We start from the raw sequence: 59,604 nt of genomic DNA, 5'->3' as shown, positions 1-59,604 counted from the left end.
CCTTCACCTAGTAATATGCCTTCAAATTTCCTCTATGCCTTTTCATGTCTTGATTGCTTATTTCTCTCTAGCACCAACTAATATTCTGGTGTCTGGATGTATCTTAGTTTACTCACTCACCAATTGAAGGACATCTTGCTTCCTCCCATGTCTTTGTGTTTATTTTTTATTTTTGGCAATTATGAATGGAGTTTTCAACTTCTTTGTGTAAACGCCAAGGAGTGTGATTGCTGGGGCATATGGGAAGAGAATGCTGAGTTTTGTTAGAAACTTCCCAGCGGTCTTCCAAAATGGCTGTACTGTTTTGCCTTCACACCAGCTATAAATGAGAGACCCTGTGGTCGCACAGACTTGCCAGTACTTGCTATTGTCAGGGTTCTAGATTTTTGAAACTTTTGATCATCTGAGACAAGACCCTAAGCCTTGGTTTCCTAGTTTGTGAAATCTGGAAAACAGCACCTTTTATTATTGGGTTGTCGTGAGGATGAAATAAAGCCACCCACACAAGGCATGGTATATACACTCTCAAGAAATATTAACTGTGATGTTTGGATTAGGTCGGATTTCTGTTTTCAAAAGCACATGAGATTCTTGGGCACAAAACGATGTTTATGTTGGGGATGGGTTGCATATAACGATAGTCGGCCCCCCACCATTTCCCACACTGAGGACTTCCTGTTGGGTCTCCTTTGAAGACACTACACAGTATATACCTGCCTTGTTCTCCATTTCTGGGTGAGGAAATTGCAGCCCAGAGAGGTTGCGCGGACTCAGGTGAAGTCACCCAGCTAAGAAGTAGAGTCAAGTGAGACTTCAGCGTGAGATCATGGGACACCAAAGTCCAACCCTTAGCCCCTTGTGACACCACCTCTCCCAACATGGTCTCCTTGCCAACCCACCTGTATCTTTGGCTTGGAAATTGAGATTCACAGGAATATAGTCTTTCCAGCCCTTTCTCTGGTGAAGTCAGAAGTCAGGTTCCCATGTGAGTATTATTTAACCCCAAACTGGACAGGTCAAAATGGTGATGTTGAAGTTCAGGTTGACTGTTCTGTTCTTCTGAGGGCTTGGCCAGTTTCTAGTGTTCGCCCATGCTGCTGCACGTTTCCCCCACCGCTTCATGTGGCCAGCTCCCACTCGCCCTCAGGGCTTGGCTACCACATTATTTAATGCAGTGAGACTTCTGGGTCAGGGGCCCCCTTTTGCTCTTTTAGCACCCTGTAGCTCTTGCCACCCTGTATTAGACTGTTGTGTCTGGCTCCCCTACTAGGGTTAGCGCCATAAGTGCAGAGAGACTAGAGGTCTTGTCTGCTGTTGTATGCCCAGCCCCCATGATGACACCGGGCCCCCAAGGTGGGATTAACAGGTATTAGTGGAATGAATGACTGAATGACTAGACGTAAGGGGTTGGTGCTGGACTGCAGCACTGGGTTTGGTGGGTTTTTTTTTCCAGACCCAGTCTGGGACATCGGCATTGACATCCCACCTGAGGCATTCACCATGGTGTTTGACTTGGGATAATCCAGCTTCTGGATTTCTTCTTCCTATTGCAAGAGCAAGGAGTGCAGTGAGGAATGACATGGGTAGGGGTGTTTCAACACCTAGGTGGACTCTTGAACAGCAAAGCTCTTCTCCCCAGCTCACCAACTCTGTGAGCAGAGCATGAACCCCAAATGGGCTTAATGCATTCTGTGACCCCTTATATTCTTGGGGTGGAGGTCCCAAAATGCCCTTCCTGGGGTCTCAACTGGAGATAAATCATTTGGTACAAGGTGTTGGTCATATTTGTTGTCAAAATGTAAACATACTGCTCTAGTGGTTGGTAAAGAACCATTGCCCAGAGTGTGCTGATGCCCCAGTTTCTCTGGCCCCTCTCCTGAGACCCCTTATCTCCCCACAATCCAGGAAATAGGGCGGTAATGCTGGTGTGACAGGAGGCTCCCAAGACCCCGCTTCAGCTCCACGGCTGCTGTCATATTTCTTCAGTCTGAGTTTTTACATAATTTGAGTATTACCCCTGGTAGAGTCCTTCCTGTGTTATTGGGAAATGGTCGAGGGAAGAGGGGAGAGAGGGGAGGAGGAGCTGGGGAAGATTCTGGCAGGATGTCTGTTTCCCTGGCATTTGCATAGAACTAAGAGGATGTTGGAATTGGGACATTCCAAATGAATGAGGAGTGGTCTCCAGCTGCCCTCTGTACAGACAACTGTACAACTCCACGTTCCTTCAAGGAGTGGCCTACTGGAGAATAGCCACCATTTCTTGAGCTTTGATATGTGCGCGGTATTCAGATAAATGTCCATTGACCTCTCCTCACTCCTCTTGGGGAATCTGAACAGTTATCCTGATCTTCCAGATGAGGAAACGGGTCTGAGAAGTTCAGCCGTGCTCAGCTCATTGAGCTGGTCAGGGGCAGAGTTGGGAGTCAGACCGAAGATGCCACAGCTCCACAGGGACTGCGCTGGAGGGGAACAGCTTCTTTCCAAGGCAGAGAGAGGCACAGAGACTTCTGGCAAGAAGAGCCGCTTTCCAGGAAACTGCAGAAAAGTGAAACAGATTCACAGAGAGGGCTGCCACAAGGCCACGTCCCTTTGGTGGCCAGAGGGAAACTCGCCAAGAATCCCAAGCCCTGGAGATGGCTGCCTGGGGGCTCCCCCTTCTCAGAGCCTCTGTGCTAACCTCTGCTGGAAGTAAACCAGGCTCTAGCCCCCAAAGTTTGCCCTCAGCACCTGCCCTGTGGGCAGTGCACTTGGCTGACTGGCCGTGTGACCTGCCTTGAGGTTTCCCACGCTCAGTCTCCATAGCATCTCTGGGTGTCTGGGAAGTACGTTTGCACAGGCTGGGATATTGCAGAACTCCTGGCAAGGAGCTCTAGGTCAAATTCTTCCTGGAGGTCCTAGTACATACCTGTTGCTTTGACTAGGAATTGTGAAAATTTCATCAGAGAACAAAAATTCTTTTCTTTTTTCTTTTTAAGATTTTATTTATTTATTTGACAGAGATCACAAGTAGGCAGAGAGGCAGGCAGAGAGAGGGGGAAGCAGGCTCCCCGCTGAGCAGAGAGCCCGATGTGGAGCTCGATCCCACGACCCTGGGATCATGACCTGAGCCGAAGGCAGAGGCTTTAACCCACTGAGCCACCCAGGCACCCCTTGAGAACAAAAATTCTTGAAGAAAAGAAATCTTTAAGAATCTTCTTTAGTGAAGAATTTGCACTAGACCTTGATTTCAGTCATGAAAAAAAAGATGGATAGGAGAAAAAAAAAGGATTTGGAAAGAAGCATGTTAAAATGCTAACAGTCGTTCTGATGTGTGGTAATGTATTTTTCTTTCCATTTTTCCAGAAAATAATGTGTTTACTTTTATGAGGAAAAACATACATGTTTATTTATTTATCTTAAATATACATGTTTAAATTCCCCCTTTTCTTCTGCGGTGGCTTATGTCTATCTTGAGGCATTTGAAGAGGATGGCCAGGAGCAGACCAACCAACCAGCCAACCTTCCTCTTTGGGACTTGGAGAAAAATCATCTAAGTGCCCTGAACAACTTCCTCATTTGTGAAATGGGAAAAGAGTGAGCTTGGTAAGGTTAGGGTGAGCATTAAATGGCATTAGCTGGGTAAAATTTTGATTACAAATCTGGCTCATGGTAAATGCTTGTGAGAAGTGGTAGTCATCATGATCACTAATTGGCTCCTGATGTCATTAGTTACTCTCAGGAGCATCAGTGTTCCTGTGACCAGCAGAGGGCACTCCTGGCCCCGGGAGTCCACAGGATGGCCGGACACCAGGATTCCACTATCATGCACCTGTCCTAGGTGGAGGGATGTGAGGAGATAGCACACAAGTGCCCCTGCCTTGCTCGTTGGTCTCTAAATTCCCAGCCATGTGCTGAGATGAAAATTTGTGTTACAGCTGGAAGGGCTGACCTTCTCTAGCAGTAACAGAAACTGACCGTGCTGCTCACAGAAATGTGTATGCGAAGGATTCTGATCTTTCTTTCCTGTGGAGTTCACCGGCAAAGAGGGCAAGCATTCCGCCTTCAGGACTGGAGTCTTCCGGGGATAGTGGGGATAGAGAGGGGCAGGCGAGTGAGTCTGGGGTTCTACTACTTGGGAAGAGTGGGGGGTGGAGGAGAGGAGAGGCTGGTGTTCTACTGGTCACTGGCTCTGGGAGGCCAAGTGGAAAGAGGGCTACACTCTCTGAGTTGGTGACTCCAATCTCTTTCTCCAGCCCTGACCTCTCCTCTAATCTCCAAACTTGTCTGATAGCCAGCTGTCATTTGATGTGTCTACTTGGATAAGGTTAAACATACCCAAAATAAAACTGTTCTTCCTGACTACTAACAACCACCACCACCACCAACTACTACAACAAAAACAAAACAAAAGTGAGCCCATACTCTCAAAATGTCATACATTTGCTAAACAAATATTTCTTGCATGTCCACCTAGTGCCAGACAGTGGTCTAACCTCTGGGGAGGGGTCACAGCAGTGAGCAGAATGGGCTTGACCCCTCCCTGCCCCCCATTATGGGGCTATATGGATAGAAGCCAAACGTCTGTATCAAGAAGTGGATTGTGCTGCTTCACTGTGAACTGGTAGGAAAAAAACACAAAAAATTATAGTACTATGCTTGTTTCTGGGTGCACATTTGAGTAGGGCCATGTGAAATTATGACACTTCAGTGTAGAGAGAGAGAAGGATGGTGAGGGGATCAGGAAATGTAAAGATTATCTGGCAAGATTTGCTTTCAAGGAAAGGTGAGCGTGTGTGTGCGTTCACGTGTGCAAGAGTGCGAATGCGTGTGGGAGGCTTCTAGAGACACAGCATAATGGCGTTCTTCAAGAGTCTGCAGGTGGTCCTCACTGTGGAGAAGGATGGACAAATTAGGTATGGACCCAGAGGGGGTATGAGAATGGTGAGACCGGCTGGCAGGAGGCAGCTTTTGGCTCAGTGTGGTGAGGGTCATCTACCGAGCTCGGTGGTCCAGCATGAAAGGGTCACCTTGGGAGGGGCGAACTGCCTTTCACTGGAGGGTTCTGGCTGGAAAAATCTTGGCAATGCTACTGTAGAGAGGATTCTGTCATGCAGTGGGGTCCTGAACTAGGCGACACCAGAATTTCCTTCCCACCCCGCGTTCCTAGGAACTGGATTTCTAGGATCCAGTTTCTAGGATCAGTGATATGGAGACCCAGCATGGATGCCTTTCTGTCACCAGCCTGGTGCCCATGGGGTATCAGCAGCCTTGGAGGTCTGTTCCTCAGTGTCCTGTCGATGAAGAGACTCTATTCCATAGTGTCCCATCCATTCAAGGAGAGAAGAGCAGTTGGATCTGAGGGTCCCCAAAATATGGTGACAGCTCAGGCCAGTGTGTCAGACTTTTTTTTTTTTTTTCACTGGGGCGGCCTTGTCTTCTCTGTCTCCATCCTGATCTACCTTTCCACTCTGACTAATGTCCCCAGGCACCGAGCCTGGAGGGGCTTGTGGAACCACCTCCCTGATCTCAGACAACATGCTCATCTTTGTTTTCCCTCCCGATAAGACTCTTAGCTCCCAATTTCTTAGATTTTTTTCTCTTTGGTAAACAACCTATTTAGAAAAGATTTGAAATGTGAACCAAAGTTTTCAGAAACAAATTATGCGTGGCTGGGCTGTCCTTAGTTCCAATCTGGTAATACCCTTGGATTACAGGAGGGCGTGTTTGGCCTGCTGTTCGGAATAAGGAGAAGGCAGGCCACATAAGGCACTTGGGTTACTGAGTGGGCCTGGGAGATTATGTGGGATACTCCTCCTCATTTTGCCTTATTCGCTTTTCTCCCACACCACCGCACACTTCTTTATTTTCTCCTTTATCATCTTAGACCAGCAACCCCGGCTCCCAGTAAGACTCCTTCCCACCCAAAGCCCTTCCATGCTTTGGAATGCCTTCCTCTGGTTTCTCATGTTCAAGGCCCTCTCTGGCAGTGGGACTGGGGTGATAGGGGGCTGGCAGTGGCATCCAGGCAGGGTGACCTGAGACTGATGGGGGTGTCCTGCACCCGGGTGACCAGAACCTGGTTCCAGGACGGACCTGCCTGGCCAGTGGTCACTCCTGGGGTGAGTGTAATTTTTTTTTCCCTTCTTCTTTTTGGCATAAGATTGGGCCTCCAGAAAGGGGCACACTGATTTGGGGTGATTCAAATGATTAATACAGAGAGGGACCCTGCACATCCTAGTTGTGACTCTACTTGCTCTCTAGTCCTATGTCCCAAACTTCCCCCCCAGAGGCAATTCCTAGTGTGTCTGAGAACCTTCAGCAGCTCTCACAGATAAACATCACCATGACCATTGGTTTAGGTGGATGAAACTGGAGGGTCTGACCCGGGGTTTCCTGAAGTTCAACATGCTAAAATGCTGCCACCTGGAGGCAGGTCTGGGCAGCGCTGCTGGAGAAACTCCCCCGCCTTTTGTTCCCCTCTTGGGCCTCTGCCTCTGCCAAGTGGAGTTTGCTATAGGCTTTTGTCAACTCAGGTGAAGGCAGGAAATTGAAGAAGTTATGTACCTTGATCTTTGACTCAGGAAAGGAGTCCTTTTTATACCTTCAGGGAAAACACATTAAACATTCTCAAATCTTACTTTTGCTCTAAAGTCAGGCCCACTTCATTAAATGATAATAAAGACAATTAACAATTATGAAGGCATAACTTTCCATCAGGTCTTGTGTTAATTGCTTTACATCCATTATTTCATCTGACTTTTAAAACAGCCCAGTGAGGAAGATACAGGCATTGATGCCATTTTGTAGCTGTTGATACAGAAGCTAGAGCAGGTCAGATTAAGTTGACCTAGGTCACACAGCTAGCAGGTGTCTGGGCCTGACCAGAACCTTATTCAGAGAATCAGAATCAGAGCCCTTATTCACCATCCTGTTTAATAGTAGGAGGATATAATAATGGCAGCAAACATTTATCATGTGCTTAATATATGACACACAATATACTCAGAGTTTTGTCTGTACCAACTCATTTATCATGAACAATAACAATGATCATTACGATGATCCCCATTTTATCTCCAAGGAAACAAAGTCACAGAAAGGTTAAGTAACTTTGCACGAGCAGCGGTGGGTCCAGAATTTGAACCCACACAGTGTGTGTCCCAAAGTTCACCTTCTTCCCCTTTACGTTCTCTACTTGACAAAAGGTGATTAGGCCGTATTTGAAGCTGAGTTTTCTGAGGGGAAAATAAAGCAGAAGCAAGAGCTCCCTCTGTCCCCCTGCGCCTCTGGTGCCCTGGGCCCTGCGGAAGACCACTGATTTGTCTCCCATCACCTTCCCTGGGGATCGGCAGGAGCAGGTGTGTCTGCTGACATTGACAGGGGAAAGGTGCGAGCCCTGGGTTGGGGGGACTGGGGTGCCCACATGACCCCCATCTGCTCACTGGGGGTCCTGGAGGCCCTGAGGGATGTGCTTGGATGCCAGCGGATTGCAGGTCTCCCTGTCCCCGGACTGTGGGCAGTGCTGGATCTTCGCAGTGTCATTTGCAACAGAATGGCACTGCCTGCTTGGTGGGCTAACAGCAGAGTGGGGTTTGCGAAAGCCATGCACAGGGGTGGCCTCAAGTAACAGAGGTCAGGCAGCTGCAGAGAACCCCTCTGGTGGCTGGGGGGGGGCCAGACCCCAACCCTAAATGTTGACGGGACAGAGGGAGAGGCTCCGTTCCAATCTGATGCTGGGCTTCTTTCTCGTTGTTCTCCATTTTCTCAGGGCCTCCCACGGGCTCTCCGAGTGTCCCTGGTAGTATGTTCTGAGGAAGGGTCCTTATGGCTGTTAGAGGTTTCTTCCCCACACCACTAGGACTTACCAACTAGGGCTTCGTTGTTTATTCTTATACTAGTAGGGAGACCTGCCTTTTTCCTTACAGGGGTGAGCTTAGCTTTTAAAAGTTAAAAAAAGAAAAAAATTACATATCCTTGGTGCACCTGGGTGGCTCAGTCAGTTGAGAATCTGCCTTTGGCTCAGGCCATGATCCCAGGGTCCTGGGATTGAGCTCCACACCAGGCTGCCTGCCCAGCGGGGAGCCTGCTTCTCCCTTGCCCTCTGCCTGCTGCTCTGCCTGCTTGTGCGCATGTTCTCTTTGTCAAATGAATACATAAAAATCTTTAGAAATTACATATCCTCTTATCCACCCTCTCTGCAGAGCTGCCCCTGTTATCCCGTGTTCCATGCCACTGGCTTGGGAGCTGACCTCAGGCTGAGGTCAATGGCTGGAAATAGCAGGAGGGCTCCAGGCCATCCCCGCCCATGGCAAGAGACAGCCAGCCCGCCGGCTACTATGAACAGCAGCTAGAGTTTCTCCAGTGGGAACGACACACAAATGACATGCTGTTCCTGGGTTGTCTGGATCTGACCTCCGTGCAGGGCCTGCTGCCAACGGGGCCTGGTCAGGTGTGGCCAGCTAGCGCCAGAGTCCCTGCGTCCAGAGTGATTTGCCCTGTCAGGGAGCCAGGGAGAACACCAAACTTGTCCAGCTCTCCGGAAGAAGCAGGTCAGGAGGAGGACAGAGTACAGGTTTATCATGTGTGGGTGGTAGGTAGGGGCTGCTGGAGTTTATAGTAATACATAGGCTGAGGACCTGCCACCACGGGCTTTCCATCTTCTTACCCTTTCTCTCTTGGCACGAATTAGGAACTCACGGTGGTTGAGGTCTCCGTGGAGCTGTGGATGTTTTTGTAAAAGAGCAGCCGACTCAGGTCACCCCCCAGGGCCACACCAAGTGAAGCAGGCCCAGGCTAGGGCGGTAGGTGGTGGTGGAGGCTGTGGCCCGCTGGACAATCCTGGACAAGCAAGAGATGTGAGGAACTTAGATTCGGGCCACCGGCCACCAGTTTCCGCTGCGGACCTAGGTCATATGTCCAGCTCGGGCTCAGACCATGGAACGGTTTTAAGTGCTTCTGCCCTTGCACTTTCCCTTCGCTGGGCTTCCGGGCTGCTCCCGCCCCGATCCTCGGGTAATGACCGCCTCCCAGCGAGTGTATGCAGCGGCGAGGCGCCCAATTCAGCACTAATGAGAACACCGGTAGAGTGGAAATGACCACGGAGCACCTCTGACGGAGCGACCGCTGTATTCGGCTGTTTCCCCCGAAGCCCATGTGCCTGGACGCTGCAAGTCAGCGGAAGGGTTTCAGCGGAACCGCGGACGACGTGTGGCTTCTGTTGAGGAGACAGAGTGTTTGAGGAATTCTAGGGCTGTGGCTTTACACGCGGGCCTTGGGACAGGGCTGGGGGTGGCCGTGAACACCCCGGATCCACCCATCTTGGAGGAAAGCCTGTTCCAGCAGGGTGAGGACGACGGTGGAAAGCCCCGCAGGTCCCCGCTGCAACATCTCCCCCTCGGCGGGTCCCGGCTGGACCGCGGGTCCCGGCTGGACCGCGGCTGGATTGCGGACCGCGCCTCTGCGATGCCATCCCGCCTTCCTTTGAGCGTGGCGGGAGCCTGAGCTACCTTTGCAGCACCGACCTAGGCGGGCGCTCCCCGCGTGTCAGGCTTGGCTCTCACAGTTCGGTCTCGGCCTGATGGAAGACATGGCTTAGTTCTCGTGGGTTTCTATGCAGTCGAGTATAACAGGAGTTTCCATGCTTCAGGCGTTTAAATAGGCAAATCACTAGTCAAAAGACAACAGGAGGGGGTGCATTTTGGAAACGGTTTGTATTTAATGGGGAGGAATTGGAGTTTGATGGAGTTGAACTCAGCTTTCTCTTCTCCCGTTCATACCCCATTTTTCTTCTCTCTCAGATGCCACTTTCCTTCGGACCAGTGTATTTGCCTTACAGGAAATACATGGAACTTATAGAACACTCGCTTAGCAGGAGGCAGTGGGGGAACCTGCCTCAGTCTATGGAGGAAAATAAAACTGGACACCTACACACCACTGTAAAGATTCATAGGAAAATCTAGGAGAGTGGGAGAGCATCCTGACATAGGGGGGCAGAAGGATTTCTTATCCAAAACTGCAAAAGCATAAAAAAAATAACCTTGATGAACTTGATTATGTTAAAAGTAAGGATTTCTAGTCAACAAATAACACCAAGGCAGACACTTTTAATAGACACTCAAAGGGTTAAAAAGATTGCTGCAATGTCTAAAACCAACGAGGGTCTGTCTATTATTGTTCTAGAATATAGAAGGAACTCCTGAAAGTCAACAAGAAAAACATAGAAACGCCTTAAATAAAAGGGCAAAGAATTTGAAAAGGAAATTCAGAAGGGAAGTCCCAAAAGAATTAAGAAGTATATAAAGGGATGCTTAACGTCATTAGTAAATCAGGTAAATGTCATACAGTGATCAGTAATACTTAATTAGCAGGTAAATGTCAATTAAACAAGGATTAGGTGTCACTTTACACTTGTTAGACTGGAAAAATGCAAAACCTAGGTAGTGCTGAGCATGGGGCAGGGAGGGGATGGTGGGGAGAAACCATGGGTGGGGGAGGGCCAGCCAGCGCTGTGGTTCTGGATCCTGTCTGGCAGGAGGGACTCAGGTTAGTATACCCAGACTCTGTGACTCAGCGACTCTGCTCCCGGGTATGCACTCCATGGGGGCCATAAAGGAAGCCTTTGGAGGAGGAGCTTACGGTGGAAGGGAAGGAGGCAACAGGGGAGTAGATGAGTGAGATAGAAGACATCTCCGAAGATGCTGGAGTTAGAAGAAACTGATGGGCTTGGGGGGGACCTTAAAAACATTGTACGGAGTAAACAAACACATGAAGAAACAGATGAGACCTATAATATAAAAACATTAACCTAAGTTAAAACTTGCACCCAGATATAGGTTGTGTGAGAACATTTACAAACAAAGGGCTTTACGTTAAACAAATTAAAGTAGTTCAGAGGTGAACAGGATTGGGGATGAAACAAACATACAAACAGGAAGAGAAGGACAGATGATGCGGGAGTCGGAGTGTCCTAACTCCCACCCACTTCTACCCGTCCAGCTTCGTGGTCGACACAGCAGTTGCCTCATGTCTCACGAGTGATTATGAATAAAAGTCATAATAAAAGGCTGGTGACATCATCCAGGACGTCACTAAGTCTCTGATGTTATTCTCCTGGGAGCGCTGGGAAATCTGTGAGGTCACTTGGCCTGTGGGGAGGAGGTAGATATCCTACTCATTGTAACAATTCTCTACTGAAAAATATCCCTTCTATACAAAGTAAAATGCCAAATTATTTCTCTAGAAGATATGGTTTATTTGTTTGATCCTCAGGGAGACATAGATAAAGGCTGAAACTCTCCATTATCTAGCAGTGCATTGGCGCACGTTCTTACGTAATATTTGGTAGACTATATTGTCACCACCCATTCTGTGAGCCACACCGCCAGGCTAGCAATGGCGTTTGGCCACTCTTCCTGGTTAAGAGCCATCTGGGGAATTCTCTCAGGGCGAAACTTGGGGTTCGTACCCACTTTTTCTGGATTTGACCTATCGGCTCCTTTAGCATCAGGGAGAAGTTGTGCCCAGCTTGCCGCTGGCGCTCACCGCTGGAGTTCAGCCAGTGGCTGAGTTCATGTGCTGTCCCCTAGTCCTCTCTCTTCTTCATCTCTCTTCATTAGTCTCCCCAATGGTTGTCTCATTTTAACCTTCCTATTGGCCCCAGTCAGGGTTCCCGACCGTGGTATTTGTGGCTGGCTAGCTGTTGTGGTGGTCTGTCCTGTCCAGTGTAGGATGTCTAGTTTAGCAACATCCCTGGCCAGTCGCGCTCCCCAGTGTGACAACCCCAAACATCTCCAGAGATTGCCAAATACCTCTGGGGCTGGGGGATGAAATCACCTCCAGTGGAGAACCACTAGCTTGCACACACCGGCATTTCTGTACACAATCTTTTTGAGAAATGTTCTTCCTTGTTTCAGGGTATAAGATGCTGCAGTCTGTTTGCTGACTCTGTTCGGTAAAAGTTTAAAACCAGAAGCTCTGAGAAGACGGGTCCAGGTAACCATCCAGCCACATCTACCTGTGGCAAAAAGGTTGGGGCCTATTTCCTGAATTAATTCAGAAACAAAACAACCACAGCACAAGAACGGAAACCCTTGGTCCAAGTTAACTGAGTCATGAGGGCAACTGTGGTTCTTGGGCCGCTGCTTTCCCGGGTCGGTGCCTTTGTTTCCTGTTTGTGTTGGCCACAGGCGCGCGCCTGGCAGAGGTGTGAAGGGAGGCTGGGAAGAGGTAAATGTCTGTTGGGGTCACCTCTCTCCAGCTGTGCCAGTGGGTTGGGATCCTTCTGGATTCTCTAGGATTTGCAACTGGAGGACAAGGCGGGCATTTTCGAATTGGTTCTTTTGACTCAGTGGCCTTTTTGGGGGGAACAACTGTCACCAAAATTAGGATTGGTAAAGCTAAGAAAAATAGAATGCATGTGAAAGGATTGAGGATCTCCGTGAGATAGTACGATAAGATGAAATGAGGAAAATCCTTGGTTATGACTGTTAATTACCAACCCCCCCAGCACTTCAGAAAATGTTTTTTGTGGGTCACATACGTGATGATTTGATGAGGGAAGGGCAGGTGGAATCAGATTTGAATTTGGCTCTTGCTTCAGAGTTTTTACAGTTTTGATGCTTATTCCAAAATACCCAGAATTAATTCCAAAAAGAACCAGGTTTAGGGAGATTAGCTGCCCTAAGGCGGTCCTCTGACTTCAAACCAGGGGTGCTAAATCCTCTAGAATTATAGTGGAAAGAACAGGAGCAATTAACTGTTCCAAGTTCCACATTTTGGCTGAGGAGATTGGTGCAGAGACTGGGTGGGGGAGGCACTCATCACCATGGTGATAAGTCTGGTGAGAAGTGAAGGAATGACAAAACACTGGAGAGGAGGAAGACATAGGAGATGCTGGGAAGCGTATGAAAGAAAAAAAAAAAAAGAAGCCAAAAGAGAACTGACAAGTTTCTTGAATGAAAGAGATTAGAATCCTTGAGAATAAAGGGACCTCGACAAGCAAATGGCCAAATTGGAAAGTGGCAAGTCCTTTTTCCTGCAGAATCACGGGGTCGTCAAGTTCAGCCCCACCCATCAACAAGACATTGCTGCCTGGGACTCCCAGCCTTTTCTCATAAGCCCCCTCAGCCCCTCACATGGGCCAGTGAGATGAAGCTGAGAAGAGCCCATTTCACAGATGAGACTGCGAGAGGCAGAAGGACAGGGGCTCGTTCAAGTTCATAAAGCTACAGGAGCAGAAGTCACAGGCCAGTTTTGTACTCCTTATTCCATTACACCACATGGCTGCCTGGCTTCAGCAGATTCTCAGAAAGTAGGTGTTACAGTGAGAAGATTTTAGAAAAATGATTGAGGACTGAATCAATTTCTCTGGAGAAGAAGCTAGAGAGTGAAGGCACTGAAAATGAGAACATGTGAGGGGATGCCTGGGTGTCTCAGTCAGTGAAGCATCTGCCTTTGGCTCAGGTTATGATCCCAGGGTCCTGGGATCAAGTCCCACATTGGGCTCTCCTCTGAGTGGAGAGCCTGCTGCTCATCCTGCTTGTGCTCGGTGGTGCTCTCTCTCTCTCTCTCTCTGACAAACAAATAAGTAAAAAACCTTAAAAAAAAAAAAAGAAAAGAGGATGTATGAGTCTTTAAACAAATGGACAATTTTATATTTCTCCATTCCATTTAAACTGTGTTTTCCATGGCTTAGCTGAACCCAGCTGTTCACGGGACAGTTAAATAGGGGAGAGAACAGCCTTGTTAGTTTTGTGGGGGGCCGGTCATCCCTGAATTCTTGGATGACAGAGAAGAAGTTCCACGGGCCTTTACCTTCCCTGACTTGTGGGAAGGACACAGCCAGCTCCTGTGGGCTGAGAGAGAAGGAAGCAAAGGGGGCTTGGCCTCATTGCACTCTCTGGCTTTGAGGATTGCATCTGATGCATGGGAGAGCCTATTCTAGGGGTTGGACAAGCCAAAGAGACTAAGCAAGCAGGCCAGGTGACCATTTATGCAGGGGGTAGAAGTTTCCAGAGCTCAGGAGAAAATGGGCTACGCAGGCAATGAAATCAGGCACCAGAGAAGAAAAAAAAATTTTTTTTCCAGCTTTGGTCTGTGTTGGGTAAAAACCCATTTTAGAATGAATAGAGATTTCTTCATCTGATCTGGGCAATTGCTAGCTTGAATTTATAGCTGAATTCAACCACATGGGCTCATTGAATGAGTCATTATTCAGCTTTTAGTGCAAGGAGGAAATGGGAGGCCCCCTCAGAGTCTGATGAAGTACTGAGGAAATTAAATAGTTCTCTGGACAAAGGTGCATAAGGGATGGATGGAAGCAGAGATGAATGAACACTTCCCTAGTCCAGGAGAGTGGACACCTGGAGTCATACATTCTGTTTGTGTGTCATTTATCACTTTGGATTTATGAACAAAAATTGCTTATATTTTGAAAGCAGCTAGGTAGAAACTTGTTTGAATTTGAGCAATAGATAAAGCCAAAGAGAAGAGAATTTCAACTTAAGTTGAAATAGCCAAAAAAATAGCAATTAGAGGCTGGGGGAGGGTTAGGGTTCCTGGCTCTCAGCTGCGTTTATATCAGGGCTTGATTGCATAACCCTTACTAATGCTTTGGGAATATCGGCCCCTTCCCAGGTGCTTACCCTCTTGACCCACATAGAGAACCATCGATGTATAGTATTTCTCCCAATATTATTTCCTTTCAATCTTTGGAGAAAACCCAGTTAAAGTAAATGTCACTGCTGTCATGCAGCTTGGGTGGCCCAGTTGGATGCAGGGTCTTGTAAAAATGTGCTAATTATAACATTGCATGTTGGGAGTAGTTGGGGAGAAGGGTTCTGACCACTGTCTTCTGTCAGAAAAATGAAGCGGATGATGGCTGGGCTCAAAGTGGGAGAAATGTCCTCCTGTATGCATGCATAAAAGACCAGGTAGGGGCACCCGGGTGGCTCAGTCAGTTGAGTGTCTCATGAGCCTCATGAGTGGCTCAGGGCACGGTCTCGGGGTCATGGGATCGAGCCCTGCATTGGGCTCCACGCTGAGTTTGAAGTCTGCTTGCGATTCTCTCCCTCTCCCTCTGCCCATCCCCCACTCTCTTTCTCTCTCAAATAAATAAAGTCTTAAAAAAAAAAAAAAAAAGACCAGGTAGACTCAAGCAGGGAGGACCCAGAGGACCTGCCAAGGCTGGAGAAGTTCAGGGATGGCTTCCTTGGGGCATCCTCCAGAACTGTGGGCACACAGCTGGCTGATTCAGGGCCTCACACATGGCTTGACACAGTGAGGGAGCGCCCAGGTTAAGAGGGTGGGCTCTTGAGTCAGGTAAACCTGGGCTTGAATCTGAGCTCTATCCCTTTCTGGCTGTGTGTTGTAAGTCATGCTATTTTGCTTTTCCAAACACTCTGTTTTCTTCATCTTTAAAATGGAGAGAATAGTAGACTGAACCATAGGATTCCTGTGGGGATTAGTGAGATTCTCTGTGAACTTTACAGGCTGCTGCCTGGACCCATGTGTACTCGATAAGTGGTAGTAATCAGGGTTATTTTATTTATTAAGTCGTATGTAGTCAAGCTTCGCCATACAAGAGAGATAGTGAGAACAGCACTCCTAAGACATGGTCTTCTCCACATGAAGTCAGAGGCCCCAACCAACTGCCGACCCCAACAACTCCTTGGAGGGAACTGGTCAATGTCCTGTCCCCATCGTGCCGTCCTGGACCCCCTTAACCTCCCAGCTCCAATATCTTACCTCATGCCAAACAACCTGGCAGACACAGTAACTGGTCCCATGTTGTGACATGACTGGGATTTTAGCTTAAGAGTTTGTGTTAAACACACTCAAACCTTGTTATTCTTTGGTTCCATAAGCATTTGCTTATGAGATTCCTTGTCCTCTTGGCTTCCGATTTCTCCAGTGTTCAAGACCAGGGGGTGGGTACAGAAAGAATGGCAATGGCTGCCATCAGCCCCCGTGCCCCTTCCACTGGGAGGCTTGAGTGTGTCAGGATGGACTTGCAGACATCTTTGATTGCCCTGTGGGAGGTGCTGCCAAGGTCTGCATCGTCTGCAAATCATGGCAAAAAGTAAGGAGCAGAGTTGGCAACAGAAAATAGTACAACCTGAAAGGTGGGACAGAGTAGAAGGGAAAGACAAAAGGATGAGAGAATAAAAAGAAAACAGAGAAAAAGAAATTGAAAGGAGGTAGAGGTTATGATGCTGTGAAGCTTAAGAATCAAGAAGTGATCGTAGTTCTAGAAAGTGGGAGTGAGATGGTTAGAAAGCCTCAAAGAGTCAGTATTAGGAAGGAGTTTTGCAGCATCGTGTGACCCATATCCCTCTCTTTATGACTGAGGAGTTGAAGAAAAGAGAAAAAGTGGGGAGGAGAGGCAATCTTTGTCTTTCTGGGGGCAAAACTGGCAGACTATCGGCTACAAGATCCTTTCCAAAGGTAACATAATCTCTGAATTATAAGCCATAATATATTATTAAGATTCCTTGTTTGGTTAAGATAGGTCACTGTGGTCTGTGTGGCTTCTGTGAAAGTCACCTTGTAACATATGATGTGAATGTATTTGATTTTCTCAGTTCTCAGAAACTAGGATCATAATGCCCTTTAGTTTTAAGTAGCTTATATAGTATGATGGCTTTTTAAAAAGTTGACCAGTCCTTAGGTATTTTCTGGAACTAATACTGAAAGTAAGAACCTCAGCTAGAACCAGGTCCCAGAGGTTCTGGTCTTCCTTTGGGTGGTTCCTCAGCTGGCTCATTGTTAAAATCTATGATATCTGTTTCCTTGGTGTCCAGGTTTTCCATTAAATACAGCATATCAGGAGAGGCTCGAGAGCCAGCCACGATGTTGATTCCACTGGTCTCTGAAGATGTTTCTGTGTCAAGTAAGAGAATGGGCTCAGGGCTCATGGGATCTGGGCGGAGGCCCACCAGGGAGGTGTGGCTGGACTCCAGGAACCCCGGGAGGCTCCACCTTTTCAGGAACTTGTCATCATTAGGGTCTTCCCCAGAAGCAAATGTGGGGACATTTCTTTCATCTTTGGCAGAACTAGTCTGGGGACTGGGGTCCCTAGGAGGTGTCCCTTTCTCTGAGGGGCATGGAATCAATCCCACGGGGACCTCCTGGGGTCCAGTCCCGCTTGGCTCCACCCCAGTAAACTCTGCACTCTGGATGGAGGCCATGGAGCCGTCGGACACAGGCATCGATGCCTCGGCCACTGTGATCAGTACCTCAGGCACCTGGGGCATTTTGGTGGGGGAGACCCTCACACTGGACTGTGGACTCAGGCTCTGCAAAGTACTCGTCCGGCTGGTCTCCCTGATAGTGGACAGCTCCCCCAGGCTGGAGTACATCTTGATGCTCCCCTCTGGGGAGCAGGTCTGGTTTGGGGTGCCTGGGGCACGGTGGTGGCTTCTGGAGGGCACATCCAACAGATCCCTGGCTGGGCTGACATCACCGCTTGGGGGAAAGAACATGGAGCTGTCACTGGCCTGCCGGCTGTAGCTTCTCCTCCGGGGGCTGGAGGCGTGTTCGTGGGCGCTCAGGAATCTCTTGACTCTCCTAATCACGGAACGGCGGTGGCCGTGCTTCTCGTAACTCCACAGCCAGTCCTCGCCAGGGAAGTCGGATCCGGACAGTCTGAAACACACAACGACACAATGCAGGCAACTCGGCTTTGGGACCCCAACCCTCCGGGCAGTGTCTCAGAATTAAGGACAGAATCTGGAATGTTTGCATTCCAGATCTGGAAATGGAGGGGATTTTAACCTGAGAGAGTCTAGCAGAGATTCTCAAAACTTCTGGTCCCAGGACCTTTTTAAACTCTGAAGCACTATTGAATACCCCAAAGAGATTTGTTTATGTGGGTTATAGCTATTGCTATTTACTGCATCAGAAATAACTGAGGAATATAAAAAAAGAAAACCCACACATACAAGAATGTGCAAGCACACATTCCATTAAATGTTAAGTGATGACATCATCATGTGGCATGGAGCCTCTGGAAAATTCCACTGCACACTCAGAAAAGAATGAGAGTGAAAAAGGTAAATAACATTTTAGTGTTGTTAGAAAAATAGTTTTGACCTTAAGGACTTGGGTCTTGTGGGGGGATCCTAGTTTTTAGGGATTCCCAGCAGTTCCCAGACCATACTTTTGAAAATCACTAATTTAGAGATCTGAACATTAATCAAAAAGAGGATACAATGTGCGTTCCTTCAGCCTTATTACAGGTGAACTAAGGCCATGAACTAACGATCCGCAAAGCCCCCAAAACAATGGATCGTAGCTAAATGCAAGATCCTGCAAAACACAACTGACATTTACATTTATTTAAGTACCTCCTTTCATTAATTCACTTAATTACCACATTCATTGTGTGAGCTGGTACTATTATGATTCTTACTTAACAGATGAAGAAACTGAGGCCCAGAGAGATTCCTGAGGGCCATGTAGAACTCAAATCTGACTCCAAAGCCTTTGTTCTTAATCCCTTTTATATAGAGTCTGCTTCATGGGTGTCAGGTGATAAGGTAGGCCTGGGGGTGGCCGAGTGATATGGATTAATGAGTAAAACAGTCCTTGCCCACAGGTAATTTGTTACCATCCCTGATCTGCTCACTTAGGGTTAAGGAAGGAGGAATGTGAACACTGTTGAAAGAGCACAGCAGAGGAGGGGTGGTGTGTGGTGTGTGGCCTGGCCATGCCGCTGGGCTCCGCGTGGCTGAAGTTTGATTGCTTTGGTAATGTTGCATTTTCAACATTTGGGACATAAAACAAATAACCCTATCCTTTTGAATCTTCTCCTTCAAGGCTGAAATAAAATGGGTAATTGGGATGAGAGTGAGAACTATGGGGTAGTAAGGCCAAGTCCGTCCGGCCTCCCAGTACATGGTGCACATACAGTCTTACTGAAGTTCAAGGTTAAACCGCGTTCTGAAACCACACATGCTCACACTGGCTCTGGGAGCACCCACGCTCCGTCGGCGCGGTCCAGGATTCGTGAGGCCATCCGTGTGACCGTCGGTGGGGACGAGATGCCTACACAAGGCCAGGTGCACTTTCTGTGACCCAGAGGGTAAAGTTGGAAGAGCACGATACGGGTGTGACCTGAAAGGGCACAGTGAGCAGCAAAGAGAACGTCGTAGCTCCGTGTTTATGAATAAAAGATGGCTGAGCAAGATGATTAACCAGCTGAATGTCCCCGGATGGCGTCCGATTACAACCTCGTGCTGTTCTTCTAAAGCCCCAGCAGGGCTCTCGGCTATCGGATAGCCTCTGCCCCGCCCCCCCCACCCGCCTCCCACCCCCCCTACCCCAGGGGGCTGTGCCTGGCTCCGATTCTCTTACACACGGACTCCAGAAACGCAGACTCATGCCTCAGCGGCCTGGCCACCCCCCCTCCTTGGATTTCCTGAGGTCAAATCTGCAGTCACACTTCAGGAGGGCACTCGGTTACGGAGAGCACCCAAGGAGCGACAGCGCGGTCCTCCACTAAAATGGCCACGCTGGGAATCTGAGGCGGAGGCGGAGCTGGCGAGCTCCCTCAATAGGGTGAGCCTCTGTCCTCCATTTGGGGTCTTTACTTTTTATTGGGGATTTGTCTTCCTTGACTCCTCCTGAACCACACAACCCTGTAAGAACGATAGTATCTTCCAAGAAACCTGGTTGTACCATCAGTACTTCAAAACTTTGTAAACCCTAAAAGGACACAATTTTCTAATGGTGCACTGATGTGAGGGACATGTATATTCAATGGGGGCAAGAGGATTAAGGCCCTGTGTCACCAGTTAGAGAAAAACAGCAGCTGCAAGGCGCAAACTGCAAAAGGACAATGCTCTTGCTCTATCAGTACTGATTCAACAACTGACATCCGGCAGGGCTGCCCATGAGATCCTGCTGCACCTTCTTGCCTCAGGAGACTGTGGTGTGGACACATGAGATTTATCCGCTTACCCGACTCAATCTATGTGAGCACTGGCTATGAATAAATTGGGTGCACAAGTACTATATCACATCATTTAAAAGGTGGGAGAAGCTTGTATATAAATAGCTACATTTGAAGGTCAAGTAAGCTTTCAAGCTGGCTTTGACATCGAGTAGGAATCGAATGGGCAGAGAAGGGACTGAGCATTCCAAGTGGAAGAAATGACTTAAGCAAATGAGACAGGAGAAACTCTAGGGTGTTTGTGAGGAATGGGAGATACCTGAGTTGTGTCAAGTGCAGAAGAGTGTCAGGCAGACAGCTGAGAAGGCAGGCTTGGACTGTGGTATGGAGTCTCACATACTAGGTTGAGGGATTTGGACTTGACCGCAGAGGTGGGTAGTTCTGGACTGTCTTTGTGGATGGAGGGCATGAGTAGCCGTGTGCTGTTTGGTCGTAGTGTACAAGCTGGAAAACTACATGGAAAGCAACACTGATGAGTGTGGTCATCCAGAAATGCTTTGGATGAGAAACATGACACAGGAACTTTCCATGCTGTTAGTCTGAAGGACCCGATAGGGGGTCCTTGGAGGAACACTTGGCAGCCAGGATCTGGGTAACTGATGTGGTGAAGGAGGCCTTCCTGGTGTTTATGTTCAGTCCAGAACTTAAGAGCAGCAGTGAGACTCCCTAGCACGGTGAACCTAATGACCTTTCGTCCAAATGTTTCCGTGTGCAAATGTCTCACGATCCCCACCTCCTTTCTCCCACAGTCATGGTTCCCAATATGATGGCAGAAACCATGGTCTGAGAACAAAATGATTTAAAGCTTAGAGTACATGGAATGGAAAACATTAACGGTTTTTCATTTCTCAGTTGGGGAGGCTTGGATGTACCTTTTAGGTCCTTTTAGACTTTCTTCTCCTCCTTATTTGGTTTTTGAAGTGTCCCTTTCGTATAAAGGTTAGTACAATCCTGAGGCCCAAATATAACACCACTTAAAATGCCTCAAAACAATGATAGCGGAAACATTATATTGCTTTACATTAGCGAAGGTCAGCTGAAAAAGGTCTTAAGTTCTGGAATTTGCTTGGAGTTAGATAGGCAGGTAATTAGAGCTCGGAGGACATTCATGGAAAGTGCCATGCAGCCATTAGTGTCCAGAAGATGGAATTTGAGAATTGCCTCTGTGGTGAGGAAAATGATTTATTTCAGGAGCTTACAGAGCCAGGATTTCTGCCGCCTGGGCTGACTCTAACCAGCTGTGTGACCTGAGGAGAGCCACTTAACCTTTCTGTGACTCAACATCTTACTCGGTAAACTAGGACAACAGTACTTTGTCTAAGTGCCTCACAGGCTGTTGGGAGTTCAAAAGGAGCAATAGATGTGGAAAAGCTTTGACGAGTAGATGACGTGAAAAGGACTCTGTCAGTGACAGGCAGACTGTCAGAGGCGACTTCCAAGTCATCGCTGACTTCTCGCACCTGGTTGGAGGAGAGGATAGCGTCTGCTCGAAGGTTACTCCCTTTTCTCCTCCCAGAGTATATTTTTTAAGTGTCACTACACCTTGAAGCTGCCAACTGACAATGAACATCTTAGGAGGGAGGACGCTGACAGTCATTTCATGGTTAGACGAGGGCACTGAAAGAATGGAGAGGAAGCATGGGGACAGGAGAAACTAGGTTCCCCTGGAGAAGGAAGATAGGGCTGATCAGGTGGTTTTCGTGCCACTGGCAGACGTGGCCCAATCCCGCAGTAAACACCGACTGCACAATGTAAATCATCAATACGGAAGAAATGATATTAAGGAAGGTCGTGTCAAGTACTAGGCTCTTTTTGAAGGGGTGGAGAAGGGGAAGTGGGGGACAGAGACTAGATTCTCTTAAGCCAGTCAGGCTAGTTGGAGCTAGCCGAGCCAAGGAGGGAGAGCATGCACTATTTCTACGGGTCACACTGGCGCCAGGATTGGATGTGTTCTTATTTCAATCTCAGCTGTTAAAAAAGACCAACACTCCACATTTTCAAGATATCTGTTGAACACCGACAACACCATCAGCCCCACAGTCTCCCTTTCCAGTGACAGATATCTGAGGGCCTGAGCAGCAGGGATTTAATTAAGGGCTCTTGAGAAGCTGCTTGAGCTGGTCAGGGCGCCGAAGAACACTTGTCACCTCCTGTTGCCATAATAAGAGGTAGGGGACAGGACTGCTGGAGATGGTGGCGACTTTCAGAATTCTTGGGGTGTGTCTGATATGCAAGACCAAAACAGCCCTGATGACTTGAGAGGTTTAATGCATTTTTTTTTTTTTTTGGAGCAAACTTTTTACAAAGCAACCCCTTTCTCACGTGAATGATAGGTAAATATAGAGCTTCAAAAGATTGAAGGGTAAAAGTAGATGATGCTTGCCTTTTTTAGTCTGGGCCATGGTTTTTTGTTTTTTTTAATCAGCCCCCAGATTTATTGATATATAACTGAAATAGAACATTCTGAAGTTTAATGCATATGATGTGATGATTGTGTATTGTGGAATGTTTGCCACAAAAAGGTTAGCCAACATCATCACTCACATGGTCACCATTTTTTTTGTATATTGTGTATTGTGTATTGTGGAATGTGTATTGTGGAATGTTTGTGTATTGTGGAATGTGTATTGTGGAATGTGTATTGTGGAATGTTTGCCACAAAAAGGTTAGCCAACATCGTCACTCACATGGTCACCATTTTTTTTTCTTGTTGCGCCACATTTTAAGTGGTATTTTGACAACTTAAATTCAATTAATTTAGGTCATTTTAACAGAATTTTAATGAGGAATTTGGGAAACTGATATTTCATATGATGAGTTCTACTTCTCACATCAGATTTATTGTGTTCAAATTGCTGGTGTGACTCAAAGTCAGGAAGCTGCCTTGGAGGGAGCTGATAATTTGCCTGAAAATCTATCAGAGCAGCAGGAGCACATGTGGAGGAGCATTTATTCACAGCAAAGCAAAATGCACTCTTCAAACCCATTAGAGGTGAAGGTTGTTATTTATAACCTTCTGCACTGCAGAATCTTGTCAAAGCGGTAGCCCAGGATTTATGAGATGGGAAAGGTAACTCTCATTCTGTGCTGGGAGGTGTGGGGAAAAGCCACTGTGAGGAAAATTCAGTGGATAGAAGGCTGGCATTCACCCAGCATCTCCCCCCACCCACTTCCTTGCTGGAGGATAGTTTCTAGCAGTGGAACATCATGGGAGGTTTGCTGAGCCCAGTGAGATGCACACGGAGCTGGCAACCTTCCCTCTACCTTTCTCTTGCCTCTTTGCTAGTTTGAACCCAGGATTATGGCAAATCTGGCAAAAGAACAGGCATATCTAGCCTTCTGTTACCACTCTGATTATGCTCACTTGGCCTCCACTGAGTGACACAAAAATAAATTGTGGTCCAAAATGGGGGTTCACTTACGGTCCCCCACGTTTCCACACCATCGTAGTCTACAAGAGTTTTGCTAGGAAAGGAAATTAAGTCATCTATACCTCTTACATCTTTTAGAAGGTGAAAACTGAGTGCCAATGGTGAAGCCATGTTGGCATATGAAAGAATCGCTGAGAAAGTTCTAAAATTACCAACTTAATGCCATCTCCTTGGGAGGTTCCATCTCTCCATCCTTTCTGGTACATTGAGTGAAAATCAATGTTCCAAGAATACCTTTTTGTTGAAGTTAGTGATTTAGAAATTGAGATATTTTTGGTAGTTTATAACCAAGCATGCAATAGTATACATCAGCCTGTGTATTTTTTTATAAAACTAAAATATTTTAATATAATTAGCTAAGAGAGGATTACTGCCCAAAACACCCATCTAGAAGTATATTTTTTTTTTTTTTTTAAAGATTTATTTATTTATTTGACATACAGAGATCACAAGTAGGCAGAGAGGCAGGCAGCGAGAGAGAGAGGAGGAAGCAGGCTCCCCGCTGAGCAGAGAGCCCGATGCGGGGCTCGATCCCAGGACCCTGGGATCATGACCTGAGCCGAAGGCAGAGGCTTTAACCCACTGAGCCACCCAGGCGCCCCTAGAAGTATATTTAACCACAATCTAATACTTTGCTTGTTAAATACAGATTTTGGTATGATAGAGCTACTATCACTAAGAATACATCTGACCGCACCGTGCAATCCTAATGCTTTGTGCACATTAAATATATATATGTATAATTGCAAAAAAGTAATTATATTATCTTGACATATTCTCAGAACCTTTGGAATAAAGATAGATAAGTAAATAAGTCAATAAATGTTCAATAAACCCCTCAGCTCCCAATGAGAAGAAACTTACAAACGTGTATATTTCTCCTCTTTTCTAAGTGCATCCCAAAATGACTTCATAGACCCATTCCTTGAGATCACTCTAAAAGCGAGGAAGTGGGGACATATTTGGATCCTGGCTGGAAGCCCAATAAAGTAGTGTTCTTTAAATGGTACTGCAGCCAGAGGTTCAAGGTTTCCAGGCTGAGAGCAGGTGTCTACATCAGCAGGACACTGTGAGCGAGCACAGCCCCATGTGTACACACTTGTGTGATCCATTTCATAAGCAGCTAAAGTCCCTCTTCTCCAGGATTGGGAATCCTTCAGCAGTTACGGATAGATGTTTCTTTTGGGTTTTTTGAAGGTCTTGAAGGGATTGTTACTTCTTTACTCTTGGTGATTTTGATTTTTAAGACAGGATTAAAGGGAGTTATGAGACTTCAGGTCTTTCATTTCCTCAGAGACTTATAAATTTGTGCTAATGATAATCCCAATGCTTAAAAAAGAATGAGGATTTTGGAATGACTCATGGTGCTATAACATGAAAAGCATTCTACCTCCAGCTAGCTGTGGTAGGCTAGGCCTGGCTCTTATTTTTATTTTATCTTCTTTTTTTAAAGAAATTTATTTTCAGTAATGCTGGCTTAAGTTTAAGCATTCTAGGTTTTGTTTTGGTAAAGTTTGGTTTCTTAGACGTTAAGTGTTTAGTAGCGCTCAGAGAAGACCCATTTGCATTTTTGGGGCTTGGGATGTGTTTTCTTTACGTGGATCTTATGGACGACTCTTCTTAACGACCGTTTGCGGGTGTTCTTTTTATCTTGGTTAATAATGTCACCACGGTAAGGAAAATGACAAGATGCATTAATTAAAACGGCAGTCCCACAATGTATACTTTAAATATCTTATAATTTTATATGTCAACTATACTTCAGTAAAGCTGAAATTAAAAAAAAACCCTGTTACTTCAAATATATTATGATTCCTTGCTATTTTTACTCATCTTGGCTTGGAATTTACCCTCTGCTGGATCCCCATATTCCTATCCTCTGTGCTAGCTCCTAATTTGTTCCTAAAATGCACCTTACACTCCTCAGCTCCAAGGAGCTTTGTCTGACTCACCGGGCTCAGTGAGCATTTCTCAATTGCCCTGTTTACCACATTGTATTATAACCTGTCTCCTCGTTGTGTCTGTGAGCTTCAGAGGTATTTGTTTTGCTTTGGTTTTCGTTTTTTGCCCTGCCTGGCATTTGGCATAGACCCTACCATATACCAGACCCTGAAAGTGTATTTTGCCTGGAATAAATGGACACCTTTGTTGTGTATGTGAAGATACAAGGAAAAACACCATATTTTAAGTTTGTACTTGAGATAAAAAATGGGGGACAACTTATTTTATTTCATTAGTGTACATTTGGTAAATGTGTAGAAAATAGAGCATTATTTTGAACATGTTCCTGAATATAGAGGAGAGCGGAATCGTCCCTAAGGAATTTCCTTTTTATGTGGAAATGAGCAGCGTGCCGAATATGAAGGATAATATGAAGCAGAGTAATTTCTTAGGTTGCCCCTGGATAGTACTTTTCCTCAGTTATGGAAGGGCATTGCCTTGATTTTTAGAATTTCTGGATCATGGGAATTGTGCTCATAAGTGTGAAACATTGATATGAAAAGATAAGAGAACTTTTAATTCTGAGTTAAATCTGCTGGGAATATATATCCTCAATAGAATAAGAAAATAAAAAACTTACTCATCCAGGGAAGGATTTTATATGCACATTAAGCCGCAAACACTTGTCTGAAATGTTTGCAACCATACTATTTTGTCCCCTGGTCTTTATTCTCATGCAAAGGGCTCACTGGGTCAATATCATCAATAAAATCATCTGGGCTACAATGATCCTTACTTTTACCTTCGCTTTTCCCTGAGCTTCAGTCGGATGGCTCTATTGGTATTGACATTGTATTCGGTGAGTGAACAATGCAATGCTTAGGGAATTATCTTTTGTGATTTTAGAGGACATCTATTGCTTTGCTTAGCCTAGCAAACCATTCACCCTTTCCTGGTAATACCACCCTAATTTTCTTAAGACATCCACTCCATATGGTTGGGTGGGGCTGACCACACTCCTCGGTCCAAAGATGGACACGTGAACCAGCCTTGTCTAATCAAAACATCATGTCCCCCCCACTGATAGTGATTGGTTCAAGAATGGGCATGTTAGCCAAGCCCAGCCAACGAATTCGGTCCTTCAGTTTGAAGAGTTGGAGAATAGATGTACTCTCTCTATAGGATTTGCCGAGAAGTTAGGTCATAGGCCTAAAGCTTCTGGCTGCCATCTTGCCATTGTGCATCAGGAGGGGTAAGCCTGCCTGAAACCTGAGCCAGTGGAGAGAAAAGTGGGAACAGAGAGACAGGGCAATAGTGAGTGCTGGTGACAGTCTCTGAGACTCTGGATCCAGCCACACTCAAAGTGAGGCTAGTCTCTAGATGTGACTCAAGAAAACCCTTTTATGCTTATAGTTAGCTCGAGTTGGTTTTCCATCACAGGCAACCAGAAACAGCTTAGACAAGTTGCACGGTCCTTAGACAAGAGCACAGTCCTGGAAGGAATCGACAGTGATGGATCAAAGAGGGCATTTCTGTGAATTCTCCAAAAGCCTGCATTCTTGTAGTTACTGTTCCTGGGTTGTGAGGATCCCCTGGAATGGTCCCCATTCATGCAGAGAATCAAGACCAATTGAGCTTTTACCTAATTGTTTCTTTGACCAATTGGTGCTAGAGGAGCCCGGTTAAATGCCTCCCCTAATAGACAGACTCTGGCCTTTGCCTGTGCCTGTTCCCATCACGCTAGCAAACAGCCTGTCTTAATTGCAGGAATGCTCTCTGACAGCTAAAAACTTAGCTGCATTCTTAAATATCATATCTCTAGTTTTCTCTGAAGCATTTTATTTTCTGTCTTACATTTCCCAGAACTAGTTTAATACAAATAATAGCTTAGACTTGTTTAATCTTTCTATGCCTCACTTTGACATCCACAAATAAGAGATTTACACAGGTCGATACTGACAATGCTCCATGGTCATATCTAGAGTGTTTTTATGTTTACAATCTCATTTAGTCTTCTCAATAATTGTTTGGGGTATTTTCTTGGAGGTCTTGTAAATCCTTAATTCTGAGTTTCTACATTTAGATATAGGGGAAATATATATTTTAATGCTTTCTAAGGAACATGGACATTCACATGAGAATGTGAAATTATGACCATTGGGATGAATGTGCAGATCAAGATAAAAATCTTGAGACCAAAAAAATATCATTTTAACCATCCTGCACAAACAACTTACTGGACCACAGCAATGGAGCCCAAGGGCTAAATAGCATCACTGCGACTGATTCTCTGACCCTATCAAAGGTGCTGGTTTCTTTTCTTTTACAAGTTAGATCTTCGAACACTTTGTATTCATCAGTGATGGGAATGGAGGGAAATGTTAAAGCCTACTGAGTTATCCAAAAACAAACTCAGAGGAAAACATCTATTATTTTTCAAAATTGAGAAGGATTTCAAAGTCCATGAAACTGTCCCTTCAGAATGAATGACAAAATGCTGAGAAGTGAAAACCACAGGGAATGACTCTTCATGGAGCCTGAGCAGCCAGCTGGGGGAGGATTGAGCGCCCCAGGCTGAAGGAAGCCCTGGACAGGAGAGTCTGGGCCTTAGCAGGCCTTCTAGAAGCAGAGGAAAGTCTAGCCTGGAACCTTCTCTAAGGTGTGCTTTGAGTACAACAAGGCAATTCTCCTGGCTCCTAAATTATCTCATTATTTGCCACAACTCCTGAAATTCTACTTTGTCATCTTTCCCTTTGGATCTTAGAAGGCTTTCAGCCTCAGTGGCTCCTTTAGGGCAGGGGTGCCACAAACCATCATTTGTTAGGATTAGGAGACATTTGGCCCAGGGTAAAGCCTTGTAGGAATAGGGCTGTAGGAATAGGGTGGAAACTAGATATCCTGATGGTAGGGAAAGGGGAAGGCTGAACACGGTGGGGGAGAAAACAGAAGGCCCCAGGTGGCAAAGACAGGATACGAACTCACCTCACAAATCTGAGAGCTGGCCTCAAAGAATGGCAAACACAGTTTTGTCCAAAGTTATAAGAGAAATCCTACAAAAGTTTTTGTCTTCTCTACAATTTTTTTTTCTACAATTTTTTAGAGGGGTTCTTCTTATTTTTCTAAATTTGTCCATAGTCTTCTCTTTAAGTTACTTGGAAACTGTGGCATCTGCTTTCAGCAAATATACTTAAACTTCCCCCACATTCACACATTTCTCCAAAATCATATACATTATCAGATTTAATAAAATTATTCAAGAACTGTGCATGATTTACTTCAGGCCTCAGCCCATTTATTTAAAGCTAAGTACAGAGGGACAGATTGTTAAGTTAAAACCGCAGAACAGAGACTGACTTGTCAACATAGTTGAATTAAAATCCTAGAGAAAACTTTTGATAAAACTTATCTCATTCCTTAAGATTTTCTTGTCTCCATGTAGTCTAATGCAGTGCCTGCACACGGTATATGCTCAGTTAATACTTGTTACAAACAAACACATTTAATTATGGTAGTCATAATTAAATGACTATATAATTGAATAATTAAACTACTTTTCAAATTGGAAGGGGAAAAAAAGAGGATGGTTTCATAACTATTGGAAATTTTTCTGTGGTATAAAAACAAGGTGAAGTGCAAATTACCCCCAATTACACACACATCACATTTAAACTAGAAACTAGAGTCTCTTTACTCTCAAACTTCCTTGGGCATGTTAATTATATCTGAAAATTTGAAAAGGCTACTGTTCTAAGATATTAATAGTTGAGAATTGTTATGAAAGTAAATTCAAGATTAGGACATAAAAAATCAGAACAGTACCATATTGTATTTTCCAAATATTGATGATTTTAAAAAGTACACTTACCCCATTTCGACAGTTGACCCCAGAAATGAGGGTATGCAGTAGTCTGCAGCTGCCAGCGTATAGGGTGGTCGAGCAGCAGAATCGTCCCAGTAAATATCTTTTTTCATCTTGGGTAAGCTCATGTGCATCTCATCCACAGCTAAAAGAGAGACCTAAAATCATTGTTTTATTGTTAGAGTAATTTGGATATGAGTTGTATAATCAAAGAGAGTAAGTTCTAGTGGGTGGGTGGGATTTGCAGAAGGGTAGAACAGTCTGAAAGAGTAAATATACAAATGTCTGTCGTTTATATTTGCTGTAACCAAGGCTGCTGCACAGTTGTGCATGTTGTTTACTGCACAAGAGCACTTGACCTTGGCAATGGGGGTTAAGTGGGCCTATAAAACTGCCCAGACTTGGTTTATCAAGCCACAAGCCCACAATGGAGCCAGCAACGTTTTACCTGGAGGCAGGAGAGACACCTTTTTCTTCTTTGTTCAGAGTTACCATGTTGTCTAATGGCTATCCTGACAGCAAACTCATAGTTCCAGACATTACAGGAAGTTGAAGATTCTCAATATCCCATTCTGTTGATTCCATAAACATAGTTACACTTGATATCATTTCTTATGCATCTTGATTTTTTTGTTTGTTTGTTTGTTTGGAAAAATATATCAGCAAATCTCCACAGCCTGGGGCCATATAGTGTTCTCTCTTCTTGACTTTGACACACTGAGGCATGAATAAATTATTAATCTTCTGCAAATCCAATTCTTCCAAAGAGCAAGTGGCCTGTTATGCTTCCTCCCCAACAGACTGACAGTGTGATTGTTGGAGGAGGTCACAGAGAGGATGTAACCTCTGTTGACCTGAAAGCTGAACCCAGGCAATCACTCCCCACCCCTTCCCTGTTCACTGGAATGTACATTCTACCTACTGTTCTCACAGTGGAGCCGTTTCAAGGACACAGCCTTGAGAGAGCACCCTGTTGTTGAGACCATCTTGACTGAAAGTGGGGCTGAACCCAGTTAAGGGCTCTGTATAAACTTGGAAGATTCTGGCGGGGGGACATGGAGATCTACCTGTCTTGTGGCCACCCAAGCCAAGCCTGGTCTGTCAGTCCCCTTGTTTAGTTAGCCGCCAATCTGGAGTGGCCTGGCTTCCCTTGCTCTGTGCTGGGCCTCCACGTTCGGGCCAGTTTGTGAACCAACAGTGATCTACGGTGAAACATTTGAACCTGTTGAAGAGCTGAGTAAAAGCCCGAAGCAAGCAGACAAATTAAAATTCTTTTCTTAGCCTGTGAGGGAGACAATGGTCTGAGGAGAGTCCTATTGGAAAGGAAAATTCTCTCATGCTGGTTCTTCCTGAAAAACCTCTCTGGAATAATGCTGTGGGGTCAGGGTCCTGGGGTCCATTTGGTTTAGTTCAGTTAGATTTGAGACACAGGTCGGTGTGGCCCACATGCCCAGTGCCTTGCTGGGTGGTCATCTGACCACAGGCTCCTACATCACACGAATTTGGGAACTCAGCTCCCACCAGATCATGTCTGGCTGCCGTTTTATGTCCCTGCTCACCCCACTTGGATGGCAACACAAAACAGATGAAAGAATGGATGAAAATATTGCTCTGCAGAAAGATGGAAGAGGCTGCATAAAACTAATAAGGAAACTTACAAAGAAAATTGGCTTGAAATTCTACTTTAAAGGGACTAATCTTTACTGCAACAGAGACCCAGGACCTGTGAGGTTCCAGAAGGACGTGAGACAACGTACTGAAAAGCCAAACCTCTTTCATCTGTGGCTAAAGCTCTGAAGCTCAGGGGCCCGAATTCTGAGTCTGTTCAGATTTGAAACACCACAAGGGATTCATTGTTAATGTTTGTACAGGAAAGAGAAGCTCCTCTAACCTGCAAGTTTCTGTCAATGCACCAGTTGGTTTCAAAATCATCGTCGTCTTCTCCAAATGGGTTGATAAGCTGCTCAGCTACCTGCAGTGGAGAACACAGAGCAAGGCCATCATGATGCCTGTGAAGACTAAGAAGGCACGCTGAAGGTGACGGAGATGACGCCCTTTGCCACTTCCATGAGATGAAGCCCAGAGGGGAGTGGGTCATTCCACCGACACCGATATTTATCCTCAAGTGAGACTCGACTGTCAGACCACAAATGAGGCACCTGGATGGGCTTGCTCTCCAGTGGATCTGTCTGTCTGTTCAGCTGGGGACAGTGCAGACCCTCCCCAAGAGAAGCTGTGTACCGTCTAGGAGCCGAATAATTGATGCTCGGGGGCAGATCTAGCCAGTGAATGTTGAAGGAGCACTGACAAGGTTCAAGGCACTCTGCTGGGCACCCGTAGGGCTATGTAGCCTGTGAGCTGAAGAAATTTACAAGGGCCCAGGTGATGAGACTGTAAGGACCTATTTTATGTTTATATTTTGTCAAGAGGCTTTCATTGAGGTTAAACAAAACCTTGTTTAGCCCTTGAACTGTCCTCGCTCCCCTTCCCCCAGGGGATTCACTTAAAGGCGGTCCGGAAACCAGCTCCGGGTAACAATGCCCAGATACAAAGGTGGGTCAGGCCAGGTGGAGACATTCGATCAGTAGGGGGTTGCATACTGTCTCCCTAACTACCAAGGAGTATGGGCCCCCGCCCTTTGGGTACCCTTTTGGCGCCAATCCTAATCAAGGTGTAATAGGCTGATTCAAATGTCTACTAGGGTAAATTATAATTCAATTGGTCACCTAACATCACTGTGGAGTTTCCTGGGTGTGTTACAATCTCATTGGCCACCTGTGCGTGGCCAGGCCCAACCGCATGGTCTTTGCCCTTAAAAGCTAGACTGTGAAACAGAGAAGTGTCGCCCTCTCTTGTAAGAGGTGCGGCCCCGAACGTTCGGTTAGATTCTTGATGCCTGGCGCGAAATAAAGCTTTGCTTGACCTTCGCTTTGTATCAGTCTCGCTCCTTTAATCACGGACCCGTTATTGGGGCATAACAAGACCAAATGTAACCACGGGGAAGATAAAACAGCAAAGACTTAAAGCATAATTAAAGAAAATAATACAAGGAGTTTTCACAATTATTGGACATAACAGCTAAATGAATGAGTCAGAGAGCTAGCAAGTCATAAAGTTGGAATTTGTCTCCCTTTGTTTTATTCTAAAGGGTTTTCTGGTACCTGGTCAGTTTCCCACTGGGAAAAGTATAGGTAGCTCTTTATCACATTTTTTTTCACATATTTTCTAATAGTTGATCAATATGAAATGATCTTACTGTGTTCCAGAATTGGAGAGCCTTGATGAGAGACTTATATAACAAATATGTCTCGCCTCCTTTTTAAATAATCCCTTTGAGGAGTGACTGGGCGGCTCAATTGGTTAAGCATCGACTCTTGGTTTCATCTCAGGTCATGATCTTGGGGTTGTGAGATGGAGCCCCACAGGGGGCTCTGCGCTCAGCAAAGTCTGCCTAGGATTCTCTTTCCCTCTCCTGCTCCTAGCCCTGCTTGCATTCTCCCTCTCTCCCTCAAATAAATAAATTAATTTAAAAAATAATCTCTTTGATTTTTATTATCAAGATTGTGTGTGTGTAGGTATGTGAGACAGAGACAGAAGAGACAGGTAGTGAGAGGCAGGTAGAGAGATTTTACTTACATTGAGCCTAGATGGGAAAAAAGTAAGGGTAAAAAATAAAGGCACCATTGGTTAGCTGAGTTTCTATATTCTCAGACAATTTGGTAGAAAATCTACCTACTTAATTTTTAGGATTTAAGTCTAACCACTAACCACTTAGAGCAGCTGTTTTCAACCTTGGGTGAAGATCGAAATAACCTGAGGAACTTTAAAGGCACTTGATGCCTGGGTGCCTCCCTCGATTCTGATTTAACGGGTGCGAGGTTGTGCTGAGCTCTCTGTACTGGGTGAAGCTCCAGGAGATTTTAGTGCGTGGCTGGAGTCGAGAACCACTGACTTGGAGACGCATCTCCCTTGCTGTAAGTGACGAAACTGGGCAGGGCCTGTGCCCGGAATCAGTCAGCCTCACAGCAATATCCCTGTCAAAGTCCCTCACTGTATCTTCCAGGGGCAATCCACTCTTTCTGGCCCGGGGTTGTAATAGGTCACTGAATGGGCCTTAAAAATATTTTTGTTACATCCAGAATTTCACTTTTATGGGATCATTCCTGTATATAATATTAGAGTTTACATTTACCTACCCAAATGATACTATGTTTCTGGATTGACTATCTCAAGAAATAGCTTTTAGTTTCTTAAAAGCTCCCTTTCCAGCAAATAACTGAGTAATATACTATTTATAAGGTTAAGATGGGGTAGGGTTTTTTGTTGTTGTTGTTGTTGTTTTACATTTTGAAAAGATTTATAAATATTAGGATGGGCAAGATAAAAACAGCTGCTTAGAAAGTGAGATCTAATCCATTGGGTGGGAAAGCAGTTCTCTTCTTTTTGGGCTGTCTATCTCCTAAAGGAGCTAAGATTGTATTTTCATATTTTGCCTTTAAAAGTACTTTATAAAGGAACAGAATGTTAATATTTTAGAGAGCATTTCAGAAGGCAGGAACTGTTAACAGTTGCATACAGGCTGGGCAAACACCACATGGACACAAAGCGAAGAACTCAGGAGACAGGACAGTAAAAGACCAGAATGATCCAGCATTTGGACCAGCCTGGTGATTCTCTGTTTATAAGACCGGAGTCTTCTTTTTTCTCTAATGGGAGATGAGAGCTATTGTTTCTCTTGCTCTTTCTCTGTCTTAAGTGGGTAAAAATAATTAAGGATCACTGTCACTCAGCTGAAAATGTTTTTTGCCAATTATAAAGGACATGCCTTTACTCCTTGAAATGCCAGTATATTTATTTTTCCTGGTTAACGATTCAAGCCAATCAAAGTAAAGGCACTGGAGGCGAAAACTTTGCCACAGCCTGGAAGGCTGCTTTAGTGCACACAAGGTGTGGCTGGCTGCAAGGTCAGTGTTGGACAATTCATTTTATTCAAGTCATCTTCAAACTGTCATTAGATTTCAATTACCTTAATGGAACCATTGTCTTTGTGTGTATGTGTACTACTTCTCTTGCCTCAGGCTGTGGTGTTTACGCAGGCATCCAGGGCTGGGTGAGGGGCAGGGGTGGGGTGGAAGGTGCTGGGGGAGGGGAGGTTCAGGGGACTAAGGGGTGAGGACAAATGCAATTCTGCACTGATGGCGGGACAAGTCCTTCTCAGGACTCTGGCCTGTTTTTAATTTCCTGGCAAACCAAATGTCATCATAAATCCTGCTCTTTCTGGTTTTGATTCTGATGAATCCTTTTCTGAGGCTCAGTTCTGGTTTTGGAAATGGGATGCCTTTAATGTGGGACAGCTAGTAGGATTTCAGGGAGTCACCGTTAACTGCAGAGTTGAGCAGAACCGAGATAATAATACAATGCTAATGCTGAAGCCTGATATACAAGGCTTCTTATTCACTCTCTTTCACTCTCCCTAGTTGCCGATTGTGGCACAAAATATCAAGGCAGTTACGGTTATTACTTTAATTACATTACTAGAATCCTAATGGGAGCACACAAAGACTAAAAAATCAGTAGCCGTAAAAGAGTGTTCTTGTAATCTCTTTGCTTTAGATGGCTGTAATATGGTACTCATCACATCTCTTGAATCCCTACTTTAAAAGTAATGACATCCCTGGGCGATTAAATGTTAAATCTACTGTTGAAGGGCTCATGAATGAGTGACTCAGTACAGACCAGGGGTGCAGAGGGTAGAACATGACAGGGATTACAGAGTGGGTCTCAGGCACGGAGGCCGTGGGCTACCTTGAGCCATCCCGCGTAGAAGAAGAACTGGAGGAGCGTGAAGATTGGAATGTAAAGGTCTAGGTCATGCCCCGCGTAGCCTTTGGTGGGATCCAAAAACTGGCGTCCAATCAGGCAGGCGAAGAAGAAGGTGTAGACTGCCAGGGTGACAACCTGCAGCGGAGAGAAGCCTGAGTGAGAGCCCGGCGCCAGGTGCCCACGGCAAGCAGCAAGGAAAAACCGACTGCAAAGGGCTTGATACCTGGGTGTAGACCAGCGGAATCCCAACCCAGTCGTAGCCAAATAAGAGGCTGCACCAAGAGCGGTATTTGTTCATTTCCTAAGGTAGAAACAGATAAAACATAGTTTACTAAGTTTACTAAGTTTACTAAGATGATGGGTTTACTAAGATGTTGGGTGGGGCAGTAAAGATTTCCTGGGATTCGTAGTGTGGCTGTGGCTTTTAGGAATATGTCCGTAAAGGGGTGCCTGGGTGGCTCAGTGGATTAAGCCTCTGCCTTCCGCTGGGGTCATGATCCCAGGGTCCTGGGATCGAGACCCGCATCGGGCTCTCTGCTCAGCAGGGAGCCTTCTTTCTCCTCTCTCTCTGTCTGCATCTCTGCCTATTTGTGATCTTTGTCTGTCAAATAAATAAATAAATAATATATTTTTTTTAAAAAAGGAATATGTCCATAAAAGGATGAGGCTGACTTTGTAAGGCTCTAATTGGTTCTGAGGGCGACTGCGAAAGGAAACATTCTGGAAATGGCCATCAACATCATTCCACAATGCAAAAAGGACGTTTTAAAAAATATTAAAAGAAATCAGGACTTTATAGAACTATCCCCTACTCTGTTGAATCCGTAATTTCTAACATGTATGTTGGCCCAAAGTGGTGATGGGAAGGCGGGCGTTAATATTTTAAATAAGTCATTTCTATCCATTTTGGTACATTTCTGTGAGAGCAGGTTTTTTTTTTTTTTTTTCTGTTTCTCTACCTCTTTTGAAATCATGCTTGCTATAGATTTTAGAAAAAAAGAAGCACATCCTCCGCCCGCTGCCCCCATGAGGACTTTACAACAACACTTACATTGATAGAAAATGATCTCTGTTTGGAGCAGGAAGAACTCCAATCCATTGATTCCTGCCCCCCCTTATCAAGCATAAGTTATTACATAAGACTGGGGAGAGGAGTTTATGTTAATTTGTGAGTTATTTTTATATCATTCATTCCTTTTTGCCTGATTCAGGCAGGAGATGGTCATGGTACGTGTCTATCTAGCCCTTCTATAAATTTGCTTTTCAGATGAACTCAGGGTTATTTCATTTAATGAAAACATCATTTCATTTCCTAGAGTATCTGAAAAGTTGGCTTAACCTCAGGAAATTCCAACTGGGGGGAACTGACTGGGCAGGTTTATTTTTACTCCAGTTTTATTCTAGGATCGTGGAGCCAGGGATGGTAAACACGCCATGTGGACACAAGATCATTCAGAACTCTTGGCAGTTATTGGTAATCAATTAAGGGACACTTTCTTATAGAGCCTGTTACAAAGCCTAATTCTGTTTAGACCGAGTTTCCCAACAACCACCAGCAATCAACATGACTTAAAACCTGTGTATTATTCCTGTCCTGCATGTTGAGGGTTCTGATACTAGCCCAGTCTTTCTGGTTCCAAAGGAACCAGAACAAAGCAGACTTGTCCTGGTCTAACCTGTTCCATCCAGATCCCTGCTGGTCTCTGATTAGCATCTTACACTGATGATTTGTGAGGTACTTACAGTCATCAATGATTGTAGATCAACACTGTCTCTGATTCTACCTTCCTTTCGGGCTTTCGCTGCAAGATTTCCAAACCAGATGAATGGAACCCAATATTTCAGATGAGGAGATTTGAGATGGTCAAATAATTTTCTTTCATCTGCTGTCATAAACCCTTTAGCACAAAATAAAAATAGCAAAAAAAAAAAAAAAAAAAACCAAAATAAAAATAGCGTAATTATGCAGAATTAGTCTAGCACTAAGACATTACCATAAATATTTTCATGGTTACTATGGGAGTATACAATTGGGGGATATTAAAAATGCATAAAAGATGCATAAAAATGCATAAAAGTTTATACTTGTATTAGAAATAAGGAATGTAGGGTGCCTCGGTGGCTTAGTGGGTTAAGCCTCTGCCTGTGGCTCAGGTCATGGTCCCGGGGTCCTGGGATCGGCCCTGCATCAGACTCTTGCTCAGCAGGGAGCCTGCTTCCCCCCTCTCTCTCCACCTGCCTCTCTGCCCACTTGTGATCTCTCCCTCTCTCTGTCAAATAAGTAAATAAAATCTTAAAAAAAAAAAAAAAGGAATGTGTGTGTGTGTGTGTGTGTGTGCAAACAATTTTTTTAATCTAACAATAATATATATATATATATAGTTATCTAACAATAATATATAAGTTATCTAAAATAGTATATAAGGCAAGGCATGTTGGTAATCCCTCATAAAGATGGCCATTAGGAAGTAAGGTGACATTAAATGGGGACTAGAACATCTGGGGAAGGTTTCCTCTTTAGGTTTTGATTTATTCATCTAAAATTGGGGGCAAGAATACTTAGAAATGTTAGGATTAATGGGCGACCTGGGTGGCTCAGTTGGTTAAGCATCTGCCTTTGGCTCAGGTCATGATCTCCAGGTCCCAGGACTGAGTCCCACATCAGAGAAGACCGCTTCTTTCTCTGATAATAAAATAACAAAATCTTAAAAAAAAAAAAAAGAAATGTTACGATTGAAAGAATAAAGGTGTTAATATATACAATGCACTTAGTATAGTGTGGAAACCATGAATCACATGCTTTTCCTCCTGCTCGCTCGCTCCCTCCACAGTCCTGATCTACCAAGTCCCCTTCTGTGAAGCCTTCCTTGATGTTGGTTTTCTCCTTCCCTTGGGATTTCCCCCCTTCAAAGTTCCCTTTGAAGTGCTCTCTGTTGCCTTGTATTAGGGATTGTCCTACATAAAGATTTCTTCTGCTAAGACCCTTTGGAAGGGCAGTGAATGTATGATCTTCATAGTGCCCACAGCATATCTTAAAAGTATAATTTTTACAATCTTTATTTGTGTGTGTGCATGTATATAACACAGTTTGCCTGAGCTTGCAGTGACCTCTCTAGCCTCAGTTTTCCCAGGTGTAAAAGAGAAATGATGGTATACTTCCCAGGCACGTTGCAGAATTTCATGAGGTGATGAACACATGTCAAGAGGTTAACATAATGCTTAGCACATACCCAGCACTCAGTAAGTGCCAAGTCATAATACATTATGAAATTTTAGTTATCTACCCCACCCCCAACCTGCACAGTAAGGAAAGAAGAGATTTGAATAAGAGAAGAGGAGAAATAAGGGAGCAGGTTTATTTAATATACAAACATTTACTGAATGTCTACTGTGTACCAGTGTTTGTTCATATAAATATGTACCTTATTTTTTATGTATTTGGGGGTGGGTAGGGGCAGAAGGAGAGGTAGAGAAAGAATCTCAAGCAGACTCCCCACTGAGCACAGAGCCCCCACGTGGGGCTCAATGTCACGACCCTGAGATCATGACCTGGGCCAAAACCAGGAGCTGGACACTTAACCAATTGAGACACCCAGGTGTCCTTCAAGTATGTACTTTAAAAGCTTGCAGTTTACACTTGACCTTTTGCTTTTTAAAATATTTGATTGAGTCATTCAAATGCTACAGGAATCCAGAAGGACCAAAAGAATATTAATAAGAAAAGTCAGTCTTATTTTCCCAGCTACACAGTTTCCTCTCTGAAGGAATTACTGTGACAAGTTTATTGTGTATCTTTCCAGAGAAATATCATACAGGCTTAATTTTTAAGAACACAAATGGCTTTACACTAAATACATACATATCTGTCATTTGTTTCTATTTTTTGGTTATATCTTGGAGATCTTTTTTTGTTAGTATATACGGAGTGGCATTATTGTTTTTAATGGCTGCTATTTAGCTAATCATATACAATGTTCTATTTAATTAGTCCTCTTTTGAATAGACATTAAGTTGTTTTCATTTTTTGCTATTAAAAAAAAAATAATGATGCAGGTCCCTGGGTGGCTCAGTTGGTTATGTGAGTGCCTTTGGCTCAGGTCATGATCCCAGGGTCCTGGGATTGAGCCCCGCATCAGGCTCTCTGCTCAGCGGGGAGCCTGCTTCTCCCTCCACCTGCTGCTCCCCCTGCTTATGCTCTCCCTCTGTCAAACAAATAAATTAAATTTTAAAAATGATGCAGTTACTAATCTTGTACTTATTCCCTTGACCTTTTAAGTGGACTTTTCAGTGTTAATTGTAATTTAGTACCAGTAATGTTTTCTGAATTAAATCTTTTTTCAAAAATAGAGTTTTGTTAGATACTAATTTTGAGTTACTTTTGTCTCAGGAATGTGGTCATTTGCTTATGAAATTCTAACACATTCAGATGAAAATCAACTTTTGCCCCAATGTAACCTAGTTTATATCCTTAATCACCTGTAATCAATTTATAAATATGATTATTCCCCTTTAAGTAATCCTCCCTCCTTATCATGGAGACAGGGTTTTATTTCAGAGGTGTTACTCTAATAGAAGAGGAGTCAAAGAGAAGAGAGACCTGCTCATTTTGAAAGTCACTGATTCATAGAGCCTTGGAGTTACCTAGATCTCGGTCAGTGTTTTTGAGAATAGGGGCTACTGATCATGGGTATCTGAGTCACTTGTGACATCTGTCACCCATGGAGAGGGCTAGGCTCCACCCTCACCTACTAAGTCAGACTCAGAACCAGCTCTGTGCTTTACCATCTCATGTGGGTACTTCTAGAAAATTCTGATTCAGGTGGTCTAGAGTGAGTCCAGGCATCAGCATTCATTCAAATCTTCCGGAGTGATTTAATGGAATTGGGTCCAGGCAGTCACATATGTACCAAGCTCTGCCGGAAATTCATTTTTTTTTAAATATATTTTTTTATTATGTTCAATTAGCCAACATATAGTACATCATTAGTTTTTGATGTAGTGTTCAATGATTCATTAGTTGTGTATAACACCCAGCGCTCATAACTTCAGGTGCCCTCCTTAACACCCACCCAGCTTCCCCATCCCTCCCCTCCTTCAGTTTCATTCCTGAAGTCCAGAGTCTCTCATGGTTTGTCTCCCTCTCTGATTTCTTCCCCTTCAGTTTTCCCTCCCTTCCCTTGTGGTCCTCCCCACTATTCCTAATGTTCCACGTACAAGTTCTGACACACAGCAACATTTGAAAATCACGCCCCCCCCCCATGAAGATTCTATTTATTCAGTATTTGAAGCAAACAGAGTATCAACTATAAAGCCAATATTTACCAACAGGAGACTCATTTTAGATAATGCTCAGGTTATTTATATTAGCTTAGAAGGAAATTCCTCATGCCTGAGGAATTGGACTTTGTCTGGATGTCAAAAATAACAACGAGCCTGATGATTCACTTCTCGCTTCTCAGTGCATCTCAAAGGTCTTGCCTGATCGAGATACTCCGCTTTTTTTTTCTTTTTCTTTTTAAAGACTTGCAGAGCATGATCGAGCCTTGTTACAAGAGGTTAATAAACTTGACCTGTCTTGGCTCTATGCTTAAAGATTTGAAGCAGTGGTTCATCCTTTACCTGGAAGCCTATTCTCTGACATTTCATATCAATTGGCTAGCACTTACATTCTTGGGATTTATGCTGCAATTTTCAAAAAATTACCCCGTTTATATACCGGTTGCAATCTCTGTCATTTGACCAAAGAATAACTTTACCTCTGCTTATTTTTTATTCAGGAGTATGGATCAATTTGTCCTGGCAAGTTCTTCTTTGGCTTTTTAGCAGAACGCAAATATGCAAAGTGAGGGTTTATTCAGGGCTGACACAAAAGCTAGAGTTAGCCCCTCTCCCAGGTAACACCCACCCACTGGAAGGGGACATGCAGAGCAAGGAAAGCTGTGGATTTTTAGTTTTTCAGCCCAGAGGTAAGGAGTACTTTGCTCAGCTCCGTGGAGGGCGGATGACAAACCAGACATTAAAGTGTCCTCCAAGAGTGCACAGGCATGGTGGTTTTTGCTGTTCCCCTCAGGGTCACATTTAGTTACATACTAAAAGTAACCCTGTCTTTGGAAATCACATCACTGGTCAAGTACAAGGAAATCCACAGATTGTTGGTCAAATCAATTAAAAGGATATTTGTTATGAAATGGAATTCTATCCTTATCAGTACTTTAGGCCACTGTAACCAGAGACCAAGGAACTTTTTCAGAATGTGGTCATTATGCTCATAGCTAGGACTGTGTGATCCGCACACCCACTGATCTGCCGCAGTTTGGTGGCCCTGTCACCTGGGCTGGTCCTCACACGACCCTGTGACCTTGACCTGTCAGTCTTCATGCCATGCTCCCTCGGGTCCTACCCATAACCCTGACATTGCTGCTTTGTCTTGCTGTTACATCTGCTCAGGGCTTCTCTTGCTCTCTCTTCATTCTGGCTTTCTGGCCAGGTCAGCTCTGTTCAGCAATTTTTATACTTGTCCCAAGAAACCTCCTTAATATTTCAAATCAGAGTAACCCCCCACCCCACACACACACATTTTTATTTGCAACTAGAATTGTGATTTGATGGAGTAGGACCTCCTACTTTAAGGTAAAATGTTACTTCCCTCAAGCCAAAGGCCTAGTTGAGTCCACTGATAAACAATATTCCAGTCTTTAAAAATTTTCATCTGCCATACATTTGGTCTGTTTTGCCTCAGTTGAAACTCAGGCAGATGTCTTTGGCTTTTAAAGCAGAGTGTGCAAATGAGACTCTATTAGCAGAAGAGCTCGGCATCTCAAAGCTTGAAGGCAGAATGGGTTTATTGCCAGTTCTTTCTGAAAGAGAAGGTTGTGCATTCAGCATCTGAGCCCATCTCAGAGAGATGACTTTTTCAGGAAGATTGCAATGTGTCTGGCTAATTTTCATCTCTGTATTGTACTTTCAAAATGAATTGAATGCAGCCACCGGATTTGACTACCGTGCTCCTTTAAACTCAATGGTAGAGGTTTAGAAATCCTTGTCAGCTGGAAAAATCAAAGGGACGTCAGAGAGATTGAGGAAGATGGAATCACATTGTGAAACCACTGTGGGCAGGATGTGAGTTTTTTTGTTTTTTTTTTTAAACCACGGACCACAGTAAGATACATTGTTCCCAAACAATGATCGGTTTTTTCAGCTGGTGGGCTCTCTGATATTTTCTGATCAGTTTAGTTCTGTTCTATTCTGTTCCATCCCATTAAAAAATGCTAGTTGTGAGCTATTAAAATGACTTAAGAACCCAGTAATGAATTACAAACCATAGTTTGAAAAGCTTGAAATATGATATGGTTGAGTGAAATCAGTTTCTAGGATTGCAATCTTGGCCAGAGACAGAGAACCTTCCCTCTTTTCCTCATGTGGGTAAAACATCTCTACTCAGCCATATCCCTGTCCCCTGATAGTTCACCACCTTCTACAAATGACACACAGGAAATATCATCCCCTAAATCAGTGCTCTGAGCCCTCACCTGTCTGGGTGGCCCGGAATTTTATTTTCCCTGAGTGAGCAGATGTGAGGTGATTTGCAGGTGAGGTTGGAGAAGTTGATAGCTGTGCCCTGTGTTCTGGTACAGTGCTTCCTAAACTCTGCTGTGTGTTAGAGTGGTCGGGGGAGCTTTTAAAACTCCTATTGCCTGGGTCGCATCAAACACCTATTGAATTCCAATGTCTGGGGTGGGCGCCAGACATCAGTATTTGTAAAAGATCTCTAGTAATTTCAACTTGCAACAAAATTTAGGAACATCTAGCCTAGTGCACAGAATCATTATGCCATTTTAGCATTCTCGGCCTGGGGTTAAACATCCTGCAGAGCTTCCAGGAGCTTGTTTGAGGTGGGGACTCTTAGTTGCTAAGCCCCAGACATTCTGATTCTACCTGCTGCCCAGGAACGTGCAATTTAAAGTCCCCTTGATAAATGAATGTAGTCTATGATCACACTTTGAGAAACATTGAGTGGATGCCTTGATTAACTCTTAGAACTGTGTGAAATCGTCAAACCCTGACCCGCTGAGACTACCCATCATGGCATTCATTCAAGTAGGGCTGGTTCCGCCGTGCACTTTCTGTCCTATGTAGAGCAAGTGTGCATAGGTGAGTCAAGTTTCACTCACAGGATGACATTCTGTCTGTTCTGGGCACAGCATGTGAGACTATAGAGGTAACTGACTCAGCCTGTAAAAGTTCAGCCAGCAGGAAAAACTGGCACAGCTGCGAATGCCACTGTCTCCTTGATCACCTCTCTGGAGCGCAGAGTTGCAGGAGATCTCACAGAGACCAAGGAGCCCTGCCGCCATGGAATGCATCTGAAAGAGCTTGAACAGCACACCACAGGGCAGGAAGTCAATACTATACAACAGCCATTTGATTTTACTTAGTAAGAGAAGATCACAGGTTACATGATCTGAGTGGGGCTAGCCTTCCAGCCAGTGCATCTAAAGGTAGAACTTGTGTTTCAACAGCCATTTGACAATTGGGAGCTTGCTTAGTTGTATTAATGTCTGTTTACCATAAGTGCTGCTAAAAATTCTGATGGGGTCTCCTCAGGGTCTTTCATTATAGAAGAAGCTCAAAGAACCTCATGTTAAGAGCCAAGGGCTTTAAGAATACTGAACAGTGTCCTCTCCTCAAATGTTACTGTTTTCTTTCATTATATCTCTCTCTTTTTTTAATTTAAGTAGGCTCCATGCCTGAGCCCAATGAACTCATGACTCTGAGATCAAGACCTGAGCTGAGATCAAGAGGCAGACACTTTACTGACTGAGCTACTCGGGCACCCCAAATTTTACTGTTTTCTAATCACTCTTATGGGCTACCAAGCACAAAAGGAAACGATTTGGGAGAAATAAAAATGCAATGTAGAGATATAAAGTTCAGTTGTAAATACATTCGTGTTTGTCTCTGAAAATGATTCATGTGAGCAAAGATGTGTAGCAATTTTTGCTGATCCTTGAGGACAGGGACCATATCTATTCTCACTTCTAGCTGTGCTCCCGTGCTCAGCACAGTGCCTAGCGTATCATATACACTCAACAGATCTTTATTAAATAAGCAAATACATGACAGATTTAGCAACAGCTTTAGTAACATTTGTTTTAGAGGAGTGTAGATAATTTCCTATCACCTATTTCTGTGATTCTGGTGAGTAATTTTGAAGAGAAATTTTTTTTTTTCTCCTGATCACTATGAAACACCAACTAAAATGTTTTGATTCAGTTTCATTTCATAATGCAAATACCCAATTAAGGCCATTGTTTGAACTGGCAAAGGTCTGGAATTGTGCACCTGACCTGACTTAGAATGAGTGACATCTTCCAGGGCTGGTGATTGGAATGACTGAAATTTTCCGGGCCAGGTTTGTTGCCAATAGGCAAAATGATAGAGACACTTCTGTTATAGCTCCTCTGGTAAATAACTGAGAACAGACCAGTTTAGGGAATTTTCAGCATTATAGATATTATTTTGCACTCTATGGGTATTTCTATTTTCATGTGAGCAGAAATGAAACCATTTTATTTTTTAACTTGAGAAATTTAACCTGTAACATCAAAGCATATGTATTGCCCCAACAGCATGCATTTGATCCTTTTAATTTTCCAGACTACTGGAACTTGACTGTCCAACTTCAAAGCAAGGAAAGTTAGGGACTAGCTGGTGGGTAACCTAGGTCATCTGGCTCTAGTCAAGAGATTGCCAGATGCCTCAGAAGGAGATGCTGGTCATTCTCTCTGCCCTCTCACTCAGGCAAAGCTGTTAGAGGGAAACTCCAACCATCTTAAAACCCATTGTCTCTCAGAATGTGATCCAGGGACCCCTTGCCTCAGAGTGTCCAGGGGCTTGTTAAATCCATTCATTCCTGGCCACCCCAGATCTACTGAATCAGAATCTCTAGGTGTGGTATCTTGGGATCTGAGTTTTTAGCAATATTGACTTTTAACAAAATCTACTATGCACTGAGGTTTGAGAACATGTACCTTTCCTGACAAGTGATTTTATGTAGGAAAGTCACCTGACAGGAAGTAGGTTTTCTTGTACCCTCAACATTGCCTCCAGCCTTTGCCCCCACTCCTCTGGGGCCCCTGTGCTTTACTTACTAGCCCTCTCTCCCCTCAGGCAGAGCAGGTGCCCTGGCTCTGGGCTCAGGGCGTCTGCTAGACATTTTCCGCCATCCGTGAACTTCCTGTTCTTCCCAGAAACGTTGGCACAGGCCAAGGACAGTCAGACAGTGACGGAGGCATGTGTCCAGTTGGGGAAGAGTGGAAACTGACCCCATGTGCACACTGACTCAGCCCTCTCTGTTGGGGAAAGAAGCAAGTTTGGCGAGCCAGCTGCCAGTCCACAGAGCGGGTGCCCACTCAATATGGCGAACCATGGGCCAGTCAGGAAGGATCCGGCCTCTGGACTGGCTCCCCCAGCTCCGAGGGCAGTGGTTTGGAACCTTTGCCTCTCTGCCCAGTGCACAAACTTTATGTCCCTGTGGCTACAAGCTGCCCAACTACTGATTTTTCTGCTTCTTGTGAGAACACTTCAGAGGGAGCCAGAACAGTACGGACCTGTTCCCTGTGATGTCAACAGAGGCCCCAGAGGCACCCGCACAGGCCTAGGCACCCTCATGGCTCCAGTCAGTTCTGTCCTCCTTCAGAGGCTCCACACAAACCAACTGAGTCACTGAAGTCAGCACGAGGCTCGTTATGCCCATGCATAAAAACCTCCTCAAAAAAGCCCTCAAATACCAATCTTTTTTTTTAAAAAAAAAAATCTGTTTTCAAGGCCATTTCAGAAAAGGAGCCTGGATACAGCAACCTAATTTGAGACCGTACTCAATATAAAGGCAGAATCACCTCATGTTTTTTGTTTTTGTTTTTGTTTTTTAAAGATTTTATTTATTTATTTGAGAGAGAGACAGAAAGAGCATGAGAGAGGAGAAGGTTGAAGGGAGAAGCAGACTCCCCGTGGAGCTGGGAGCCTGATGTGGTCCTTGATCCTGGGACTCCAGGATTATGACCTGAGCCGAAGGCAGTTGCTTAACCAACTGAGCCACCCAGGCGCCCCACCTCATGGTTTTAAAATGTGTATTCATTAATCTATCCCAACAAACTATCAGACTGATAAACAACCACCAAGCACAACTACCAGTTTTTATTCGGTGCCTGCCAACAATGATCTCATTTAATCCTTATCCCATTGAGGTCTGCTCTGACAGCTTCTCTCCTAAATATTAACACACCAAAGAGAACGATCCTTCCAACATGACTTGTTCCGAGCATACTGTGCCCAGGAGTGCGGGTTGAACAAACACATCTTTTTTTTTTTTTTTTTTAAGATTTTTTCTTTTTAAAGTAATCTCACACCCAGTGTGGGGCTTGAGCTCACAACCCCATGATCAAGGGTTGCACCTTTGGCAACTGAGCCAGGCAGGTGTCCCCAACTCCATCTACTTTGAGGGGTCAAAGAGAGACCAGAGCCATACTGCCTAGACAAAAACTTATGGCTGGTTCCTGCTAGAATTGACTTTTAGAAAAGGTCAGGTGATATTAACATGGTTCTAATAAATACAGTAATTATTATTATAGTATATTTACCTAAAGGCCATGTGACTCTTTGCCACTTAATTTGAAGTTGACTCTCTGCCACTTCCTCTCTTTTGCACCCCTAGGAAACTTCTTGAGAGCAGTAACTATGTCTTACTCATTTTTGCCTCTGAAGACTGTTTCTGGCACATAGGAAGTAATCAGTAAATGTTTCTTGGATGAATGAATAAATAAAATTTCAGAGGAATTTTGGAGGTTCCGATCTAGGCTGAAGGGAGTCCACGGAGGGCAAAGTCATTCACCATACCTGCTTCAACCACGTGGTCCATGGTTGGGAACCTTTTGTACACAGCCGTGCTCACAGAGCGGAAGATGAGCAGAGACGTGAGATTGACATAGCGCATCAGTGTCCTTCTGAGCAGGCGCCCGTGCTCGTCCCTTCCGTGAACACTGCTGGAGATGAGGAACATCAGCCTATCCGGCCAGGGCAGATTGACAAACTGGTTCCACCATCGGTTCACTACCAGAGTGACATAAAACCCTGTAAAATGACAGGAAACGATAAAGCCATTTCTTGCAGCATACATGTTGACCCTGATGCTTTTAGCAGAATTTCAGCTTTTTTAGGGATTGGGATGTAAAAATATGTTGCTATCTGTATCTTAGAATTTTGCCCTCCAAAAAAAAAAAAAAAAATTAAGTAATTTGTGCCTGGCAAGGCCTTAGCACCCAGTGAGTGGGTATTAGAGTTCAAATATGGACAGCAAAAATGGAGCGTTAGTGAAGAGGAAGCTTGATTGTTCAATCGCAAATGATTACCTCAAACTTGTTTGGGGTTAATTTAGCCAAAGCAGTCCTGAAGGAAAATCTTACGGGTGATTGGGGTTCTATTGCAAGCAGTGGCTTTTCAGGCATGCCTCTCAGCTTGGAAACACTCCCATGCAGAGTCATCGGTGTCATCCTAACGGAGACAGCTGTGTGGCTGCATTCTGCGTGTGACCTATACTTACCAAGCACAAAGGTTACTGGAATTTGTTCAGCATATCTGTCACAGTAAATTGATAATTTTTCAAAGTAACGTTTTTGGGCTCCTGTAAGTAACAATCTGGAGCAAAAATAAAATGCATAGCCCTTTATGATATTATACTTCTGCACCTGCTTTGCAAGTGATATTCAGTGCAAACAATTAAGCACAAATACTTGTAATTTTTTTTTAAGGCACAATAACTTTTTTCCTACCTGAGCTGATGTATCTCAAAGGCTTTTTAATTGCCGAATCGTTCAAGTACCAACGTTTTTAGTACATGAATGTTATTGGCCATTAGACAGTGGGGTTTATTAACTTTTATTTTTAAATACTTTACATTTTAAGCTTTTGTATGATGAATACATTGGATTTAGAGCAAAATACCTTATGAAAGCATCCAATTTTCAATTATTCATCAAGTATGCTTTAAAAAAGTGTCTTGATTAAGTGAATTATAGTTATTAAGTTGATTACTAAATAATAGCCCTAAATTTGACATCTTGATCTTACTCTTCCCTGAATATGCTACTTAGCACATTCTTGATCATATGTGCTATACTTCAAGGGATATTATAACTGTTTATTTCATAGCCTACAATTAGTTAAAATATAAAACAATGCAGATATAACTAGAAGTAAAATTTTTTATTACTATATTTGGTGGGTTTGTAGTTATATAATATAAATATAAAAATTTATATTACAGATCTGACCAAAACTCATTTTCTGGTATTGTTTGACATAAATTCATTTACTGAAACTATTATTGATGTTTATATTATAGGGAGGGGATTCAGAGGCAGAAGAAAGGTCTCAAGTCATGGTCAAGATCTAGAAAGAGGAACAACACAGATGAATTTGCATGAAAGAATGAGAACAACTGTTCCAAGGGAAGAAGAAATCCCTTGGAAATCCATGATAACATGTGCCAAGGGCCTGTTTGAGTCAGGAGAACTTGGATAAAGGAAGCAGAGGAATAATGAGGTAACAGGGAGCTACCAGCCAGATTGCAGATGAAGAGCTGGTGCTGAGAGAGGATTCTGGGGTGCAGGGTGAACTTGGGGTGCAGGGTGAGCTTGGAATTCCTGCCTTGGCTTTGGAGGAAGTGTCAGAAATTCTGAAGTTAGGAACGGGTTGTGCAGGAGTGTCAAGGTCATGCCAATGACAAGTCACAGCCAGAACAGTTTCTGATACTCAAATAGAAATGGTCAAAGAGGATTTTAATGTGGAAAGCAGAGGCCATAAGGTCAGAGGAACCCAGGTTTGAATTCCAGATCAGCCACTTAAAGGTTTGGACTTGGAACCTATCTTTAAATCTCTCTGAGCCTCAGTTTTCCCATTTTATGTAAATGGGAATAATAATAACCATGTGTTAGGAATGTTATGAAGCTTAAAGAATATATTATATATACAACTGTTTAACATATGGTGTCATACTTAATCGATTAAAGAAGCTGTTATTATTAATAATTGGCCAAAGGAAAAAATATTCAGCTATTAGCTACATAGAAAGTTTACTAGCTAGAAAGTACTAAAATGATGATTTTGTCAAGTTTATCCAAAAGTAAAAAAGAGATATAATCAAAGAAATGAATTCTGTCTTTGGCTTACGATTTTTGCTGAGTGTAATTATTTGCTTATAATCGAATTTTAAAATTTAGGATTATTAGTACACATGAGAATGACACTATGTCTATATTTTTCTACAAGTATGTTTGACTTTCTTGGTAAAGTCAGCCTATAGTTCTTGGTATGCCTTCAATCAAGATTAAACATCTATTTTAATAAGATTTTATAGTTGAACATTAAAAAATGAAGAATGACTTGCACAATTGATCATTATTATAAATGTAAGTACTTTTTGGTCTAAAAAAATTTTAAAAATATATGCATGCAATTTTAAGGGGTATAAATAAGATATTGGAGCAAAAGTGGAGGCCCCATGGAGGATTTCTGGCTAGGATGCAGCTGCTCTAAGTGCTCTTCTATCCTAAGCAGCGGTAGCAGCAATAAACTCACATTAGTAAAAATAAACTAATGAGACAATTATTCTGAAACGTCATGTGCCTTCCACCATTTCATATTCTGAAGGATTAGATGACACAAAAATAAATTGTCCAAATAATATTGTATTTATCAGACACAACTGAAAGAAGATTAGAGGTTTGTAAATAACACTTTCCCTTTACAGATATTTTGATAGGCAGCAAAACAGCTCTTCCTATTCTACTTTTGATAATTATCGGCCGGCCAAATTACTATCCCCTCTTCTTCAGATGGAGTCCTGCTACTGCAAAGAAGAAGGCAGGTAAGAGCAATGATAATACAAATTTGTTCATCTGTATGCAGGAAAGAACAAACTGAAGTACATAGAAAAGAAGGAAATACAGCCTCAAAAACCTTTAGCTTTTTTATTTTAAGTTCTAACTTCCCCCAGAGTAGAAGTGAATGCAATCAATTTTAATTAAAAAAAAAAAAAAACCCACAAAGCTTCTCTTTTGTACTATTGATAAAATTTTATCAAGACCATGATTTTAGCCATGAAAGTATTTCTTGGACATGATTTTGCTCAGATTTTCTGTCAGTCTGACAGGCGTAGGTTGTGATGTTGTAAAGAATAAACATCTTCTGTTGTGAATATAACAATGCCCCAAACTCAGAAGATATAAACAAAATAAATTAGTTTTCAGGCCTTTATTTAGTTGAGGTATAGGTAAGATTGGCAGGCACCATCCTGGATAAGATCTTGTCACTCCAGGCAAAAGAAAGGAAAGTTGCCTGATATATACCATTCTCAAACACGTTAATTATGTAGGTAGTTGCTATAAGCTGTCAAATTACAAACTGAAATTATCAGTGACATAGCTGAGATAGGCACAAGTGATTATTTGTCTGTGGCCTTTGCCATTCCAAATCATCGCTGAGTATTTAAGTATAAATCTCCCCTTTTATACCTCTGGCGAAGTCTGGCAGCATAACTCGTTGTGATCAGCTAACGTGGGGCTGGACTGAGAGCCGCCTGAACATGATAGTTAGAGTCTACTTAACATCCCGAGCATGGTTAGGTGTGGATTAAAATACCGTGTCCTGAGTCGAAGAAGGCAAGAGAGGATCATGCAAAGGAGGAGATTACATAATGCAAAAGTCAGCGGCAACCAAAGGCTCCGATTTTTGAGACTGTATTCTTCCATGATATCTGATGGCCATAGGAGACATGCAAAGGAAGGTACCTGTACACCAAACTTATTGCTGTGTAAAAAACAGCAAAGACAATAAATTCCCTGTATAGTAGTTTGTAGATGCTGCCTCTCCACTTGAGGAGTAACCTATGAAATCCAAAAAAAGTCGCATTTGCTACTTTACTGGAGTACGTGACAGTCATCTTGGATAGCTTTTTTGTCTAGAAGAGCAAGAAGACAAAACACAAGTAAAAAGCAATGTTTCAGTTTGAGCGTTAAGTCTATGTCTCAGACTCAAGCCACTAACCAGCCATCTCCCCATTCTGCCTTTCTCTGTTTAACCGATTTGGAATTTGGAGATAAGCACCTTCGTCTCACTGAATCTTTTAGTGGGAAAGGGGAGTTAAGTAGTCTCTGGAAAGGGTGATATTGGAACTCGCATTCATTTCTAAATGTTATCCAGGTTTTATAGTCATCACTTAGTAATATTTAAATGAACAAATATGATCTAAGAAATATGTTGTGTGTTTTCTTAATTCATGGGAAGATTTACGGTATCAATATGCTATAAAAATTGACATTTCCAAAAGCACCAGCCAAATGTACTCTTTGGGTCTTTATTTGCTAACGTATGTAAAGAAATATCTATTTCACCCTTAAATTTCTTGAGGGGGAATTTATGGCTCTCTACTTAGAAATCAGGAAATATTGTTGAAAAGAAGCAAGCCTTTTGTGGGAATTTAATTCATGGGTCACTTTTGGTGCCTTTAGTTGGATGTGGGTACCTCTGTAGTGGGGCTCCAAGTGCATGGGGAGCCCTCTGTACACTTTTCAAGGAAGGGTCACCACGATAGTAGTGGACTTTTCCCTGGAAAAGTCATCATAAAATACCTAGGGAGGTTCACTTTCTGTTTGGAACTGACCAAAATGAGGCCGTGATTTGAGCTCTCTCTACTTGGATCTGTTCTAGATGTGAGTAGGATGAGAATGGGACCCCAATGCCTAGTTCCAGTGAGTTCTCTGGAATTCCATTGCTTTTCAACAAGACAGCAAACATTCAAGTTCTGAGATGGCCTTGAACTAATCCTGCACCACTACTCTCTAACATGGAGCATAAACAGATAACATGAGATGTCTTTGAAGTCTTTTTTGCTTCAAAAGGATCCATGAGGAGGGTTTTACAGAGAGCTACTTCGATGGAAATTATGGAGGTTTTAGATAGATTTGGGCTAGACCCAGGAAATAAATCCTCTAGCAGATTTCTTACAGGAAGTAGCCTGCAGCACACATTTTATCTAAATGAGAAAACTTCCTGTCTTTATTCAGAGGTGAGAAAACAATCCAATTCTGATTTGCCTAGTTTCCCCGAAGAAATAAAACTCTGGCACTACATTCACAAACTTAAACTTTCAACATCACTGATGTTAGTAAAGAAATCGGGGCTTTTTGGCATAGGGAAGTGGCATTACGAGAGGACGGCAATCATGCCACAAAACCAGTCTCATTTCCCATCTTTACCTAGTCTATCTGTCTAATGTGAGTACAGCCAAAATGGGGGGAGAGGAGCATAATAAATTAAGCCCATTTCGTAATTTGTTCTCATGGGCAGTCTCATTTTAGATAACAGTCCTCAACTCTGTTTCACAGCTCTCTCACCTGTTTCAGCCGTCAGAAAAATTAAGATCGGATAGAGTAGAGGTCAGAATGAAAATACACGGTACTCTTTGTGCACTAACCTATTTCTTGGGTTTGGAGGCTCCGGCAGGAAAGAAAATCTTCCACTTTCAGGCTCCCCCTGAAGAGGAGCCTTCAGGTCGGTGCTGTGCTCGGCTTCCCACTTCGCTCGTGCACACTCAGATTTCCTTTCCTTCTCTGGCCACCGAGAAGACCCAGAGGGTGACCAGTCCAGGAGTTAAATGTTTTTCCACTTGCGGAGGCCTGTTTATGCCAATTTGCCCACTGATGACAGTTATAGCCGGGAACAAACAGAAGCAACAGCTGCTGATGTAGCTTTTTTCTACTCTATAATTATAACTCCACCTGCCGCCCAAAGTACCCCTTTGAATGAGAAGTCGGAGGTGACGTGAAGGAGGTTGGGCCCTTGATGTCTTGTTATTTTCATTTTGGTTCTACCCTGGGATTAAGGAAGACAGATCCATTTTCCCCTGAAGTGTTCTGTTTAGAAGTTCACTGGCCACAAAGGGGAATCGGGGTAGTCTGTGTGTGCTTAGGATGAAGAGTGAGTGGTTGTGAGGCCATAAACTGGGGCAGGTGAGACTATATACAAGATTTTCACCTGTTTGAGAGGTATCGAGAATGATCTTCCCTTCAAAGCAACAAGCATCTGTGTTTGTGAATGCCTGTGCTCGTGCGCGTGCATATTTTAGAAAAGCAAAGAGAATTGTTATGTGTGATGGCTTAGTGCAGTGGAAAACAGCACATGGATTCATTACATTTGTTACCCTTCTGTGGGCAGCTAGGAAAAATTTTTAATAATTCAAAATGGCTTCCATAGTTTTCTTCTTGAGAGAGGGAATACATTGGCATTCTCTAAATAGTGAAATAAATAATTCAGGGCCTTTGCAACCTTCTAAAGTAATGTGTGCCCCAAACATTGCAACTTTAGTTTAACTGAAATAACGACAAAAGACGTATATTTTTGTGAGGAAAGAATTAAAAAATGCTTATTTTGAAGTTGAGGAATATACATTGAAAAAGGTTTTTTAAATAGCATTTTTAAGTTTTATATGCATTTGCCTGGTTTCTTTATCAAACTGGAAGTACCCTAGAGCAAAGACAGAGCATAGGTGTCTGATACCTTGCCCCCATCCCTGTTCACAGTTCCAGAATGAAGTTGGTAATGGATATTCAATATGCATCTGTTGTTTGATTAACATCTTATCATCACTATGACGCTTCTGTGAGTACATTTGGGGGAATTTGTGAACATTTTAAAAGCACATATATCATGCTGCACGTTTTACATGTGGTTGCCATGGGAAGTGGTTGACTAGACCTGATGGTGCATTTATAAGGGTTTGCAAGACTGATCAGTGTTACAGAGTTTGAGCAAATCTAAACCTGAGTGCTTATGAAATAGAAACATGGAGGGTATTTTTAAAAAACAATTCTCACTTTTGTGTCTCCTACTGAAACATGGCAGGATTCCCAGCAGTAAGGACCGTGGAACCGGGGGAGTCAGCCTCCTCTATGGGGCACTGTTGGCTGGTCTCACTTTTAAACAAGGTTAATGATGCTCATCTTTCCCATTGCACTGTTTTGAGGAATGACTAATTAATGGCTGAGATCGCATTCGAAATGCACGGTAGTCAATAATGATTAGACTAAATGAACAAACTCTCATTATTGAGCTCTGAGTCCGGGGGCTATTTCTAACAATGTCCAGAAAGATGCCTTTCAGAGATGAACTCATTAGAGGGGACAAGCCACTATAGCTTATTTCAAAATAGCCAACAAGTGCCAAATGGCACAGTTAACTGCTCATATGACTTTTTTGAAGAAAACTTTAAAGTTTCTTGTTAAAAATAGACATTTTACCAGATTCTGAAAGTAACACATGCTTATTAAAAAATAAAAAGTAAAACAACATATAAAGAACAGTCATACTCTATCATGCTACCCTAGAGGAGTGATAATCATTTGGCACAGAGTTCATCTTTCCAGACTTCTGCAGAAAATATTTTAATTCCTACAAGTCATAATAAAAATATGATAGACATCTCTTTGTGTATATATGTGTGTGTGTATAAATATATATACACATACACACATAAACACACACACATATATTTATACTATTCCAGTCATATTTTGACAGTAAACATCAGGTAATGTGATCCTGACCACTCTGACTCTCAACGATCCTAATAAACACATTTGTCTTTGATTCCAGTAAAGATCCAGGGACAGGAAAATTCATAAAAAAAGAACAAGGGATCCTTTCTAAGTGATGAGAATACTGATATTCATCCGTAGGTGTCTGGATAAATCACTGGTCGTTCCTCAAAGGCAAACAAGAACAAACTGAAGTGGCATTGCCACTTCCTCGAGGAGAACCAGCTATTTAAAAAGCCCTACATTCATTTTAAACTCTTCTACTTATTTCACTGATGTGAGAAATCCTTTTGTTTTTAAAGAAAGATTTTTTTTAAAAAAGATTTTATTTATTTGACAGGAAGAGACCCACCAAGAGAGGGAACACAAGCAAGGGGAGTGGAAGAGGGAGAGGCAGGCTCCCCGCTGAACAGGGAGCCTGACGCGGGGCTCAATCCCAGGACCCTGGGATCATGACCTGAGCCAAACACAGACGCTTAACGAGCTAAGCCACCCAGGCGCTCCACTTACATTATTAAATAAGGAATAAGGAATCAGTAAACATGTTTGAACAGGATAAGGGCTTGAAAAAATCTGTGTTACAGAAAGAATGTGCAGAGAGAATGTGATGGATTTGAGTGGACAGGGAGTATAGGAAGGGAACCAGTTTGGAGTTATTATGGCTGTTCTTGTAGGAACTGGGGTGGTGGGTGAGTGGAATGCAGAGGAGGGAGGGTGAGAGAAAGCCCAGAGGAAAACTACCACAGGAGGGAAAAAATATTGCAGGGGCTTGGGGGGAGTGAAAGGAAGAGGAAAGAGTTGTCTGCCAGGACTCTGCCTTTGTCCTTTGAGCCCACTTGCTTAACAAGAACTACAGAATATGATTTCAAATTTGTTCAAGTGACACGGTTCTCTGTAGAGCACCATGCAACTTTTTTTTTTTTTTTTTTTTTTTTTTTTTTTTTGAGCACCATGCAACTTTGATGTTTGATTTGATCCTGCAGATAAGAACATCTTATCGGAAAGAAATGGGTGCAAAGTAAAATCACAAGTAGAATCTCATGGGCCCATAAAAAGTCAAGTTGTTGAATTATGTATGATTAGATAATCCTCGGGTTTTCTGTTAATAATTCTGTTAATAATACTTTTTCTAGAACTTGCTCATTTTGCAATATGCTGGCTCTCTAAAAAAGATAGTAGTCAGGGCTGAAGCCCAAGTAAAATTCATAGGGTAAACTTTCAACTGAGAGCATTCATTCATGCTTTTTTTTTTTTTTTTTCCCCACAGCAGTGTACCTTGGCTCAGTTGGTTTGAGAGCATGCACAGTGATATTTTTTCCCTACAGTTAATTTTCAGTGGGCTCAGAGGGGCTGGAAGCTTCTTGAGAACTCCTGCTTTACTCTTTCTTGCTTCTCTTTCCCGATTTACTGGTTGCTGTGAAGCAGCTGACTGGGACAAGCCAAGCGTCAGTCCAGATGTATGGAGGTTTCTGATACATGGTGTTGGTGATGGGACGCAGCCAAAAGTCAAACCAATGTGGGGTTAGTTAAGTTTTTTCTTTTTGACTTCAGGGGAGAAATAGAGAATGTCTAGCATTAGAAAGGCTATTGAATTTTATTACAGATGAAGTTCTAAACTACTAAGGGACTGGATATTTGAGGAGTCATCATCTCTTTCTTTACACCGAGTAATTGCCAACTCAGCAGAACAACAATGCATTAGTTCAAATTCTGAAGGTTATCTTTTTCTAATGGAAGGTACAGAAATGTTGTTCTATTTCAGCGATGGAAGCCTAGAGTCGAGAGGGTTCTTACTATGGTGCTTAAAGTGTAACCTGTGCTTTCTAATCAATGATATTTCTTAAATGGATGGGACTGCTTAGCTCAGGTACATTCCTGATCGCTAAAGGAAAAAACAATAAACCAAAAATGCCTGCAACATAAAATCACCTAAAGAGCAGTGTAGTTTTACATGAAAAAGTATACTGCTTATACTTTTTTGTAGAAACAATATTTTGTATTCTAATATTTGTATATGCAAATCCAAATATATTGTTTATTCCAAACAGCTGAGAGATTGTTACTTTACCACTGTAATGGTAGAAGGTGGCCATCTGGAAATTATAGAACTATGTGGGCAAAGGGAAGATATAGGTAAATAGAAAAATTCCGAGCATAAATCTCTGGACACCTCTAAGACACCTTTCCATCTGAGGTAAAATGCATGTGGAAATGAAATGCAGATGTTGGTCCTGGTTCTCTCACACGGTGGGTTGCTGCTTAATGGCTATTGCTGGAGAGGGCAATGGGTTTGGAGTAAGAGAATGAAGGAGAAACTTCAGTTTGTGTTCCATATATTTTTGTATTTTTAAAATAACATCTGTATTTTCATATTTAATCATATGTAATAAAAATCTTATTTAATACCACTTCCAAATCTATTCCTCCACCTCAGATCTTTTATCCAACTCCAGAATGCTCATCATATTCTCATCAACATCTCAAATCCAACATGCCCCAAACTGGACTCCTGATCTTTTTCCTAGAAAATGCTCCATCTGCCACCTTTCATGTCAATTGATGAAAATTCCTTCCTTCCAAAAGGTAAAAACCTCGGAGTCACTCTCAGCTCCTCTCTCTCTTTCCTACCGTAGTCCAGTCTTCCACAAACCCTCCACTTTCCAAATAGACTCAGAATCTGTCACCTCACTCTCTTCTCACATGCCTGTCTCTTCCTCTCCCGCCTCCCCTGAGCCACTATCATCGCTCAACCAGCTTGTTCTGGCAGCTTCCTGGCACACCTCCCTGCTCTCCATTTGCTCTCTTTAGTCCTCTGACAAGAAGGCAGAGTGCTCATACTGACAGGTAGATCAGGCGAGTGGTGTCACTCCTCTGCTCAAAGCCCCTCCATGGCTCCCTTTTAAAAGCCCAGGTCCTTCAACTGTCCATAAGGTTCATGGCCGCAAGGCCCCATTTCCTCTCAGGTTTTTTTCCAATCATTCTTCCCTATCCTATGGGTCACATTCCTCTCCTTTCCTTCCTGGAACATATCTGGCATGGTCCCATCCTAAAGTCTGAGAAATGGCTCATCTTTGTGCCTGGAATGCCCTTCTTACAGGTATTTGAGGGGTTGTCTCCCTCACTCTTTCAAATCTTTGCTCAAATATTTTCTCAATGATCTGATAATCTTACTTAAAATTGCACACTGGCCCAGTGCACCTCTCTCCCCCTTGCACTCCTGATCCCCTTTATCCTTTTGCTTTTTATCCATGCCATTTATCTCCTTTATTATTATTTTTTTTTAAAGATTTATTTATTTATTTGACAGACAGAGAACACAAGTAGGCAGAGAGGCAGACAGAGAGAGAGGAGGAAGCAGGCTCCCTACTAAGCAGAGAGCCCGATGCGGGGCTCGATCCCAGGACCCTGGTATCATGACCTGAGCCGAAGGCAGAGGCTTTAACCCACTGAGCCACCCAGGTGCCCCTATCTCCTTTATTTTTAAGAAAGATTCTATCTACATATCTATGTATCTATCTATCTATTTATTTATTTGACACAGAGAGAGAGAGAGCACACAAGCAGGTGGAGCAGCAGGCAGAGGAAGAGGGAGAAGTAGGCTCCCCGCTGAGCAGAGATCCGTATCTCCTTTAAATGTACCATCTAATTCACACATATACTGTGTTATTGTCTCCTCATCCCTACTAAATTGGAAGTTTCATGAGGGTAGGGGGCTGTCTGTTTTGCTCATTGATGAAAACAAAGTGCACCCAATGCCTAGTTCAATAAATATTTCTTGAATGAATACATCTAAAGAAGAGACTAGTGAGGTTTCCACTTTTTTTCATGTAAGTTTCACGAGCACAGATTGCATTATTTTGTTACTTGCTTTATATCTAACACCTAGAAAAGTGTCTGGCATCTAATAGGTACCCAATAAATACTTGTGAATTGAATAAGAGAACATATATTTTTATTCAGATGTGTAGCCTATCTTTTTCATAGAAATGCTTCTTACAGGATGAAAATGAAGAGACTGGGAATTTTTCCTGCAGTGGTTTTATAGCACGCCAGAAAGTGAAAGGCTGAGAGCACTTAGGGACCTCTGAGTACTGACTCTGCGTTCTTCCTGGACTGTGGGATGCTATGCCTGCATTGTGTGGTCACCTCTCTTCTGAATTTGTGTATCCTTCGCTAACTCAGGAATTTAGAGAGTAGGGGTGTGGGTGGTTCCGGACAGCCATCTGTAACTCTGCCTCTTACAGTTTTGTTTTTTTTTTTTTTTTACTGACCTCGAGGAGATTTAGCTGAGGATACCCCTGTACTTTAAATTTTTTTTTTTTTTTTTTTTTTTTTTAATTTATTTATTTGTTAGAGAGAGAGCGAGCGAGCACAGGCAGACAGAGTGGTAGGCAGAGGCAGAGGGAGAAGCAGGCTCCCTGCGGAGCAAGGAGCCCGATGTGGGACTCGATCCCAGGACGCTGGGATCATGACCTGAGCCGAAGGCAGCTGCTTAACCAACTGAGCCACCCAGGCGTCCCACCCCTGTACTTTAAATAGCAATAAGGAAAGAGGCAGGAAAAAATTGATTCCTTTCACTTCCTATTGACTACCCTTTGGCATCATTTTGTTCCACGCACGGGACTGAGTACTCACTTTGCTAGTGACAAATGCCTTGCACACCCATTAAAATAGCAGGGTAATGAAAGGATGAATACAGTAAATGGCCTTTAATGATGGTCTAGGTAGTGATGATATCACTTATGGTACACATAAGCGGGCTTGAGGTTCTTGACCTTGAATGCCCTTCTGGGATAGGGGTTATGGTTCTTTGTGAAGATTAAATTACCAAGGTCCTTTAGTGGACTATTAATGACTAAATCCCAATAGCAGAGTAATAGTATATGAGGGGTGTAGATATTCTGTTAAAGGGTATTTCAGAGCACATTCTGATATATTTCAATATTTTTGTGACATAAAAATGGAGATAAA

At 43.5% G+C, this 59,604-nt stretch overlaps 1 protein-coding gene across 1 annotated transcript; it reads right to left on the bottom strand.

Annotated features, from left to right (window-relative positions):
• Nucleotides 1-15,500: 15,500 nt before the first annotated feature.
• BEST3 (bestrophin 3) lies at nt 15,501-52,649 on the bottom strand. The gene is made up of 10 exons (XM_080810538.1): nt 52,515-52,649; nt 50,830-50,999; nt 47,583-47,677; nt 46,880-47,113; nt 36,728-36,882; nt 35,208-35,285; nt 34,967-35,119; nt 31,053-31,133; nt 29,168-29,319; nt 15,501-17,622 (listed from the first exon to the last, which is right to left on the bottom strand). The coding sequence occupies exons 2-10, from the start codon at nt 50,979-50,981 to the stop codon at nt 16,680-16,682; spliced, it is 2,043 nt and encodes a 680-aa protein (XP_080666664.1). The 5' UTR covers nt 50,982-50,999; nt 52,515-52,649; the 3' UTR covers nt 15,501-16,679.
• Nucleotides 52,650-59,604: the final 6,955 nt, after the last annotated feature.

Source organism: Martes martes (genome assembly GCF_963455335.1).
Source record: "Martes martes genome assembly, chromosome: 8".
NCBI lineage: Eukaryota > Metazoa > Chordata > Mammalia > Carnivora > Mustelidae > Martes > Martes martes.
Note: the sequence above shows the minus strand (reverse complement) of the source record. Positions and strands in the feature narration are given on the sequence as shown.

What these genes read in the sequence shown, in the direction of transcription:
- BEST3 (XM_080810538.1), bottom strand. Translation starts at nt 50,981, where the DNA reads ATGACTGTCACGTACTCCAGTAAAGTAGCAAATGCGACTTTTTTTGGA. An exon ending in TCCAGTAACCTTTGTGCTTG is followed by an intron (nt 47,114 to 47,582) that starts GTAAGTATAGGT and finishes GTCATTTTACAG; the next exon opens with GGTTTTATGTCACTCTGGTA. An exon ending in TTCCGCTGGTCTACACCCAG is followed by an intron (nt 35,120 to 35,207) that starts GTATCAAGCCCT and finishes TCTCCGCTGCAG; the next exon opens with GTTGTCACCCTGGCAGTCTA.